Source organism: Mustelus asterias, chromosome 8, assembly GCF_964213995.1.
Source record: "Mustelus asterias chromosome 8, sMusAst1.hap1.1, whole genome shotgun sequence".
NCBI classification, from domain to species: Eukaryota; Metazoa; Chordata; class Chondrichthyes; order Carcharhiniformes; family Triakidae; genus Mustelus; species Mustelus asterias.
The window spans coordinates 38,501,111-38,551,588 of NC_135808.1; the positions used below are offsets into that span (position 1 = coordinate 38,501,111).

At 45.3% G+C, this 50,478-nt stretch overlaps 2 protein-coding genes across 3 annotated transcripts; one reads left to right on the forward strand and one right to left on the reverse strand.

Moving 5' to 3' along the window:
- Positions 1–1,639: 1,639 nt before the first annotated feature.
- Positions 1,640–26,813, reverse strand: LOC144497089 (uncharacterized). Of its 2 annotated transcripts, none has more exons than XM_078217849.1 (2): positions 26,770–26,813; positions 1,640–4,574 (listed from the first exon to the last, which is right to left on the reverse strand). In XM_078217849.1, exon 2 carries the CDS (start codon positions 4,104–4,106, stop codon positions 3,225–3,227), a length of 882 nt encoding a protein of 293 aa, XP_078073975.1. In that variant the 5' UTR covers positions 4,107–4,574; positions 26,770–26,813; the 3' UTR covers positions 1,640–3,224. The 2 variants fall into 2 exon arrangements, with proteins under 2 accessions (XP_078073975.1, XP_078073973.1); XM_078217847.1 differs by lacking the exon at positions 26,770–26,813 and adding an exon at positions 6,287–6,330.
- A 6,067-nt stretch (positions 26,814–32,880) lies between these two features.
- On the forward strand, positions 32,881–37,394 carry LOC144497095 (uncharacterized). The gene is made up of 2 exons (XM_078217869.1): positions 32,881–32,916; positions 35,458–37,394. The coding sequence occupies exon 2, from the start codon at positions 35,901–35,903 to the stop codon at positions 36,705–36,707; it is 807 nt and encodes a 268-aa protein (XP_078073995.1). The 5' UTR covers positions 32,881–32,916; positions 35,458–35,900; the 3' UTR covers positions 36,708–37,394.
- The last annotated feature ends 13,084 nt before the right edge of the window (positions 37,395–50,478 follow it).

Below are 50,478 nucleotides of genomic sequence, written 5' to 3' on the forward strand. Positions count from 1 at the left end.
ACATTGTGTACAGGACTCACGGTTCCTGAGTGAATACAAATACACCATGCTGACTAATCAGGTAGTTTGGTTTTAACTTCAAAATGAATTTGTGAGTTATAAATCTATATGGAAGATTGATAAAACAGTAGACTAACAACAACATAATATTCAACTTACACCAAACTTCAACCAAAGTAACAAAGAATTTGAAAATGACTCAAGATCTTTCTCAGAACATGAAATAAATTTGGAAGAGTGTATGGTGAACATTTCACCCATTATTGCATTGCGGTATGATGGACTGAGGGAACTCAGGTTTGTAGAGACTCACCCCTGCTCCCTCACCATACTCAGGACAGCCGTCCTCCCAGACAGCAGAGTACAAACATCATCCATGGTATTAGTCAAACACCCGTTACCTGGGGAGGATCTGTTTATAATTCACATCACTAACTAAAGCAGTGTCTGATTCTACCCCATTCCTACTTCTGTGAGCTGGCTTACTTTACTAAGAAGTCTCACAACACCAGGTTAAAGTCCAACAGGTTTATTTGGAATCATGAGCTGCTCCTTCCTCAGGTGAGTGCCTGACTTATGTGAGCAAGGAGCAGCGCTCCGAAAGCTCATGATTCCAAATAAACCTGTTGCACTTTAACCTGGTGTTATGAGACTTCTTACTGTGCCCACCCCAGTCCAACACCGGCATCGCCACATTATCACTTTACTAACATACATAAGCTCAAAACTAATTTCCAAGTCTCTGCCTCTGACCCTCCATTAACCACAATGCTTCTGTAGCCGTCAATCTGGTTTAATCACTCCCTCATATCGACCTTCTAGACCCTTGTTCCCAAAATTACCTTTATTGTTCTCCTTCCTGGATGATCACCCAGATTCTTAAGTACAAAGGGGTGAAAATTTGAGTGTAACTGGTACACAACTGGTTTAGCTGACCATCACCATATCAGCTAAAACGCTGCACTCTCAGGATAGACAACCTTTTCTTAAATTGTTGTTGGAACAGAAGATCATGTGACAAGTAATCATTTCGAAATCACATTAATACAGCTACTAAGATCAAAAGCAGTAGTGGTCTGGATATATTGTCAATGGAGCAGTAAAGTGTTATCTCACTCTCTCAAATTAAAGCCCTATCTGTACATCCCAAAAGTCCAGCGCAGAGATAGTGAGTTTCCATTGAAGGGAACTTCAGGGGAAAACTTGATTTCTGGAAAAGATGGATTACAGATTATGAAATGAAATTGTCTGCAGTAAATGCAGTTACATTGCCTCCCAGCCAGCTTCTGGAAATTTGACCAGCAAACAACTCAAACTGTGAACTCTATTTTCACCTTTCAGTTTTGAAAAAGTTCCAGAAGCAGACCTTTTAAAAAATTTTACTATCTTTACCTGGGTGGGTTATAACTCAAAAAAATTAACCCCTTTGGTTTTAAGGGGTACAATGACTGTGTGAAAGTCTCATCATACACTTCACACCTGAATGGTTTCTCACCATTGTACATCTTTTCTCCTTTAGGAGATCAAAGGATTGGGTGAAATCTTTGTCACAAACTTGCACCTAAAGGGTTTCTCCTGGGTATGAATCCTCTAGTGTCCCACACAGGTCAAAGACATTACAGAAGTTTCATCACAATCATCATACTTTAAGGTTTATTCCCCGTGTGGCTCCTCTAATTGAGCAAGAGGTACAATGACCTTGAAATGTTGCACATCTCACACCTGAATGGTTTCTCCTCTGTGTAAAACCTCTGTGTAATCTCAGACATCATAAAAGTTTTTTGCAAACCTCACATTTGAAGGGTTTTCCCCCTTGTTGTCTGATAGAACAGCCTCCTTAAAATTGTGAAAGCTTTATCTCACACCTCATACTTAACCAGTCCTATCCTGTGTGAGTGTGTGATAGTAAGCGTGAGAATGATTCGACAGTCACCTTACACAATGATTTCACCTGGTTTAAGGAGATCAGAAGAGTGGGTGAAAGCTTTCTCACAAATGTAACAGCTAAAGGCCTTCTCACCTGTGGCGCAGTGGCCGACTAATTAGCACAGCAGCATCACAGCATCAGGTACCCGGATTGAACTCTGGCCTTGGGTGACTATCTGTGTGGAGTTTGCATGTCCTCCCCGTGTCTGTGTAGGTTTCCTCCGGGTTCTCTGGCTTCCTTCCATACTCAGATGTGCAGGTCAGGTTGACTGGGTATGCTAAGTTGTCCCTTAGTGTCACAAGATGTATAGGTTAGGGGAATTAGCAGGGTAAGTGTGTGGGGTTACGTTGATAAGGCCTGGATAAGATGCTCTGCTGGCATGTTGACCGAGGGAACTAAATGTAAAATATCTACGTTTGTGGATGACACAAAGCTGGGTGAGAGGGTGTGCTCTGAGGAGGATGCAGAGATCCTTCATTGTGTTTTGGACAAGTTGGCCGAGTGGGCAAATGAATGGCAGATGGAATATAATTTGGATAAATTTGAGGTTATCTAATTTGGTAGCAAAAATGGGAAGGCAGGTGACTATCTGAATGGCCATAAATTAGGACAGGGGAATGTGCAATGAGACCTGGATATCCCCATACACCAGTCAGGGAAGGTAAGCTTGTAGATGCAGCAGGCAGTAAAAAAAGGCAAATGGTGTGTTGGCATTCATAGAGAGAGGATTTGAGTGCAGGAGCAGGGATGCCTCGAAGCAATTACATAGGGCCTTGGTGGGGCCACACATGGAATATTCTTGCTTCAGAGGGAATGCAGAGAAGGTTTACAAGACTGATTCCTAGAATGGCAGGACTGACATGTGAGGAGAGATTGAGTCAGTTAGAATTGTATTCACTGGAGTTCAGAAGAATAAGGGGGGAATCTCATAGAAACTTATAAAATTTTAACAGGACTAGACAAGGTAGATGCAAGAAGGATGTTCCCGATGGTGGGGGTGTTTAGGACCAGGGGTCACGGTCTGAGGGTACAGAGTGAGACCATTTAGGACAGCGATGAGGAGAAATTTCTTCACCCACAGGGTGTTCCACCCGTGGAATTCACTACGACAGAAAGTAGAGGCCAAAACATTGAATGTTTTCAACATGCAGTTAGATATAGCATTTGGGGCGAATGGGATCAAGGGATATGGGGTAAAGGCAGGATCAGGCTATTGAGTTGGATGATCAGCCACAATCATAATGAATGGCAGAGTGGGCTCGAATGGCCTCATCCGCACCTTTTTTCTATGTTTCTATTACTCAATGGGCCGAATGGCCTCTTTCTGCACTGTAGGGATTCTGTGAAAAACCAAGCCCAGTGTGTTTGGCATCTGCAATCTATCAGCTCTTGGAACCAGATCTGCAGCTTCAGAGCAGGTTGATGAAATCCGCTGGTGTTTCCTGAGTTTTGTTGACTGTGAGAATGATTTGCCACACACCACGCACGTATATGGCTTCTCCCCTGTGTGAATGCGTCGGTGTACGAGAAGAGTTGACGAGTCTGAGAATGATTTGTTACACACTTCGCAGGTATATGGTTTCTCTCCAGTGTGAATATGTTGGTGCTCGAGGAGGGTCGTTGGCCGTGAGAATGATTTGTTGCAAATCCCGCAGGTGAATGGTTTCTCCCCTGTGTGAGTGCGTTGGTGATCAAGGAGTGTCGATGACCGTGAGAATGATTTGCCGCACGCTTCGCACGTGAATGGCTTCTCTCCTGTGTGACTGCGTCGATGCATGTGGAGGTTTGGTAACTGTGAGAATGATTTGTAACACAGCTCACATTTGAATGGTTTCTCTCCTGTGTGAAAACGTTGGTGCACGCGGAGGGCTGAGGACCGTGAGAATGATTTGTTGCACACTTCACATGTGAATGGTTTTTCCCCTGTGTGAATACGTTGGTGTGTACAGAGGTTCCATGCTTTGGAGAAGGATTTGTCACATACGTCACATGTGAATGGTTTCTCCCCTGTGTGAATGCGTCGATGATACACAAGTGTTGAAGAGTTTGCGAAGGCTTGGTTGCATACCTCACACTTAAATGGCTTTTCCCCAGTGTGAACACGTCGGTGATTCACAAGCACTGATTTGTGTGTGAAAGCTCGGTCACACACCTTACACTTGAATGGTTTCTCTGCCATAGAGCTGTCCTTGTGATACAGGTGGTAGAACAGATGTACCTTGTTTGTTAGAAATTCATATGAGCCTGTGGAGTCCTCCTCACACTGAAACAACCTTTCACCTGCAGGAATGAGTCAGAGATTCATGAGATGAATGATTGAAGCTCTCGCCACACTTGGAGCCCACTCACACTTCTTCCCAGCCTCACCCTAACCGATCACCCACAACTGACCCTTCAGAAAGGTTGGTTCTGATGGAAGGCTCCACACTACTGACCAGGTTCAGATCTGATGATATGTCAAAGCTCCCCTCATTTAACCAAATTCCAGATGATGGTCTCACTTTCCAACCTTCTCTATGTTGAGCGATGCTGCGAAGGGGCTGGAAGTCTTCCCACAGTTTGGCACTTGTTCCTTGGGTGGTGGTCAGGATCTACCAATGGTGTCTATCTTCTCTATATTCTCTGGGTGTAGTACAGTGTAATTCTTCTGCAAAACAGGATAAAGAAACATGATTTCCTCCAACTCCCTTTGTGATTCATTTTGGTAGGACAAATTTAAATGTGGATTACAGGGTCAAAGGTAGGGTTCTGAAGAATGTGGAGGAACAGAGAGATCTTGGGGTTCATATCCATAGATCTCTGAAGGTTGCCACTCAAGTGGATAGAGCCGTGAAGAAGGCCTATAGTGTGTTGGCGTTCATTAACAGGGGGTTTGAGTTTAAGAGCTGTGGGGTTATGCTGCAACTCTACAGGACCTTGGTGAGACCACATTTGGAATATTGTGTGCAGTTCTGGTCACCTCACTATAAGAAGGATGTGGAGACACTGGAAAGAGTGCAAAGGAGATTTACCAGGATGCTGCCTGGTTTGGAGGGTAGGTCTTATGAGGAAAGGTTGAGGGAACTTGGGCTTTTCTCTTTGGAGTGGAGGAGGTTGAGAGGAGACTTGATAGAGGTTTATAAGATGATGAGGGGGATAGATAGAGTGAACGTTCAAAGACTATTTCCTCAGGTGAATGGAGCGGTAACTAGGGGGCATAACTATAGGGTTCATGGTGTGAGATATAGGAAGGATGTCCGAGGTAGGTTTTTTACTCAGTGGTTGGGGTGTGGAATGGACTGCCTGCAGGGATAGTGGAGTCAGAAACTTTAGGAACATTTAAGAAGCTATTGGATAGGCACATGGAGTACTTCGGGATGATAGGGAGGAAATAGCTTGATTTGGGTTTCAGACAAAGCTCGGCACAACATCGTGGGCTGAAGGGCCTGTTCTGTGCTGTACTGTTCTATGTTCCCTCTCCTGCTTTGTTGAAGGGGCTGACTCCTCAGTTAGAAGCTGTTCCACCGTGAGTGCCAGTCTGCTATTCCTCTGTGGGGATCAGATGCAAGTTATTTCTTTTTCAATTAGGAGAAATGTTAATTCATTGAAAATTTTGAAATTTCTCCCCTTGTTTTCCCAAATTATTTGAAGAAAACATATCTGACCTACAAATTACTATAAATCCACCCTGATAAGTCACTGCAATGTTACATGATGCAATGCCTCTTGTCATAAAGTTGAATCCTTTGAACTAACCACAAACCATGCATTAGAGATGCACAACTGCAGTCTAAATATGCATGGATTTTGTACAACACTGAACTGTCGGTCAGTTATTTTAATAACTGGGCAGGAAGTGCTGGAAGCCAAAAAATATTGCTTCAGTGTAACTAATTGAAAGGTTCTGGTTTATCCTGGGAAATTAGATACACTGCACTCACTCAGACTGCACATCCTAAATTCAGCTATCAGGCACAACACTGGGCAAAAAATATCAAGTCCAAGCCCAGGCTTTTAGGAAATGTTGAGGCCTTCAGGTAAAATCTTTAAAGACATTAAAATACATTTCAATAAATGTGTCTCTGCCCCTCCCAGATAATTACACCTCACCTTCTCAGATTCAGTAATGACCCATCAACAAAACTCAGCCTGTAAATCAGAAGGGAAATGCTTCCAACAAACACACTCAATATCCAACACACAGCTCCAATCAAACAGCTCAGCACAAAGCACCGAGTAAACAGGTCTCTCAAGCTGGATCTTCTCACACAGCATAAGGGGCATTTCCACACCTGATTCCCCACAGGATAGTCAGACTGCCTGAACATTAGTGTGGATATTATGCAATGTAATGATTATAAATTCTGCTCCTTCACTCACCATCTCCTCACTTGGTTTTCAGTCCCTACAGGAAGTGAAGCAGCTGTGAAAGAGGAAGAGGAGAGAATGGGCAGAGTGGGTGGGCTCTCTGATTGACGTCTCTCACAGCCAATCCAAATATTTCTGGAGTAACAGGAGCTTCCCGAAGCTTGGGAAACTGACCGGTGAAACGGAGGCGACTTTGAGCAGCAGGTCAGGTGGAGATTTAAACTTGTCATTGTCCCATCTGAATAAAACCTCATTTATTACAGCTGCTGTCTCAGTTCCCCCGGTAAATGTTTGACAGAGATTTCTAGTGTGGGAATAACATTCTTCATTCTCGGAGGCTTTCAAACTGACAACATCAGTGTCGCCTCGGATGTGTTTGACAGCAGATCAGAAGAAGTAATGTATCCTGTTGCTGTAAACCCTCTCGCACTGTGTTGTCTTCTTTTCCCCCTTTCCTTCCTTCATATATCTTTCTCTCTCATATCCCTCTCTTCCTTTCATAGTTGCTCTTTTGTGCTTCCCTCCCACCTACATCCCTCCTTCCTCCTCTCACATTCCTCCCTATTTCTCTTTCTCTCGCCCTCTCACATTCCCTCCCTTCCATTCTTTCCTTCTTACATTGTCTGTCTCTGCATCACCCCCTTCTACAGCTCCTTTCATTGCCTCTCTGCATCACTCACATTCTCCCCCTCTCACTTTCCCTCTCTCTCAGTCTCAACCAGAGCTTGTTTCCAGCACTATCTTGTCCTCTCTCCCAATCATTTTTTTCTTTTAAAAATGAGGGTTGTTGTAACTGGGAGCGGGTTGGGGAGGATATTGTTATAAACCACCCTCCCTCACCCCCACCCCGTGTGCATCCTCGCTGGGAACAGTCTGGAGCGAACAGCTTCCTGAAGTTATGGAATATTCCACAGGGTTAATGTCTAGTCAATGCTGTTAGGAATGTGGAGTCTCAGCTCAGACTAATGGACTCTTTTCATCAGGAGAAAGGTCTTCCCTCAGATAGTTGCGAATCCTTGGATTTCTCTGTCCCAGACAAAAGAACAAAGAACAATACAGCACAGGAACAGGCCCTTCGGCCCTCCAAGCCCGCGCCGCTCCCCGGTCCAGGATTGAATCCTGAATCCAGGATCCCCGCCCAATTTTCCAGCCTATCTACAAACCAATATCCTATCCACCGAGCTGTCCCTCACAGCTACGATGCTTTGTTCATTACAACCTATTAACTCACCCCCACCCCCCTATTCCAGACCATGTGATCCCCAGGGAGAGGCGAAAACCCAGAGTGAAAAACCCCAGGGCCAATATGGGGGAAAAAAAAAAAAAATCTGGGAAATTCCTCTCCGACCCCCTGAGGCGATCGAAACGAGTCCAGGAGATCACAATGGCCCTGATCGGAAAATGCTTCCCAACCCTAGTCATTTCCACTTCCATGAACACCATATGAATTCCCTGCCCCCGAGACAGGTTCCCAACTATCCGCAGTCTCGCTCTGTACTGGCACCAGCAAGATGATCATAGAATGAAGCCTTGAAACGAGAAACAAGGAACAATTAGCCCGCGCCGCTCCCTGGTCCAAACTAGACCACTCTTTTGTATCCCTCCATTCCCACTCCGGTCATATAGCTGTCTAGATAAGTCTTAAACGTTCCCAGTGTGTCCGCCTCCACCACCTTGCCCGGCAACACATTCCAGGCCCCCACGACCCTCTGTGTGAAATATGTCCTTCTGATATCTGTGTTAAACCTCCCCCCCTTCAAAGAACAAAGAACAAAGAACAGTACAGCACAGGAAACAGGCCTTCGGCCCTCCAAGCCTGTGCCGCTCCTTGGTCCAACTAGACCAATCGTTTGTATCCCTCCATTCCCAGGCTGCTCATGTGACTATCCAGGTAAGTCTTAAACGATGTCAGCGTGCCTGCCTCCAACACCCTACTTGGCAGCGCATTCCAGGCCCCCACCACCCTCTGTGTAAAAAACGTCCCTCTGATGTCTGAGTTATACTTCGCCCCTCTCAGCTTGAGCCCGTGACCCCTCGTGATCGTCACCTCCGACCTGGGAAAAAGCTTCCCACTGTTCACCCTATCTATACCCTTCATAATCTTGTATACCTCTATTAGATCTCCCCTCATTCTCCGTCTTTCCAAGGAGAACAACCCCAGTCTACCCAATCTCTCCTCATAGCTAAGACCCTCCATACCAGGCAACATCCTGGTAAACCTTCTCTGCACTCTCTCCAATGCCTCCACGTCCTTCTGGTAGTGCGGCGACCAGAACTGGACGCAGTACTCCAAATGCGGCCTAACCAGCGTTCTATACAGCTGCATCATCAGACTCCAGCTTTTATACTCTATACCCCGTCCTATAAAGGCAAGCATACCATATGCCTTCTTCACCACCTTCTCCACCTGTGTTGCCACCTTCAAGGATTTGTGGACTTGCACACCTAGGTCCCTCTGTGTTTCTATACTCCTGATGACTCTGCCATTTATTGCATAACTCCTCCCTACATTATTTCTTCCAAAATGCATCACTTCGCATTTATCCGGATTAAATTCCATCTGCCACCTCTCCGCCCAATTTTCCAGCCTATCTATATCCTGCTGTATTGCCCGACAATGCTCTTCGCTATCCGCAATTCCAGCCATCTTTGTGTCATCCGCAAACTTGCTGATTACACCAGTTACACCTTCTTCCAAATCATTTATATATATCACAAATAGCAGAGGACCCAGTACAGAGCCCTGCGGAACACCACTGGTCACAGACCTCCAGCCGGAAAAAGACCCTTCGACCACTACCCTCTGTCTCCTATGGCCAAGCCAGTTCTCCACCCATCGAGCCACTTCTCCTTGTATCCCATGAGCCTTAACCTTCTTAACCAACCTGCCATGTGGGACTTTGTCAAATGCCTTACTGAAATCCATATAGACGACATCCACGGCCCTTCCTTCATCAACCGTTTTTGTCACTTCCTCAAAAAACTCCACCAAATTTGTAAGGCACGACCTCCCTCTTACAAAACCATGCTGTCTGTCACTAATGAGATTGTTCCGTTCTAAATGCACATACATCCTGTCTCTAAGAATCCTCTCCAACAACTTCCCTACCACGGACGTCAAGCTCACCGGCCTATAATTTCCTGGGTTATCCCTGCTACCCTTCTTAAACAACGGGACCACATTCGCTATCCTCCAATCCTCAGGGACCTCACCCGTGTCCAAAGAAGCGACAAAGATTTCCGTCAGAGGCCCAGCAATTTCCTCTCTCGTCTCCCTGAGCAGTCGAGGATAGATGCCATCAGGCCCTGGGGCTTTGTCAGTTTTAATGTTCCCTAAAAAACCTAACACTTCCTCTCTCGTAATGGAGATTTTCTCTAACGGGTCAACACCTCCCTCCGAGACACTCCCGGTTAACACGCCCCTCTCCTTCGTGAATACCGATGCAAAGTATTCATTTAGGATCTCCCCTATTCCCTTGGGTTCTAAGCATAATTCCCCTCCTTTGTCCCTGAGAGGTCCGATTTTCTCCCTGACAACTCTTTTGTTCCTAATGTATGAATAGAATGCCTTAGGATTCTCCTTAATCCTGCCTGCCAAGAACATCTCGTGCCCTCTTTTTGCCCTTCTAACTCCCCGTTTGAGATCTTTCCTACTCTCTCTGTATTCCTCCAGAGCTCCATCTGTTTTCAGTTGCCTGGACTTAACGTACGCCTCCCTTTTCATTTTAATCAGATCCTCAATTTCCCTGGTTATCCACGGCTCTCGAATCCTACCTTTCCTATCTTTCCTTTTTACAGGCACATGCCTATCCTGCAGCCTTATCAATAGTTCCTTAAAAGACTCCCACATGCCAGACGCGGACTTACCCTCGAACATCCTCTCCCAATCAACATCCACCAATTCCTGCCTAATCCGGCTATAGTCAGCCTTCCCCCAATTTAGCACCCTGCCCGTAGGACAGCACTCATCCTTGTCCATTACTATCCTAAAGTTAACAGAGTTGTGGTCACTATTTGCCAATTTGTGGTCACTATTTGACGGAAGTGAATGTTGAGGCATTGAGTATGTTCAAGGCCAGGATGGATTGTTTTGGTCTCTAAGGGAATGAAGGGATGTGGGGAGCAAGAGGGAAAGTGGAGTTGATGCAGATGATCAGCCCTTTGATCGTACTGAATGGCAGGTCAAGTTCGATGGGCCGAATGGTCTTCTCCTGCTTCTATTTCTTACCTTCCTGATTGCAACCCTTTCAGCTGACTGCTGGAATAATACAGATCCTGTATACAGACATGGAGGGACAGAAGGGGCAGGAGGTCATGGAGGAGAAAGAAAGTGAGACATCAGCACAAATAAATGGAGTAAAATCTCAGAGTAAAAACAAGGAAAAATCTCATGGACAATTAAAGACAGGGACAATTATGGAGTTGGAAGGAGCTGTCTCAATGAGCCCAGCAATGTTGAGATTGCCTCTTCTTACCATTCTCCTGATGCTCTCCTCTCAATTACAGAATGGGCTGGGGCTGAATTCCCACTCCTTTCCTCCAAAGATGTTGGCCCAGGCCCCCAGTGTGCACTCTGGGATGACAGAGTCATCGTGCTGCTTATAACGGGGAAAAGGCTTTAATGCATTGGTGCGCCACCTCCTGCCCAGAGGCCACATGCAGCCCATCTGGGTTCTGAGTGTAGTCCACGAGACATTTTGTTGACCGTTGTCCACGCACAGGATTGTCACATTCCACTGATTTCCGTCCATGTCGATTGTTTCCTTCCTTTATAAGTAAAGTGCTACACATGTAAAGCAAGGGCGAGTGAAGTGAGGTGCATGTTGATTGCATACAAGATGGACGCAGAGGGAGCGCGCGACTCTCACAGTCAAAAGTGTAAATATTTATTTTGTTTTTATCATTTGAAGTTGATGATCAATATATAAGTGATTAAGTATTTTCTCTAACTTGCTGTAAAATATTTGATATGTATTAAATGTATTTAATATATTCATGGGGTCACGGTTAATGATCAAGTTCCATTTCAATGTTGCGGCCCACTGAGATGAAGGAGAGCCAATCATGCAGCCCATTCACCAGCCTAGGTTGCCCATCACGTCTCTAAGGACATGTTGTGTGTAACAGATTGGTGCTATATGTACACGTTTGGGTTCCACAGCCCTGGCAGTGCTCCAGAATTGTGCCCACTGGGCACTTAGTTGATTGTCAGGTGGATGAGTGCAAGCATTTTCTGGTTTCTCTTCTCCCATCTCTCTCTCCGATCTCTCTTTCTCCCACTTATCTCAATTCCTCTTTCCCCATCTTCTCTGTCCTCCCTCTTCATAGAAATCATAGAAACCCTACAGTGCAGAAGGAGGCCATTCGGCCCATCGAGTCTGCACCGACCACAATCCCACCCAGGCCCTACCCCCACATATTTACCCGCTAATCCCTCTAACCTACACATCCCAGGACTCTAAGGGACAATTTTTAACCTGGCCAATCAACCTAACCCGCACATCTTTGGACGGTGGGAGGAAACCGGAGCACCCGGAGGAAACCCACGCAGACACGAGGAGAATGTGCAAACTCCACACAGACAGTGACCCGAGCCGGGAATCGAACCCGGGACCCTGGAGCTGTGAAGCAGTAGTGCTAACCACTGTGCTACCGTGCCGCCCTCTCTTTCTCTCTCTCCTCTTCCAGCATTATAAAGATGAGAGGGATTGAGAGAAAGTTCACCAATTTCAGCACAATAATCAATTAAAATACGAAGCAGAAATTCCATATAATACTGTTAAAATAATAATGTAATTGCAACCATATTAAACTTTTTAAGACTGGGAAGAAATGTGAGTGGGCTCCAAGTGTGGTGAGAGCTTCAATCATATATTGAGACTCATAAACCACTGACTCATTCCAAGTGTAGTGAGAGGCTGTTCAGTGCGACGTGTGTGAGGAGGCATCCACAGACTCATAGGATCTCCTAACACACAAGGTGCATTCATTGTATGACGTAATGACAGTCTCAGGGAAGATAAAACATTCAAGTGTGAGATGTGTGGTCAAACGCTCACACAGTCATCGAAGCTTGTGAGACAATGCGTCCACACTGGAGAGATGTGATTTCAATGTGAGGTATGCAACAAATCATTCTCGGCCTCATCAAACTTCTGCAAACATCAATGTATTCACACAGGGTAGAAGCCATACACATGTGAAGTGTGTGACAAGGCCATCACACAGTTACCAAGCCTCCAGGTCCATCAGACAATCCATGCAGGGGAGAAACCTTTCAACTGTGAGTTTTGTGATATAGTTTTTGCAATATTTATGAGGTTCCTGGAACCTCACACAGGGGAGAAACCATTCAAATGTGAGGTCATTCTCATGTTCATCTCACTTTTGCGTACACCAACGCATTCACATGGGAGGGAAACCATTCCTGTACAAAGTGTGCAAAAAATCGCTCTCACAGTCATTGAACCTCCGTGAACACCAATGTTTCACACTGGTGAAAAGGCATTACACAATTACCAGGCTCGGTGAAGCATCAACACTGTGATAACCCCCATGAGGGCCATAGGGAACCTCTAATTGATCTCTCTATGGGGCTCATTGAATGTGAGTTCTCTTGATAACAGGCAATGGCCTGCCCAGGTGGAACTCATCACCTGAGCCCTTTATAAGGCAGACCCGGGAAGGGTTTGCAGAAATTTTGGACACCATTGAGGCCTTCTGTGCTTGTGGGGCACTGCAGGGTGTATTATCAACCCCTTTAATCACATTTTGGTTGATGTTTTAAGTTTCCTTTCCACTTCGTTTCTTATTTTGGGCAGTTCCCTTTTTAGTGGCTGCCCTTCTTGCTTTGTCCCTTAGTTCATTTAATTTAGTTCATTTGAAGAAACAATACTGCGACTCATGGTTCAAGGAGATTGGAGTCACTTGCAACCTGTTGACTGCTGCTGCTGGAGCTGACTGATTGCTGCTGGAGCTGACTGATTGCTGCTGGAGCTGACTGATTGCTGCTGGAGCTGACTGATTGCTGCTGGAGCTGACTGATTGCTGCTGGAGCTGACTGATTGCTGCTGGAGCTGACTGATTGCTGCTGGAGCTGACTGATTGCTCCTGCTGTTTACTGGAGCCCTTTCCAACATTCTGGGAGTTGGGTGGAGCTGAGCAACTTGGAGGGAGAGAGGCCTGGTCCACAGTGTCCTGGGGCCTGGAGGCTTGAAGGCCTCACTTTTCCTGTCAGAGAGGAAAGAACAGGACGGTTGGACTGATTCTGGACTTGCTGCCCATTGAGCAAAGGTTGGTGTTATTGCTGGGGGAGGGGAAAGATCAACTGTAGGCTACCAGGCTGGGAGATGAAGAATGCTGATAGTTATTTGATAGGCCGCTCCTGGGCTGAAGAGTCAAAGGCCTCCCACCGCGGAACAACTTGCCGTCTCTCTCTCTGCTCCCCCCCACCCCCCACTTCCACTCCTTCTGATCTGGGGTGCCTACCCCCTCCCTCATTATCCCTCTCGTGTCTCCAGCACTTCCCTCTCTTCCCCCCTTGCCCTACAACCACCTACCACTTGGGAGAGCACCTCTGCTCCCCCCCTCCTTTAAAACACTTTCATGGGGAAACCTAAGGTAGGTGTAGAGCCACCCAACGGCACCATCTTTGCCGGTGGTGGGACCAGGTTTCAGTGTCCCCCTACGAGAGAGTCATCTACAATGTCTTTTGGTCAGCGGATAGTATGCAGTGCCATGCATGCAAGGAGGTGGGGTACATGCAGAGGAATTGCCCATTTCCAAGGTTGCTGAAACCACTAAGGCTACCACAGTTGACAACGCCACCCAATGTTCACCCATCAAAATTCCAATGCGCTGGCAGCAGCCCCCATCTGGGCCTATTCAGGAATAAATTCAAGTTCTGCCTTTCTGGCTCTCGCCTTGTTGGCATTCACCTTCTTGGCTTTCGCCATGGCCTGTGGTCTTGTTGACCACCGCGTGCTCACGGTTATTTTTTTTACAAAAACCTGGGGCATCCTCCTTTTCAGTCCCACTTTACTTTGGGCTTGGATTTCACTTTTAAAAATCGGCGACAACTGGTTAACAACAGCACCCGGCTGTGAGTCTGATCAGAAGAAAATACTCACCGACTGAAATGCTGTCACTATGATGTTTTACTTGTTGTTGTAGTTAAACTATTGTTCCCCTCAAGTAACCAGACAAAGTCACAGAGTGGTTTAAGATGATTTATTACTGCAGCTACAGGATTCTGATCAAATAATTAAGACCATTCAGAATTCAGCCAAAGTATAAGAGTTATCTCGATCCACTCAGTTATTGGTTAAGGTTATATCATTCATAAGGTACAGATATTAAATCCAATCACAATCACCTTACGCTTGCTTAATTATAATATCCAATCAACGTGAAGTTTTAATCATGTTAGCTGACCTACTTCATCATTGTTACAAGTTATCATTGTGCCAGCTTGTGTCTATGTATATCACTCTTTCTTTCCAGTTCCAGATGTCTGATTTAATGAACTCTCTCAGACTAAAGGCCTTGGCGCTTATCAGTGAAGACTTTTATAAAGACCTTTTTCCTTCATAGCAGCTTATGTGATTTAAACTTGTGATTATTAACCCTTTCAGACCCCGTAAGAAGTCTCTCAACACCAGGTTAAAGTCCAATAGGTTTATTGGTATCATGAGCTTTCAGAGCGCTGCTCTTTCATCAGGTGAGTCACTTGTTGAAGGAGCACCGCTCCGAAAGCTCATGATACCAATAAACCTGTTGGACTTTATCCTGGTGTGGAGACTTCATATTGTGCCCACCCCAGTTCAAAGTCAGCATCTCCACATCATGGTTTGCAGACCACATTCGGGTGTGATGTCTCTGGCTCCCCAGTTGATATTGTTGTGGGAAATTCACCACTTTGGAGTCAGACTTGGAGGTTCAACAAACAGTTGAATTTTATTCAGACAAAGCTTTGGGAGAAGCGCTGGCACTCCACAGTACAAGCAGTCACCTTCTCAACTACACAATGGTAGTTGAGCATCTTTTATACTTTTTAGCTAATAGGCAGTACGGACATTAGCTGTTAGCACATCGTTACAAGTTCAGTAGACCGATACGGACATCGACAGTTAACACATTGTTATACATAGACAAGTACGGACATTGACAGTTATCACATCATTGTACATAGAGTAGATACATTTATGCATTTATGTCCCTATCAGTGGCTGATCTCGTTATCAAACTCATTATTCTGGGTCTGCTTTTATCTCAAGTTTAAGGTGCCTCAAGGTCTGACCTGTTTCCTGCAGCAATTTAGACACTACATGTTTAACTCTTTGTGTAATGTCTGTGCCCAAAGTCAGTGCCTCTTAATGTCCTTTCCCAGAGTCCATTTTGTGTGCCAGGTAACCATTTTGTGTCCTTCACTTTGATTTCACTCCAACAATATGTCTGTGATAAAGTTCATTTCTCCTTAGCTGTTGTCAATGTTGTTTGTGTAATGGCTGTTGTTTGGGACCATCAGCTCTGATAGTCTCCAGTTTCTTTAATTGGATTATCCGATGGCCACTGTTTTGAGTCTTTCAGATGATAATACCCCAGTGTCTTACACAGCATCACTGGGGTCTATTTTGGAGGAATAGAACTGAAAGCAGAGAAGTGATGTTTAAGTTGACTAGAACCCTGTTTAGACCACACTTGGAGAGCTGTACACAGTTCAGTTCAACATATTGAAAAAGAACAGAAAGGAACTAGAAAAGGTGCAAAATAACATTGATATGGATGATATTGAGAATTGAGTGATTGTCAGTATAAACTGGCTAACATTCTTTTTCATAGAAAATAGAAGGCTGGGGGGGGCGGGGGGGGCGGACATCATAGAAACCTTTAAAATAGTGAAGTCAAATGAAGAATTTGAGGGTAAATGGAGAGAAGATGTTCCCATTCCCACGGGCGGCACGGTAGCACAGTGGTTAGCACTGCTGCTTCACAGCTCCAGGGTCCTGGGTTCGATTCCCGGCCCGGGTCACTGTCTGTGTGGAGTTTGCACATTCTCCTCGTGTCTGCGTGGGTTTCCTCCGGGTGCTCCGGTTTCCTCCCACAGTCCAAAGATGTGCGGGTTAGGTTGATTGGCCAGGTTAAAAATTGCCCCTTAGAGTCCTGGGATGCGTAGGTTAGAGGGATTAGTGGGTAAATATGTGGGGATAGGGCCTGGGTGGGATTGTGGTCGGTGCAGACTCGATGGGCCGAATGGCCTCCTTCTGCACTGTAGGGTTTCTATGATTTCTATGATTTCTATGTGTGTGGAATCCAAAACTAGGGGCCAGAAATGCAAAATGGTCAATAATAAATCCAGTGAGGAATTCAGGAGAAATTTCTTTCCGAAGAGAATGATTAAAATGTGCAATTGTTCCCACAGGGAATGGTTGAAGCAGACAGTTTTGATGTATTTGATGGGAAGCCAGGTAAGTAGATGAGGGAGAAAGAAATAAAAGATTCCGCTGATAGGATGAGATAAAATGGGTCGGGAGAAAGCACATGCAGCGGTAGAAAGCAGATGTCTTTCTGTTCTGATGGGTTGAGATAAAAGGCTGCATTTTTTGCCAATACAGTTTGCGTTTTATTCCATTACCACATTGCCACTGAATTGTTTAATTCCCAATTGAAGCAGACTGTCCAAAACGCCTGTCACTGATGGAGAGGGAGTCAGTTTTCTGGGTTGGGGCCACAGCCAGACTCGGGCCTTGGGCAGTGAGTTCGGTCTGAAAGGGACTCAGGTATTTGTCCAAAGATGGCATTTTGTGGAGTCTTTCCCACACTTACCACCAGCCACTGGTGAATTGGAAGATTTTCCAGATCGATATTCAACCTGTTTGGCCATGTTGATGATGCACCTTCCTTGGCCATCAGCTCGTGGTGTGGGACTTGATCCTCGAGCTTATGGCTCCGAGGCAGGGACACTACCCACTGCACCACAAGATTACCTCAATCGGCGCTTCGTAGGATGAACCTATCATTATGGACTTTACAATGCACCAGAGATGCACATGAGCTGCCTCCCACTTTCCCATCTCATTTTAAAAGCAGTAGACGTCATACCGTTAAACCATGACGCAAAACTTGAAATTAATATATTGATTAATATGTAACATTTTAGACAGAAGCAGAAGGTACGAAATAAACATTAGAGTATTAACAAACACAGAATCAGGAAGATGGTGAATGTGTGCAGTGGGACCAAGCTAGAATCCCAGGCTAGCCACACTCCCACCAACTATGGCAAGATCTGCAAGACATAACAGGCAGGCAAAATTGCCAGCTCCAATTCCGCCCTCCCCAATGAGCTCGACGCATTCTATGCCTGTCTTGAGCAAGAGGTCAGCGAGAGCACGCCCTCCATCCCGGAAGCCTCGGACGAACCTGTATCCGAGGTCACCATTGCAACATCTCAAGCATAGCGGCCTTCTTAAAAGTCAACCCCCGGAAAGCAACTGGTCCAGATGAGGTACCCAGACGAGCACTCAGGTCCTGCACAGACAGCTGGCGGGGTTATTCGCAGACATCTTCAAACTCTCTTTACAACAATCTGAGGTCCCTACCTGCTTCAAGAAAACACCATCATCCCGGTACCAAAGAAAAGCCAGGCAGCGTGCCTTAATGACTATCATCTGGTGGCTCTGACATCCATCATTATGAAGTGCTTCAAAAGGTTAATCATGGCACAAATCAATTCCTGCTACCTGGATTCACTACAGTTTACCTATCGCCTCAACAGCTCCACAGCAGACGCCATCTCCTTAGCCCTACATTCAACTCTGGAATAATTAGATAACAAAGACACCTATGTCAGAGTCCTATTCATAGACTACAGCTCAGCCTTTAACACCATTATTCCTACGAGACTCATCTCCAAACTTTGTGGCCTGGAGCTCAGCTCCTTCCTCTGCAACTGGATCCTAGACTTCCTAACCCACAGACCGCAGCCAGTAAGGATAGACAACAACATCTCCTCCACGATTATCCTCAACACCAGTGCTCCACAAAGCTGTGTCCTCAGCCCCTCACTATATTCCTTATACACCTCTGACTGTATGGCCAAACTCCCCTCAAACTCAATTTTCAAGTTTGATGATGACACCAGCGTTGTGGGTTGAATCTCAAACAATGACGAAAAACAATACAGGAAAGAGATAGAGAATCTGGTGAACTGGTGCAATGACAATAATCTCTCCCTCAATGTCAACAAAATGAAAGAGATCGTCATCGACTGAAGGAAGCGTAGTGGAAGGCATGTCCCTGTGCACATCAATGGGGACAAAGTAGAAATGATTGAGAGCTTCAAGTTTTTAGGCATCCAGATCACCAACAACCTGTCCTGGTCCCTCCATGCAGACGCTATAGTTAAGAGAGCCTCTCCCTTCTCAGGTGACTAAGGAAATTTGGCATGTCCGCTACGACTCTCTCCAACTTCTACAAATGCACCACAGAAAGCATTTTTTCTCGTTGTAGCTTGATATGGCTCCTGCTCTGTCCAAGACCGCAATAAGCTACAAAGGTTGGTGAACGAAGTCCAGTCCATCACTCAAACCAGCCTCCCATCCATTGACTCCGTCGGCACTTCCAGCTGCCACAGCAAAGCAGCCAGCATAATCAAGGACCCTACGCACCCCGGACATACTCTCTTCCATTGGGTAAAAGATACAAATGTCTGAGGACATGCTCGAACGGACTCAAAAACAGCTTCTTCCCTGCTGTCATCAGACTTTTGAATGGACCTACTCCGGATTAAGTTGATCTTCCTCTACACCCTAGCTATGACTGTAACACTTCGTTTTGCACTCTCTCCTTTCCTTCGTTGTTTACTCGGTGCTTTGTCTGTATAGCTTGCAAGAAACAATACTTTCACTGTATACCAATACATCTGACAATAATAAATCCAATCAAATATCATGTGCAGCGGGTACCAGGAGGCACAGAAACACTCCCGAGTCACAGTATTAATCCCCGAGTCATGGTGTTAATCCCTGGTTAATGCCACATGTCCCAGAGTCACTCTCTGAGTCACAGATTCACCTCCCAATCACTAATTTATTCCCCTCTCCCAATGTCTTCCCTGCCCTTTCCTCCCGTTGCACTCTCTCCTGTGTTCCCTCTCTTGTGTCTCACTCTCCTGAGTTCCCCTCTCTCCTGTACATGTGAGACTAGGGCCTGGTTGGGATTGTGGTCAGTACAGACTTGATAATCCGAATGGCCTCCTTCTGTACTGTAGGGATTCTATGAGAATCATTCTCCAAGTCAGAGTACTCGAGCACCGTCACAATCTCCCCCCCCATTTAGTTCCAGCCCACCAAGTTGGTCTCCACTATGTTTCCCACCCTTCCCCGTGCCTCTCCCTCTCTACCTTGGAGCCCCCTCTTCCCTGTACACCATTCCAACACAACTCCCTCTGCCCCATGCACTCTGCCCAGTGCCCGAGCCTGTGCACCCCATGCCCCTCATTTGAGCGTCCCTCTCCCATGTCCCTCTCTCCTGTGAATGGACCGATCCCACCACTGCACATCATCACTGCCTTGGATGTGTGGGTCTTCCTCCCTCTGTTCTGCTGTCAAACACATCTGAGGCTACACACCCCATACTGATGTTGTCAGTTTGAAAGCCTCCGAGGATGAAGGATGTTATTCCCACACTAGAAATCTGGGTCAAATGTTTACCAGGGAACAAACATTTTTCTAAGTGATGGCATCCTGTAATATCCACACTTATTCAGGAATTAATATTCAATAAGTGATGGATCAAGGTTCCTATAAATTACTTCCCATAACATCCAAACCAATGCTCAGGTAATCTATCCTGTGGGGAATCAGGTGTGGAAATGCTCCTTATGCTGTGTGAGAAGATCCAGCTGAGAGACCTGTTTACTCGGTGCTTTGGGCTGAGCTGTTTGATTGGAGCAAACCTAACCTGGAAGAAAGAGCCTGGAAGTAGGAATATTTCTTTCAGGAATGTGGAGTACCCGAGGAGTCAGGGTGGGTGAGTGTGGAAAATGCTGGATGAAGAGATGGGCTGGGTAGAAGGCCTGTCTCGGAGAACCAGCACATATCAAACTTTTAAAAACAGAAACATAAAACAGTCATCACCCTTCACACTCTCCACATCCCATCTGTGACAATTGTTAAAGGCCAGACCAGATATTCCAAGGTATTTTATGAAATTAGCATAGACTCCAACTTTTACATTTGATTTTGGCATTTGGGTGATCATAAGGTGTTTTGCTCCAGGTATGATTCAAGTGAACCACTAGGAAGCTTTTATCAAACAAACTTTACATAATTAGAATGTAACAAAAATAATTAACATAAATTTTACCAATTGAAATGCTTTAACATGACAAAGTATGATTAACAGCTGGCTATCTCTCTTGTTCCAATTTAAAGCAATACTCCATTAACATTGACCCTTCTTCAGAATTAAGTTAGCAGAAAAATGAGTATGCTGATATGGTGCAGGACTTTCAATCTTTTAACACCTCTGGGCAGAAATCCAGACAGCAGTTTCCAGAGAAGTATATATCCTCAAAACAGCAATATTTCAGAAAGGTAAACCGAGTCTCTGTCAGCTCCCAGTCTCCAGACTTTGAGACAGAAATATATACCTCTCTCGGAGCAACTCTCAGAGAAAGATCCACTCTCAGCAGAATCTCTGAGAAAGAGACTTATCTCCTGGCAGATTCCAGTTTCGAACTTGAGAAAGAGAACTGCTCTCTCAACTCAAAAGCACCTGGGTATTGGGATACCCTCACATTTACCATCAGCGGAGTTCGTGAGTGTTTCAGTGACTACGGACTCTCAATGTTGACTAATCAGGTAGTTTGGTTTGAGCTACAAAATGGATTTGAGTTATAAATCTATACGGATGATTGATAAAACAGCAGACAAACAAAAACACAATATTCAGCTAACAGCAAAATTTGATTCAACCAAAACAAAAAAAATTTGAAAATAATGCAAGATCTTTCCCAGAACATGAAATAATCTTGGAAGAGTGTAAGATGAACATATCACATTGTTATTACGTTGAGGTATGATGGGCTGATGGAACTCTACTCTGTAGTCACCCCCACTCCCTCATTATACTCAGGATAGTATTCCTCCCAGACAGGAGAATGCAAACATTACCCTTGGTATCAGTCAAACATCCATCACTGAAAGAGGATCTGTCTATAATTCACATCACCAACCAAAGCAGGGTCCGATTTTACCTCATGCCCACTCCTGAGAGCTGGCTCACTTGACTGACATACACATACTCAAACTAATTTCCAATTCTGTCTCGGACCCACCATTCACCACAATGCTTCAGTAGTCAATCTAGTTCAATCACTCCCCCATATCTATCTTCTAAACTCTTGTCCCCAAAATTACCTTTAATCTTTTCCTTCCTGGATTATCACCCTGCTTCTTAAGTATGAAGGGGTGAAAATTTGAGACTATTTGGTACACAGCTAGTTTAGCTGACCATCACCACATCCGCTAAAGCATTGAACTCAGGATAGATTGCACAGGATAGACAACGTTTTCTTAAATTGTTGTTCGAACAGAAGGTCATGTGACAAGTAACCATTTTGAAATCACTTTAATACAACTACTAAGATCAGAAGCCGTAGTCGCTCTATCTCTACATCCTAAAAGTCCTAAACTCACAGAGATAGTGAGTTACCATCAATGGTCTTCGGGAGAAAACTTGATTTCTGGAGCAAGTGCAATGACATGGACGTCAAGCCAGCCTCTGGAATTTGACCAGCAAATAACTCAAACTATGAACTGTATTTTTACCTTTCAATATTAACCTTTTAATTTGGCCAAAAACATAACTACCTCCAGTATAACTGGTAAAACTTTGAATTGTTGTGTCTGTGCGAATGTGCATCCCAAAACTTCCAGAAGCATGGGTTTACCTTTTAAAAAATGTTGCTATCTTTACCTGCGTGGCTTTTAACGCAATAAAAATGAACTCCTTTGGTTTAAAACAAAATGATTAAATGTAAACATTGAGAAATTTTCTTCATCCTCCTAAATTCACAAAGAGTTGGACCTGGAGATGTAAATTAGGGGAATCAGTGTTGAGCCATACTCATATGATTGTCACAGATCCGACAATTGTGTGAAAGCTTTATTATAGAACTCACACTGATCGGATTCATCCCGTGTGAATGCATTGATGGATACACTGACTGTGTGAAAGCCCAGTCACACACCCCACACCTGAATGGTTTCTCACCATTGTGCATCATCTGAGATCAGAGGAGTGGGTGAAATCTTTGTCATAAACGTCGCATCTGAAAGGTTTCTCCCCTATGTGAATCCTCAGTTGACCCAGTGGGTCAAAGAAAATGTTTTATCACAATCATCATACTTTTAAGTTTATTCCCCTGTGTGGATCCTCTGATGGAGCAGGAGGTACAATGAACTTGAGATGTTGGACATCTCACACTTGAATGGTTTTCTCCCTGTGTAAATTCTCTGGTGTTTCAGGAGTCTGATAGACATCACTAAGGTTTTATCACAAATCTCACGTTTGAAGGGTTTTCCCCTCCTGTGTGGCTGTTTGATGTTGGAGGACGCTTCTTTCACACATCATACTTAAGTAGTTCTTCCTAAATGTGTTGATGCACACAGAGGTTCAATAATTGTGAGAATGATTGACGGAGACCTCACGTGATGATTTCTACCATGTGAATTTGTTGCTGTATTAGGAGATCAGAAAAGTGGGTGAAAGCTTTCTCACAAACCTAACAGCTGAAAGCCTTCTCACCTGTGGCATAATGGCTAGCACTGCTGCTTCACAGCACCAGGGACCCAGATTCAATTCCGGCCTTGTGTGCAGTTTGCAGATTCTCCCTATCTCTGCGTGGGTTTCCTCCAGTTTGCTCCCACAGTCCAATGATGTGCAGGTTAGGGGAATTCGCAGGGGAAACATGTGGGGTTACGGGGATGTGGCCTGGGTAACACGCTCTGTATAAGAGTCAGTGCAGATACAAGGAACTAACTGTAATATTGCCAAATTTGCAGATGACACAAAGTTGGGTGGGAGGGGGAACTATGAAGAGGATGCAGAGATGTTTCATTGTGATGTGGACAAGCTGAGTGAGTGGGCAAATGAATGGCAGATGTCGTATAATTTGGATAAATGTGAGGTTATCCATTTTGATAGTAAAAATGGGAAAGCAGATGACAATCTTAATGGCCATAAATTAGGAGAGGGGAATGAGAAAGACTGGAGTGTCCTCATACACCAATCACTAACAGTAGGCATGCAGGTACAGCAGACAGTAAAAAAGACAAATAGTATGTTGGCCTTCTTAGCAAGAGAATTTGAGCACAGGAGCAGGGATGTCTTGAAGCAATTAGACAGGGCCTTGCTGAGGCCTAACCTGGATTATTGTGAGCAGTTTTCATCTCCTTATCTGAGGAAGGATGTTCTTGATCTAGAGGGAGTGCAGAGAAGGTTTCGCAGAATGGTTTCTGGGATGCCAGGACTGACATAGGAAGAGAGATCGAGTCGGTCAGGATTGCATTCGCTGGGAGTTCAAAAGAATGAGGGGGAAAGGGGGTCTCATAGAAACCTATAAAATTCTAACTAGACAGGATAGATGCAAAAGGATGATCCCAGTGGTGGGGTGTCCAGAACCAGGGATCACAGTCTGAGGATACAGGGTAGACCATTTAGGGTAGATATGAGGAGAAATTTCTTCACCCAGAGAGTGGGCAGCCTGTGGAATTTGCTATCACAGAAAGTAGTTGAGGCCAAAACTTTGTCTGTTTTCAAGAAGCAGTTCGATATAGCACTTTGGGCAGAGGGGATCAAAGGATAGGAGGCGAACAGGGGATCAGGCTATTAAGTTGGATGATCAGCCACAATTATAAGGAATGGCAGAACAGGCTTGAAAGGCCGAATTGCCTCATCCTGCTCCTATTTCCTATGGACCAAATTGCCTCCTTTTGCACTGTAGAGATTCAGTGTGTTTGGCATCTGCAATCTACCAGCTGTTGAAACTAGATCTGCAGCCTCAGAGCAGAGTAAGGAAATCCACTGGTGTTTCCTGAGTTTTGCAGACTGAGAATGATTTGTCACACACCATGCATGTGAATGGCTTCTCCCCTGTGTGAATGCGTCAGTGTGCAAGGAGAGTCGCAGAATTGGAGAAGGATTTGTGGTACATTTCACAGGTATATGGTTTCTCTCCAGTGAATGTGTTGGTGTTCGAGGAGGGTTGTTGGCCATGAGAATGATTTGTTGCAAATCCCACATGTGAATGTTTCTCCCCTGTGTGAGTGTGTTAGTGATCGAAAAGTGTCGATGACCATGAGAATGATTTACTGCACACCTCACATGTGAATGGCTTCTTCCCTGTATGACTGCGTCGATGCATGTGAAGGCTTGGTAACCGTGAGAATGATTTGTCACACAGCTCACACTTGAATGATTTCTCTCCTGTGTGAAAGCGTTGGTGCACACGGAGGGTTGAGGACTGTGAGAATGATTTGTTGCACACTTCACATATGAATAGTTTCTCCCGTGTGAATACGTTGGTGCGTACAAAGGTTCCATGCTGTCGAGAAGGATTTGTCACACACACTGCATGTAGATGGTTTCTCCCCTGTGTGAATGCGTTGATGCATACAAAGGTTCACGCTTCAGAGAAGGATTTGTCACAAGTATCACATATGAATGGTTTCTCCCCAGTGTGAATGCGTCGATGATACACACATGCTGAAGAGTATGTGAAGGTTCGGTCACACACCTCACACTTGAATGGTTTCTCTGCCATGGAGCTGTCGTTGTGATGCAGGTAGTAGAACAGATGCACCTGGTGTCCGAGAAGATCAAATCAGAGCACAGAGTGAGTACTTCTCACACTTAAACAACCTCTCACCTGTAGGAATGATTCAGAGATTCATTAGATGAATGGCTGAAGCTCTTGCCACACTTGAAGCCACGCACACTTCTTGATGTGTGATCACCCACAGCCGAAACTTTGGAAGAGTTGGTTCTGATGGAAAGTTCCACACCACTGACCAGTTTCAGAACTGTTAATATGTCGAATCTCCCCTGACCTGACAGATTTCCAGATGATGGTTTTACTGCCCAACCTTCACTGTGTTAAGCAATGCTGTGAAGGGACTGGATGCCTTCTCACGGTTGTGCAGTTGTTCCTTAGGTAACGATCAGGATTTATCTGCACTGTCTACTTTCTCTGTATTTTCTGGTGTAGTACAGAGCAATCCTTCTGTAAAACAGGAAATGGAAACATGGTTTCCTCCAACTTCCTCCCCTCCTTTGCTGAAGGGGCTGACTCCTCTGTGAGAGACTGTTCCACAGTGAGTTCCAGTCTGCTATTCTCCTGTGTGGGGGGATCAGATGCAACTCCTTTCCTTTTCCTCTGTCACACATCCTCTGTTTCCAGCAGGGGCACTGTATAGTGACTGGGGGCAATCCTCCGCCCAGAACCCCATCTTCCCAGCATTGTGAGGGCAATGGAAAAGACAGTTGGACAGAATGTAAAATAGGCTATCATTTCACTATGAGCTCAAGTCGTGATGGCAAAGACCAGTTTTACCCTAAGTAAATGTGTTTAGGAAAAATATTAATTCAATTGAGATTTTGAAATGTTTCCCTTTGTTTTCTACTGGGCAAAAGTGCGAGAAGCTTAGGAAAATATTGCTTCAGTGTAGCTGATTAAAGGGTTCTGGTTTATCCTGGGATACACTGCACTAGACATCCCAAATTTAGCTATCAGACACAGCACTGGGCAAAACTATCAAATCCAAGCTCTGGCTTTTGGGAAAGGACAGTAAGAAGTCTTACAACACCAGGTTAAAGTCCAACAGGTTTATTTGGTAGCACAAGCCACTAGCTTTCAGAGCACTGCTCCTTCATCAGGTGAGTGGGAGTTCTGTTCACAAACAGGGCATATAAAAACACAAACCCAATTTACAAAATAATGGTTGGAATGCGATTCTTTACAGGTAGTCAAGTCTTAAAGGTACAGACAATGTGAGTGGAGTGAGGGTTAAGCACAGGTTAAAGAGATGTGTATTGTCTCCAGCCAGGACAGTTAGTGAGATTTTGCAAGCCCAGGCAAGTCGTGGGCGTTACAGATAGTGTGACATGAACCCAAGATCCCGGTTGAGGCCGTCCTCATGTGTGCAGAACTTGGCTATCAGTTTCTGCTCAGCGATTCTGCGTTGTCGTGTGTCGTGAAGGCCGCCTTGGAGAATGCTTACCCAAAGATCAGAGGCTGAATGCCTGTGACCACTGAAGTGTTTCCCAACAGGAAGGGAACACTCCTGCCTGGTGATTGTCGAGCAGTGTTCATTCATCCGTTGTTGTAGCGTCTGCATGGTCTCCCCAATGTACCATGCCTCAGGACATCCTTTCCTGCAGCGTATCAGGCGGACAACGTTGGCCGAATTGCAAGAGTATGTACCATGTACCTGGTGGATGGTGTTCTCACGTGAGATGATGGCATCCGTGTCGATGATCCGGCATGTCTTGCAGAGGTTGCTGTGGCAGGGTTGTGTGGTGTCGTGGTCACTGTTCTGGAGGCTTTTTGGGAAAGGCTGAGGCCTTCAGGTAAAGTCTTTAAAGGAAACATTAAAAGAAAAAACATTTCAATCAGTGTCTCTGCCTCTCCCAGATAATTACACATATTTCTCATATTCAGTCATGACCCATCAACAAAACTCATCCTATAAATCAGAAGGGAAATGCTTCCAATAAACACACTCAACATCCAACACACAGCTCCAATCAAACAGCTCAGCACAAAGCACCGAGTAAACAGGTCTCTCAGCTGGATCTTCTCACACAGCATAAGGGGCATTTCCACACCTGATTCCCCACAGGATAGTCAGACTGCCTGAACATTAGTGTGGATATTATGCAATGTAATTATTATAAATTCTGCTCCTTCACTCACCATCTCCTCACTTGGTTTTCAGTCCCTACAGAAAGTGAAACAGCTGTGAAAGGGGAAGAGGAGAGAATGGGCAGAGTGGGTGGGCTCTCTGACGTCTCTCACAGCCAATCCAAATATTTCTGGAGTAACATGGTTTTCCTGAAGCTTGGGAAACTGACCGGTGAAATGGAGGCGACTTTGAGCAGCAGATCAGGTGGGGATTTAAATTTGTCTTTGTCCCATCTGAATAAAACCTCATTTATTCCAGCCGCTGTCTGAGTTCCCCTGGTAAATTTTTGACAGAGATTTCTAGTGCGGAAATAGCATTCTTCATCATCGAAGGCTTTAAAATTGACAACATTGGTGTGGGAAAAGGGTTTGTCACACACCTCGCCTGGGAAAGGTTTCTGCTCTGTGTGAATGTGTGGTGTGCACAGAGGGATGATAAGTTCGGGAATGATTTCCCACACCCCTCACACATGATTAGCTTTTTCCCACTGTGCATTCGCCGATGTTTTAGCAGGTTCCAGGAATCTGCAAATCTCTTTTCACACTCTTCACATTTGAACGGTTTCTCCCCAATGTGAATGTGTTGGTGTGCATAGAGGGACATCGAGTGTGAGAATAATTTGTTACACACCTCACGTGAATGGCTACTCTCCAGTGTGAATGCGTCGGTGCCTACGCAGATGTAATGATTGTGAGAATAATTTGTCGCACTCGTCACACTTGAACAGTTTCTCCGCGTGTGACTCCGTCAGTGTTTTACCAATGTTGATGACTGTGTGAAGGCTTCATCACACAGCTCACACTTGAAGGGTTTCTCTCACGTGAACCCTCTGATGCCTCAAGAGATGATAGTTTTGGGAGAAAGCAATCTCACAAAATTCACACTTAAAGGGTTTCTCTTTCCCCACCCCAACTGCGTGAATCCTCTGACCTATCAGGAGGGTGGAAGATCTTGTGAAAACTTTATCACAGAACTCACAATTGAAGTGTTTCTCTCCGGTGTGGATGGTCTGATTTAGCTGGAGGCACTTTAGATTTATGAAGACTTTGTCACAAACTGCACACTTGACCTTTTCCGCCCTGTGAGAATGTGTTGGTGTTCGTGGAGGTTTGTCAACCACGAGAATGATTTGTTCACACCTCGCACTTGAATGGATTCTCACCTGTGTGAATGTGTTGTGCATGTGCATGGAAGGCAGATAATTGCCTGAAAGATGTGTGATAAACTTCACACAGTTTCCCCCCCCCCCCCCCCCCCCACCTCACCTCCACCATGTGAATGTGTTTGTGTTCACAGAAGGGGGAGAATGATTTGTCACCCACCTTCCCTGTGTGAATGCACGCGGGGCGGCACGGTAGCACAGTGGTTAGCACTGCTGCTTCACAGCCCCAGGGTCCCGGGTTCGATTCCCGGCTCGGGTCACTGTCTGTGTGGAGTTTGCACATTCTCCTCGTGTCTGCGTGGGTTTCCTCCGGGTGCTCCGGTTTCCTCCCACAGTCCAAAGATGTGCGGGTTAGGTTGATTGGCCAGGTTAAAAATTGCCCCTTAGAATCCTAAAATGTGTAGGTTAGAGGGATTAGTGGGTAAATATGTGGGGGTAGGGCCTGGGTGGGATTGTGGTCGGTGCAGACTCGATGGGCCGAATGGCCTCCTTCTGCACTGTAGGGTTTCTATGATTTCTATGAATATGGAGGGTCCAGGACTGTGGGAATGATTTCTCGCACACTTTGCATGAGAATAGATTTTCTCACATTTCTGAATATATTTGTGCATATGGACATTCAATGACTGTGTGAAGGATTTGTTAAATACCTCACGTGTGAATGGTTTCTCCCATGTGAATGTGTTGATGTTGCACAAATGTTGATAATTTTGGAAAGGCTCAGTTGAACACATCACATTTGAATTGTTTCTCTTCCATGTTGCTGCCCTTGTGTCACAAGAGGGACAACAGGTTCTAACACCTTTGTAGCCTGTGGAAGTCTCCTCAGCCACCTCACTCTTCAACAGCCTCTCACTTGTAGGAGTGAGTCAGTGGTTCATGATGCTCACTGATTGAAACTCTCACCACACTTGGAGCCCACTCACACTTCTTCCCAGCCTCACCCTGACCGATCACCCACAGCCAAACCTTGGTTGGTGCTGCTGGATGGTTCCACACAACTGACAGGTTTCAGATCTTGCTCCGCTGAGTAAGTTGACTTCTAAATGTTAGTTTCACTACCCAACCTTCTCTGTGTTGAGCAATGCTGTGAAGGGACTGGATGTCTTCCCACAGTTGTGCAGTTGTTCCTTGGGTGATGGTCAGGATCTATCTGCGGTGTCTATCCTCTCTATATTCTCTGGTGCAGTTCAGTGCAATCCTTCTGTAAAACAAGAAAAGGAAACATGATTTCCTCCAATTCCCTCTCCTCCTTTGCTGAAGGGGTTGACTGCTCAGTTGGAGACTGTTCCACAGTGAGTGCTGTTAGGGACCAGATTAGAAACACTTGGGTATATTATGAAGTTAGCCTAGACCTCAACATTTTTTGATTTTGGCATTTGTGTGAGTATAAGGTGTTTCGCTCCAGGTGTGATTCTAGGATCAACGAGGAGTTTTTTTTAAAACACAAACTTTATTTAACAATGCAGTTAAAATATAACAACAAGAATAACTTTACCAATTGAAATATATAATTTTTAACTGCTAGCTATCTCTATAGTTTCAATTTACGTCATATCACCATAGACTTAACCTCCCCTTCCGAATCCGTTTGCTAAAACACACAGGCTTACATGGGTTGCATTTCTCCCAGCCTTTTAACACCTCTGGACAGAGATACAAGGAGACATCTTCTGATTCTCAGACAGCAACCTCGAGAGGAAAATCTGTCTTTAAACAGCAGAAATCCTGAGAAAGAGACCTATATTCTGGTCCTAGACTCCAATCTCCAGAGACAGAGAGCGAGCTACTGTTCTGTGAAGATTCAAAACAGCAACCAGCTGCTGGTTTCGCTCTGTCAGGCTAGCTCTGTCCAGTCACAAGCTCTTCATCAAGCAACCAAATTCAACCCTACTCTGAAAGCCCCAGAGGAAAATATTAACAAAACTGCATTTGCACAAATAAAAATTCACACTCCAGCAATTCGGGTCAATTGTGCTTCTGCGTGCTCAGCATGTGGGCTGCTGGTTGTAGACAAAGTGGCACCTGGTAAATAGAACTAACTAACACAAAGTACATTTCTGAAAGGCGCAGTATTGTTACAGCGCCAGTCGGCTATTCCCCATGTGGGGGATCAGATGGAAGTTCTTTCTTTTTCTTCAATTGACTGTCATACACTCTCTTTCCAGCAGGGACACTGGTAGTCACCAGTGGCAGACAATGTAGCTACTTTCTTTCCTCCACCAACAATTTCCTAGGTACCGAAGTGAAATGGAATAGATAGATGGAGTTTAAAACGGGCTATCAATTTACTCTGAATTTGAATCACGCTGGTGAATAACAAAATAAATAACTCAGGAGAAATATTAATTCAGTGGCAATTCCAAAATTCCTCTGTTTTCTCAAATTATGTGAAGAAACCACACTGGGCAAGAAGTGTTGGAAGCTAAGGGAAATATTGCTTCAGTGTAGCTGATTGAAAGGTTCTGGTTTATCCTGGGAATTTAGATACACTGCACTCACTCAGACTGCACCTCCCAAATTCAGCTCTCAGACACTGCATTGGGCAAAACTATCAAATCCAAGCCCAGGCTTTTGAGAAATGCTGAACCTTCAGATTAAATCTTTAAGGAGGGCATTAAAAGACATTTCAATAAATGTGTCTCTGCCCCTCCCGGATAATTACACCTCACCTTCTCATATTCAGCAATGACCCATCAACAAAACTCAGCCTGTAAATCAGAAGGGAAATGCTTCCAATAAACACACTCAATATCCAACACACAGCTCCAATCAAACAGCTCAGCGCTCTGATTGACGGTTCCTGCAACCAATGAACAATAGAGGGAAGTGCAGAGCCGTCCTCAATTGACTTCTCAATCACACCATAAAGCCAGCCATGGGGTGCTGGGCCTCACTGACTCTTTTATATAAAAGCAAAATACTGCAGATGCTGGAATCTGAAACAAAAACAGAAAATGCTGGGAAATCTCAGCACGTCTGACAGCATCTGTGGGGAGAGAATAGAGCCAATGTTTCGATTCTGGATGACTCTTTGACAGAGCTAAGAGCAAAGAGAATAAGCAGAGATTTATACCATGAGGGTGGGGGTGGAATGGGACAAAGGGAATGTGAATGAGGATACAGAAGGCAAGGAAAGGTGCTAAGGCTGTCCATTAAATAATCAGAATGCATGAATGGCAGAATAGAGGTACAGGTTGAGGGACTACCTGGGGAATAGCGCAGTTGCCGTGAAAGGTGTGGGTGGGTGGGAGGGTGGTGGCAAGAAGAAGAACTGGAATGGAGAAGTGGAAAAATGGAAGTGAAAAAGAAGGATGATAAAATGGATGAAATCTCTGAGGTACAGCCACCCAATCCAAGATTACATCCTGAGCACAGAGTCACCCCTTGGATCAGAATCCAAAGATATGCAGGTTAGGTTGATTGGCTATGCTAAATTGACCCTAGTTTCAAGGGACTAGCAGGGTAAATGTGTGGAATTACGGGAATAGGGCCTGGGTGGGATTGTGGTCGGTACAGACTTAATGAGCCAAATGGCCTTCTTCTGTACTGTAGGGATTCTATGAGAATCACGCTCCAAGTCAGAGTACTCAAGCACTGGCACCATCTCCCCACCCACTCTGTTCCAGCCCATCATGTTGATCTCTACTGTGTTTCCCCCACCACCGCCCCCCCACACCTTCCCGCCAGTGTCCCCCTCCCTACAGTGGCGCCCCTCTTCCCTGTACCCCTCTCCAACTCCCTCTGCCCCATGCACTCTCCCCAGTGCCCTGGCCCGTGCACCCCCATGCCCCTCATTTGTGTGTCTCTCTCCTCCGCGTCCCTCTCCCTTGTGCATGGACTGATCCCACCATTGCACATCATCGCTGCCTTGGATGCTGTGCGTCTTCCTCTTATGATCTGCTGTCAAACACATCCAATGCTACACATCCCACACTTATGTTGTCAGTTTGAAAGCCTTCGAGGATGAAGAATGCTACTTCCACACTAGAAATCTCTGTCAAACATTTACCAGGGGAACTGAGACAGCAGCTGTAATAAGTGAGGTTTTATTCAGATGGGACAATGACAAGTTTAAATCCCCACCTGATCTGCTGTTTAAAGTTGCCTCCGTTTCACCGGTCAGTTTCCCAAGCTTCTGGAAACTCATGTTACGATGTGGAAATGCCGGCGTTGGACTGGGGTAAACACAGTAAGAAGTCTCACAACACTAGGTTAAAGTCCAACAGGTTTATTTAGTAGCAAAAGCCACTAGCTTTCGGAGCGCTGCTCCTTCGTCAGGTAACTTCACCTGACGAAGGAGCAGCGCTCCGAAAGCTAGTGGCTTCTGCTACCAAATAAACCTGTTGGACTTTAACCTGGTGCTGTGAGAACTCGTGTTACTCCAGGAATATTTGGATTGGCTGTGAGAGACGTCAATCAGAGAGCCCACCCACTCTGCCCATTCCCTCCTCTTCCTCTTTCACAGCTGCTTCACTTCCTGTAGGGACTGAAAACCAAGTGAGGAGTTGGTGAGTGAAGGAGCAGAATTTATAATAATTACAGTGCATAATATCCACACTAATGTTCAGGCAGTCTGACTATCCTGTGGGGAATCAGGTGTGGAAATACCCCTTATGCTGTGTGAGAAGATCCAGCTGTTTGATTGGAGCTGTGTATTGAATATTGAGTGTGTTTATTGGAAGCGGTTGTCTATGTTTCCCAGGAAGACATATTTGCATTTCTATTAAAAACTCAGCTTTTCAATGATCACCAGATGTCCCAAAACTCTTTACAGCCTATGAATTAAATTTAAAGTGTATTCTCCTCCATTTAGCTTCTAACAAGCCTGAACGCCCCACTGACAGTTATACTTTTTGTCTCTATCTGCAGAACCACTCTGATGTGTTCATTGTTTTGATCTGCTGTTTGTGGGGCTCTTTTGGTCTGTTTATTACCCATGATTCCTGGTGTTTAGCCTGCATGTATCCCTCTGTATTACCTTCACTGGTTCAAAGTATACCCAGTGCTGCTCCTGACATCTCCATCGACTGGTTTAATGATAATCATGGAATGAGGGCTGTGCCGAGCTGTGAGATTGTGGTGGAATGCAATCCTGCTGCTGTTGATGGCTCACTGCATCTCATTGATACCTAGTTTTAGGATCTTTCCTTAGTCTACTTCCCCAGTGTTTATTAACACGGTGAAGTACTCATTCATCAGTTGGGAGGATAATGATGGTTTTCCATGAACTTGTTTTACCTGAAGCCATGAGACTGTATGGAGTCAATATTAATTTATTTTTGTCACATGTATTAGTATACAGTGAAAAGCATTGTTTTTTTGTGCGCTATACAGACAAAGCATATCGTACATAGAGAAGGAAAGGAGAGGGTGCAGAATGTAGTCATAGAGGTTTACAGCATGGAAAGAGGTCCTTCAGCCCAACTTGTTCATGCTGCCCAGTTTTTACCATTAAGCTAGTCCCAATTTCCTGCATTTGGCCCATATCCCTCTATACCAGTCTTACCCGTGTAACTGTCTCAATGCTTTTTAAAATACAAAGTTGTACCCACCTCTATTACCACTGGCAGCTCATTCCAGACACACACCACCCTCTGTGTGAAAAATTGTCCTCTTGGACCTTTTGTGCCTATGCCCTCTAGTTTTAGACTCCTACCTTTGGGAAAAGCTTGGGTGTAGAGAAAGATCAACTTAATACGAGGTAAGTCCATTCAAAAGTCTGACAGCAGCAGGGAAGAAGATGCTCCAGAGTCGGTTGGTATATGACCTTGGACTTCTGTATCTTTTTCTCGACGGAAGAAGGTGGAAGAGAGAATGTCCGGGGTGCATGGGGTCCTTAATTATGCTGGCTGCTTTTCTGAGGCAGCAGGAAGAGTAGCCAGTGTCAATGGCTGGGAGGCTAGTTTGTGATGGTTTCGGCCTCATTCATGACCCTTTGTATTTTTCTGACACAATATCTTGACCTTGTTCACGACCCTTAATCTTAGTCTGACACATTGCAAGATTGTCCAGATCTATCTGATTTTCCTCTTATTATTGGACTTTGTAGTGATTGTTTATCATTGTTTGCTGGGTCACTTCAGAGGGCAGTTCAGAATCAACCAGGCTGTGTAGGACTGGAGTCACATGTCGGGCAGACCAGACAGTTGCAGCAGGTTCCCTTCCCTGAAGGGTAATATTTGTCATTTTAATTTGATTCTATTCCACAAATTCCAAACCTTATTTAATTAAGTTTCACAACATGGAGTGTTTGTGATGAATATCACTGATATCTTTAAGGGGAAACTAGGTAGCACCTGAGGGAGAAAGGAAGGGAAGAATATGCTGATAGGGTGAGAGGAGGCTCATGTAAAGCATAAACACCAGCATGGACAAATTGGGCCAAATGGCCTGTTTCTGCACTGGAATTGTGTGTGTGTGTAATTTTCTGTGGTTAGATTTGAACTCTCGATCTCTGGATTGCTAATCCAGCACCCTAACAATTTGGCTGCAATACCTGGAGACACATTGATTGAAATATCTTTTATGCCTTCTTTAAAGATTTTATCTGAAGGCCTCGGCCTTTCCAAAAATCCTGGACTTGGATTTGATAGTTTTGCCCACTGCTGAGTCTGATAGCTGAATTTGGGATGTGCAGCCTGTGTAAGTGCAGCGTATCTAATTTCCCAAGGTAAACCAGAACCCTTCAAACAGCTACACTGAACCAATATATTCCAGCACTTCCTGTCCAGTGTGTTTGCTTCGGATAATTGTACACTCCACCTGACAGTCTTTTCCATTGCCCTCACTGTGCCAAGGAAGATGGGGGTCTGGGTGGAGGAAAGAAAGTAGCCACGTTGTCTGCTCTCGGTCACCATCCAGTGTCCTTGCTGGAAACAGAGGATGTGTGACAGTCAAGTGATGAAAAAGAAAGGACATGCTCTGATCCCCCCACACAGGAGAATAGCAGACTGGCACGCACTGTGGAACAATCTCTACCTGAAGTGTCAGCCCCTTCAGCAAAGGAGAGGGAGGTGGAGGAAATCATATTTCCTTTTCCTGTTTTACAGAAGGATTGCACTGTATTACACCAGAGAATACAGAGAGGATAGACACCGCAGATAGATCCTGATCATCATCCAAGGAACAACTGTGGGAGGACATCCAGAGAACATCCAGTTCAACACAGAGAAGGTTGGGCAGTGAAACCATTATCTGGAAATCGGTCGTGTCTGGGGAGTTTGGACTTATCATAAGATCTGAAATTGGTCAGTGGTGTGGAATCTTCCATCAGAATCAACCTTTCCGAAGGTCGGCTGTGGGTGATCAGTCAGGGGAGGCTGGGAAGAAGTGTGAGTGGACTCCCAAGTGTGGTGAGAGCTTCAATCATTCAGTTGTCAATCTCTGACTAATTCCTGCAGGCTGTTCACATGTGAGGTGTGTAAGGCAGACTCCACAGGAATATTTGATCTCCTGATGCACAAGGTACAACCGTGAAGACGACGACAGCCTCATGGAAAAAAAAACGTACAAGTGTGAGTTTTGTGGCCAAGCTTTCACACATTCATCAACACTTGTGAATCATCGACGCATCCACACTGGAGAGAAGCCATTTAAATGTGAGATATGTGACCAAGCCTTCACACACTCATCAACACTTGTGAATCACCGACGTATTCACACTGGAGAGAAATCACTCAAGTGTGAGGTTTGTGGTAAAGCCTTTACTCGGATTTCAAACCTCCTGGACCATCAGACAATTCACACTGGGCAGAAACCCTTCAAGTGTGAGGTTTGCGCTAAAGCTTTCGTGACGTCTGCAAGTTTCCTGAGACATCAGAGGATTCACACAGGGGAAAAACCTTTCCAGTGTGAGTTTTGTGAGAAGTCTTTCACACAATCATCTGATCTTTTGACGCACCAGAGAATTCACACAGGGGAGAAACCATTCAGGTGTGAGTTTTGTGACAAAGCTTTCACCCATTCTTCCGATCTCCTTGCACACCAGCGGATTCACACTGGAGAGAAACCCTTCAAATGTGAGATGTGTGGCCGAGCGTTCACACAGTCATCAACACTCATGCAACACCAACGCATTCACACTGGGGAGAAACCATTCACGTGCGACGTGTGTGACAAATCTTTCATACAGTCGTCAAACCTCCGCGCACACCAACGCCTTCACACTGGGGAGAAACCCTTCAAGTGTGAGGTGTGTAATAAAGGATTTGCGCAATTATCAGGCCTGGTGAATCACCAGGGGAGAAACTGTTCAAGCCTGAGATGTGCGACTGAGCCTTCACTGCTCGTGAAACTCTGACTCTTCCACACTGATGAATAGTGTGAGGTGCGTGTCAAAATTTTCACAAGTAAAATGTCCTTCCTGATGATTTACCGGGAGAGAAATCATTCAATTATGATGTGTGTGACTGCACATTCGCAAATTCATCAAGGTGCTTGAAACACTGGCATGTTCACAGAGCTGAGAAACTGTTTCAGTGTGAGGTGTGTGATGAGAGCTTTGCAAATCATTGAGCCTGGTGAATCACAGAAATATTCACACTGGGGAGAAACTGTTTCCATGTGAGGTATGTGGCACAGCCTTCCAAACGCATCAAAACTGCTGCTCAATGAGAAGATCCACACGGGAGAAACACTTCAACTGTGATAGTTACAATCAAATTCTCCTGAAGTCTTTGATCATCTGAGACAGCAGTGGATCCACACAGGAGAGAAAACCTACAGGTGTGAAGTGTGTGACAAGGCTTTCAGGCATTGTGTCTTCTGGTCCATCACTGCACTAACACTGGGAGAAACCTTATTGGTGTGAGCTAAGTCATAAAGAGGAATATTCAAGAGGAATTTAAGGAATGAAGGAACTGGAGTCATCCCTTGAGCCGGTGACATCATTCAGTTAGGTCATGACTGATCTGTATCTGAACTCTATCTACCTGCCTTGGCTCTGTAACCCTTAATCCCCTTGTCCAATAATAAACTTTTCAATATCAGTTTTGAAATTTTCAATTGACCCCTAACATCAACAGAGTTTTGTGGAGAGCGAGTTCCAGATTTCCCATCCCCTGTTTGTGAAGAAATGTTTGCTGACATCACCCTGAATAGCCTAGCTCTAATTTTAATTCTCTGTCCCCTTGTTCTGGGCTCTCCCACCAGAGGAATAGTTTCTTTCGAACTATTCTAGCAACTTGTTTAGCCATCTTAATCACCTCAATTAAATCACCCCTTAATTTTCTACATTCAAGGAAATGCAAGCTCAGTCTGTACAACCTAGTCCAGGATTCTCTAAAGGTAAACTTGCAGGTTGAGTCCGTAATTAAGAAAGCAAATGTAATGTTGTCATTTATCTCAAGAGGCTTGGAATACAAAAGCAGGGATGTACTTCTGAGGCTTTATAAAGCACTGGTTAGGCCCCATTTGGAGTACTGTGAGCAATTTTGGGCCCCACACCTCAGGAAGGACATACTGGCACTGGAGCGGGTCCAGCGGAGATTCACACGGATGATCCCAGGAATGGTAGGCCTGACATACGATGAACGTCTGAGGATCGTGGGATTATATTCATTGGAGTTTAGGAGGTTGAGGGGAGATCTGATAGAAACTTACAAGATAATGAACGGCTTAGATAGGATGGACGTAGGGAAGTTGTTTCCATTAACAGGGGAGACTAGGACGCGGGGGCACAGCCTTAGAATAAAAGGGAGTCACTTTAGAACAGAGATGAGGAGAAATTTCTTCAGCCAGAGAGTGGTGGGTCTGTGGAATTCATTGCCAAAGAGGGCTGTGGAGGCCGAGACGTTGAGCGTCTTCAAGACAGAAATTGATAAATTCTTGATTTCTCGAGGAATTAAGGGCTATGGGGAGAGAGCGGGTAAATGGAGTTGAAATCAACCATGATTGAATGGTGGAGTGGACTCGATGGGCCGAATGGCCTTACTTCCGCTCCTATGTCTTATGGTCTTATGGTCTTATAATTTAACCCTTTTAGCCCCAGGAGCATTCTGGTGAATCTTCGCTGCATTCTCTCCAAGGTCAATATATCCTTACTGAAATACGGTGCCCAGAACCGAACACAGTTCTCCAGATAGGGTCTAAACAGAGCTCTGTACAACTGGATCATAACTTCCACAAGCACAAAGTTGGTTTTGGGGAGGAGAGGTTGTGGGTTATCTTTTCTCTTCAGGATGGTCCTGGGGTATTGAGCAATTTTGACAGAGGAAAGCAGGACCACTGGTGCTTGATGTGGTCAAGTCAGATCTGGCAATGTATGCGAAACCAGTTGTGTACCAGATACAAATCTTCACCACTTGGAGTTGAGAAGCAGGGAGATCAACCAGGAAGGAAGAGAATAAAGGAAATGATGGAAACAGGAGCGTAGAAGATGGATATGACGGAGCGGTTTATCATAGAAACCCTACAGTGCAGAAGGAGGCCATTCGGCCCATCGAGTCTGCACCGACCACAATCCCACCCCACATATTTACCCGCTAATCCCTCTAACCTACGCATCCCAGGACTCTAAGGGGCAATTTTGTTAACCTGGCCAATCAACCTAACCCGCACATCTTTGGACTGTGGGAGGAAACCGGAGCACCCGGAGGAAACCCACGCAGACACGAGGAGAATGTGCAAACTCCACACAGACAGTGACCCGAGCCGGGAATCGAACCCGGGACCCTGGATCTGTGAAGCAGCAGTGCTAACCACTGTGCTACCGTGCCGCCAGATTGACACTACGGTTAAACCAGATTGACAGCTACGGAAGCATTGTGGTGAATGGAGGGTCAAAGTGCAGAGAGTTGGGAATTAGAAAGCGATGTCCAATTCACCTGGAGGAAGAGTGGATTCCAGGAGTGGAAACTGATCCATGGACTCATGTGACCGCTAGATATCATTGGTGGGTTTGTATGATAGAAACGAGCTTCGTCCTGTGTCACTAAAGTTCGGTGTCATTTCTGACCATCAGAATTGGGAGCCAGACTAAAGCACAGGGATTTTAAAGAAACTTTTGTCTGTAGTATTCTGAGAGCGTCTCCCTGTGTGTGTGTGTGTGTGTGTGTGTGTGTGTGTGTGTTGTGAATTATAGACAGATCCTCTTCAGGTGATGGGTGTTTGGCTAATATCATGTGTAATGTTTGTGCTCTCCTGCCTGGGAGGACTACTATCCTGAGTACGGTGAGGGATTTGGGAGTGAGTCTCTTCAGATCAGAGTTCCCTCAGTCCATCTCACCTTGATGTAATAACAGTGTGAGATGTTCACCTTACACTCTTCCAAGATTAAGTACATGTTCTGGGAACATGTTCAAATCTTAGTTGATTCAAAGTTTGTTAAGATGAATATTAAGTTTGTTTGCTGTTTTCTCAATATGCTGCATAGATTTGTAACTCACAATAAGTTCATTGTTTTAAAGTTAACCCAAACTACTTGTCAGCATCGTGTGTTCCTATTCACTGAAACACTCAAGAGTCCTGTACACAATATATAATGATGTGGAGATGCCGGCGTTGGACTGGGGTGAACACAGTAAGAAGTCTCTCAACACCAGGTTAAAGTCCAACAGGTTTATTTGGTAGCACAAGCCACTAGCTTTCGGAGCGTTGCCCCTTCATCAAGTGAGTGGGAGTTCTGTTCATAAACAGGGCATATAAAGACACAAACTCAATTTAGAACAAACAAATAACAAAGAACAATACAGCACAGGAACAGGCCCTTCGGCCCTCCAAGCCTGCGCCGCTCATGTGCCCACTAGACCATTCGTTTGTATCCCTCTATTCCCAGTCTGTTCATGTGGCTATCTAGATAAGTCTAGATAGCCACATGAGGTGATTGCCTCAATCACGAGTCCGCCTCAATCACCTTGCTTGGCAGTGCATTCCAGGCCCCCACCATCCTCTGTGTAAAATACGTCCCCCTTACATCTGTGTTGAACCTTGCCCCCCTCACCTTGAACCCGTGACCCCTTGTGTTCGTCACCTCCGACCTGGGAAAAAGTTTCCCACTGTTCACCCTATCTATGCCCTTCATAATTTTATACACCTCTATTAGGTTGCCCCTCATCCTCCGTCTTTCCAGGGAGAACAACCCCAGTTTACCCAACCTCTCCTCATAGCTAAGACCCTCCATACCAGGCGTATGGAGGTGACGAACACAAGGGGTCACGGGTTCAAGGTGAGGGGGGCAAGGTTCAACACAGATGTAAGGGGGACGTATTTTACACAGAGGGTGGTGGGGGCCTGGAATGCACTGCCAAGCAAGGTGATTGAGGCAATCACCTCATGTGGCTATCGAGACTAAAGAGACAATACATCTCTTTAACCTGTGTTGAATGCTCCCTCCACCCACATTGTCTGTACCTTTAAGACCTGGCTGGTTGTAGAGATTCGCATTCTAATTAGTATTCTGTAACTTGATTTCTGTGTCTGTGCACTGTTTGAGAGCACATTTCCACTCCATCTGACGAAGGAGCAGTGCTCCGAAAGCTTATGGTATTTGCTACCAAATAAACCTGTTGGACTTTAACCTGGTGTTGTGAGACTTCTTTCTGTGGCTAAGCCAGTTCTCCACCCATCTAGCTAGCTCACCTTTTATCCCGTGAGATTTAACCTTTTGCACCAGCCTGCCATGAGAGACCTTGTCAAACGCTTTACTAAAATCCATATAGACGACATCCACGGCCCTTCCCTCGTCAATCGTTTTTGTCACCTCCTCAAAAAACTCAACCAAATTTGTGAGGCATGACCTCCCTCGTACAAAACCATGCTGTCTATCGCTAATGAAATTATTCAGTTCTAAATGCGCATATATCCTATCTCTAAGAATCTTCTCCAACAATTTCCCTACCACGGACGTCAAGCTCACTGGCCTATAATTACCCAGGTTATCCTTGCTACCCTTCTTAAATAACGGGACCACATTTGCTATCCTCCAGTCCTCTGGGACCTCACCTGTAAGAAGTTTAACAACACCAGGTTAAAGTCCAACAGGTTTATTTGGTAGCAAAAGCCACACAAGCTTTATTGTATAGCTCCCCCTTACATTAGATCTACCGAAATGCATCACTTCACATTTATCTGTATTAAATTCCATCTGCCATTTCTCCACCCAATGTTCCAGCCACACAAGCCACACAAGTGTGGCTTTTGCTACCAAATAAACCTGTTGGACTTTAACCTGGTGTTGTTAAACTTCTTACTGTGTTTACCCCAGTCCAACGCCGGCATCTCCACATCATGACCTCACCTGTGTCCAGTGAAGAGACAAATATTTCTGTTAGAGGCCCAGCAATTTCATCTCTTGCCTCCCTGAGGAGTCTAGGATAGATGCCATCTGGCCCTGGGAATTTGTCTGTCTTAATGTTTCCTAAAAAACCTAGCACTCCCGGCTTGGGTCACTGTCTGTGTGGAGTTTGCACATTCTCCCCGTGTCTGCGTGGGTTTCCCCCGGGTGCTCCGGTTTCCTCCCACAGTCCAAAGATGCGCGGGTTAGGTTGATTGGCCATGCTAAAAATTGCCCTTAGTGTCGTGCGATGCGTAGGTTAGAGGGATTAGTGGGTAAATATGTAGTGATATGGGGGGAGGACCTGGGTGGGTTTCTGGTCGGTGCAGACTCGATGGGCTGAATGGCCTCTTTCTGTACTGTAGGGTTTCTATGACATCAGTTCTATGACTTCCTCCCTTGTAATTGAGATTTTTTCTAACGGGTCAACACATCTCTCTGAGACACTACCAGTCAACATGTCCCTCTCCTTTGTGAATACTGATGCAAAGTATTCGTTTAGGATCTCTCCTACTTCCTTTGGTTCTCAGCATAATTCCCCTCCTTTGACCCTGAGAGGTCCGATTCTTTCCCTAACAACCCTCTTGTTCCTAACGTATGTATAAAATGCCTTAGGATTCTCCTTAATCCTGTCTGCCAAGGACATTTTGTGACCCCTTTTTGCCCTTCTAACTCCCTGTTTGAGTTCTTTTCTACTTTCTCTGTGTTCCTCCAGTGCTCCATCTGCTTTTAGCTGCCTGGACCTCATGTATGCCTCTTTTTTCTTTTTGATTAGACCCACAATTTCACTGGTTATCCACGGCTCCCGAATCCTACCTTTCCTATCCTTCCTCTTTGCAGGCACCTGCCTGTCCTGCAGTCCTATCAACTGCTCCTTAAAAGACTCCCACATGCCAGATGTGGATTTACCCTCGAACAGCCTCTCCCAATCAACAGCCACCAAATCCTGCCTAATCTGGCTGTAGTTAGCCTTCCCCCAATTCAGCACCTTACCCACGGGACAACACTCATCTTTTTCCATTACTATCCTAAAGTTTACAGAATTGTGGTCACTATTTGCCACATGTTCCCCTACTGAAACTTTGATGACTTGACCGGGCTCATTCCCCAATACTAGGTCCAGTATAGCCCCCTCTCTAGTTGGACTGTCAACATATTTTTCCAAAGAACCTTCCTGTACGCATTTTATAAATTCTTCCCCATCCAGGCCCCCAGCCCTAAGCGATTTCCAGTCTATACAAGGGAATTTAAAGTCTCCCACTACAACAACCCTATTTTTTCTGCACCTGTCCAGAATCGCCTTACATATCCGTTCCTCAACTTCCCGTGGGCTGTTGGGAGGCCTGTAGTATACCCCCAGCATAGTGACTGCGCCCTTCCTGTTTCTGAGCTCATAGAATCATAGAAACCCTACAGTGCAGAAGAAGGCCATTCGGCCCATCGAGTCTGCACCGACCACAATCCCACCCAGGCCCAACCCCCACATATTTACCCACTAATCCCTCTAACCTATGCATCTCAGGACTCTAAGGGGCAATTTTTTTTTAAACCTGGCCAATCAACCTAACCCGCACATCTTTGGACTGTGGGAGGAAACCAGAGCACCCGGAGGAAACCCACGCAGACACGGGGAGAATGTGCAAACTCCACACAGACAGTGACCCGAGCTGGGAATCGAACCTGGGACCCTGGAGCTGTGAAGCAGCAGTGCTAACCACTGTGCTACCGTGCCGTACCGCTCCACCCACAGTGACTCGTTACCTGACCCTTCCAAATTGTCCACCCTCTGTACCGCCGTAATATGCTCCCTAACCAGCATTGCTACTCCCCCACCTCTCCCAGCCCCTTCTCTGTCTCGCCTAAAACACTTATACCCCGGAATATTCAGCTGCCAGTCCTGTCCTTCTTTTAACCAAGTCTCCGTCACTGCAACCACATCCAAGTTCCACGCAAGCATTAAGGCTCTAAGCTCGTCTGCCTTGCCCGTGATGCTCCTTGCATTGAAGCAGATGCACTCCAGACCTACAGGCCCACTGAGGTCATCCTCCCCCAGAATGCTCTTCCTCTTAGATAGCCTTGTCTTGTCCCCAGCCTCTATGCTTATTGACCTATTGTTCTGATCCCCCACCCCCCTGCCACATTAGTTTAAACCCACCCGAACCACACTAGCGAAACTCCCAGCTAGGATATTCGTGCCCCTCCAGTTTAGGTGTAACCCGTCCTTCTTGTACAGGTGCCATCCTCCCTGGAAGACTTCCCAGTGATCCACGAATTTGAAACCCTCCCTCCTGCACCAGTCCTTTAGCCACACGTTCAGCTGTACAATCTCCCTGTTCCTAGCCTCACTAGCACATGGCACTGGGAGTAGTCCAGCGATCGTTACCCTAGAGGCCCTGCTTTTTAGCCTACTACCCAACTCCCTGAATTGCTCTTGCAGGACCTCCCTGCTCTTTCTGCCTACGTCATTTGCACCAATGTGGACAATGACGTCTGTCTGATTACCCTCCCCTTTTAGGATGCTTCCTACCCGCTCAGAGACATCCAGGACCCCGGCACCAGGGAGGCAGACTACCATCTGGAGTCTGGTTCACGCCCACAGAACCGCCTGTCTGTGCCTCTAACTATTGCATCCCCCACTACCATTGCTATCCTAGTCCCCCTCTTTCCCTTCTGAGCCACAGAGCCCGATTCCGTGCCAGTGACCTGGTCACCGTGGCTTACCCCTGGAGGGTCATCCCCGCCCCCCCCACAGTATCCAAAACGGTATACTTATTTACAAAATAATGGTTGGAATGCGAGTCTTTACAGGTAATCAAGTCTTAAAGGTACAGACAATGCGAGTGGAGAGAGGGTTAAGCACAGTTTAAAGAGATGTGTATTGTCTCCAGCCAGGACAGTTCGTGAGATTTTGCAAGCCTGTATTACAGATCGTGTGACATGAACCCAAGATCCCAGTTGAGGCTGTCCTCATGTGTGCGGAACTTGGCTATCAGTCTCTGCTCAGCAACTCTGATCTGTCGTGTGTTGTGAAGGCCCTCTGGTCCTTGACTCTCCCATGAGGGGAAACAACGTCTCAGCCGTTATCCTGTCAAGCCCTTTATGAATCCTATATGTTTCAATGAAATCACCTCTCATTCTTCTAAATTCTAATGAGCAGAGTCCCAACCTGTTGAACCTTTCCTCATCAGATAATCTTCCATACCAGGGATCATCCTAACTGCCCCTAATGAAATAATATATTTCCTTAAATGAGGCGACCAAAACTACTCTCAGTACTCCAGATATGGTCTCAGCAGTACCTTGTACATTTGCAGAAAGATTTCCCTACTCTTATACTCCACCCCTTTGAAATAAGGGCCAACATTCCATTAGCCTTCCTGATTAGCTAGCCTTCTGTGTTTCTTGCATAAGTATCCCAAATCCTTTGTGTTGCAGCTTTCTGCAGTTTTTCTCCATTTAAGTAACAAATTCTTCCTTTGTACTCCCTTCCAAAATTAACAACTTCACCTTTTCCCGCATTGTACTTCATTTGCCAAATTTTTGCCCAGTTACTTAACCTATCAATATCTCTTTGTGAACTGTTTGGCTCCGTCTTGCAAATTGCCTTACCACCAATTTTTGTGCTGTCTCCAAATTTGGCTGCAGTACATTCGCTTCCTTCTTCCAAGTCATTAATATATATTGTAAACCATTACGATCCCAGTACTGATCTCTCTGGCAGTCCACAGAGGGGAATTTTCAGGTTGTCATTCTGAAAATTCTCCTCTCATCCAACTCTAGTCTTCTATTAGTTAGCCAACCCTCTATCCATGCTAATGTATTACCCCTAACACCATGAGCTCTTATCTTATTAAGTTGCCTTTTGTGTGGTATCTTATTGAACACTTTTTGGAAATCCAAGTATATTACATCTGCTGGTTTCCCTTTATCTATCTTGCTTGTTACCACCTCAAAGAATTGTAATGAATTAGTCATGATTTCTCCTTCATGAAGTCATACTAACTCTGTTTGATAATATTATGTATTTCTAAATGCTCTGCTATTACATCCTTTGGAATGGTCTTTAAAATTTTTCCAATAACAGATGTTAAGCTAATTTGTCTATAGTTACCTGCTTTTGTCTCCTTCCCTTTTTGAATAAGGGTGTTACAGCAGCAGTTTTCCAACCTTCTGGGAGTTTCCCAGGATTACTTCCAGCACCGATCCCTGTGGAACACCACTATTTAGAGGTCGCCAACCTGTTCTAGTTTAACTTAGAGTGGTAGGTGTCAGTGTTGTCTTTGTGTGTGGAATCCTGTTGTTTTATTTTGTGAATGTAAGTTCCTGAAGTCAATTGATACGCACTGAGGAGGAGGTGTTTATTGATCCTGTGTCCAAGAGAGGAACGAGGAGAATGGGACAGACCGTGACATCCAGAAGAGGGGGACAGATAGGGATGCTCCAGAGAAGGATGGTGGACAGGACATTCCGGGAGAAGCAGTCAGACCAGGGAGTCCCGGGAGAGAGGGAGGGATCTGTACAGGAACCGGATGAAGTGAATGTTGAGCCTCTGAAATTGAAGGAAAGGGGAGCTGAGCCTCCACAGGAGATGGCCCTTGGAAAGGGCAGGGCTGTCAGCTTCTTGTCCTCTCTCGCTGTCTGATATTCCTCTCCTGTTCCCCTCCTGTGCATGTACTGATCCTATCACTGCACATCATCACTGCCTTGGATGCTGTAGATCTGCCTCTTCTGATCTGCTGTCAAACACATCCGAGGCTGCACATCCAACACTGAAGTTGTCAGTTTGAAAGCCTCCAAGGATAAAGAATGCTATTCCCACACTAGAAATCTCTGTCAAACCAGGGAAGAAGCATTTTTTTGTAGAGATAGCATCCTGTAGTGTTCACATAAGTTGAGGAATGAATATTCCATGAGTGATAGCTCAAGATTCCTATGAATTGCATTCCATAATATCCACACTAATGTTCAGGCAACCTGACTATCCTGTGGGGGATCGGATGTGGAAATGCCCCTTATGCTGTGTGAGAAGATCCAGCTGAGAGACCTGTTTACTCGGTGCTTTGTGCTGGATTGTTCAACTGGAGCAAGCCCGACCCAGGAAAAACTATCTGAAAGATGGGATATTCATTCCAGGGAGGTGGAATACCCTGAAAGTTGTGCTGGGTGAGCCTGGAATGAATGTGGAGAATGCTGGATGATTTGATTTGATTTACTATTGTCACGTGCATTAGTATATATTTCGTGCATGCTATACAGATAAAGCATACTGTTCATAGAGATGGAAAGGAGAGAGTGCAGAATGTAGTGTTACAGTCATAGCTAGGGTGTAGAGAAAGATCAACTTGGTGCGAGGTAGGTCCATTCAAAAGTCTGGTGGCAGCAGGGAAGAAGCTGTTCTTAAGTCGGTTGGTACATGACCTCAGACTTTTGTATCTTTTTCCCAACGGAAGAAGGTGGAAGAGAGTATGTCTGGGGTGCGTGGGATCCTTAATTATGCTGGCTGCTTTTCCAAGGCAGCAAGAAGTGTAGACAGAGTCAATGGATGGGAGGCTGGTTTGCATGATGGACTGGGCTTCATTTACGACCCTTTGTAGTTTCTTGTGGTCTTGGGCAGAGCAGGAGCCGTACCAAGCTGTGATACAACCAGAAAGAATGAGGTGGGCTGGGTGCAAGGCCTGTCTCAGAGAACCAGCATTGTATCAATGTTTAAAAAACAGAGAAACATAAAACAGCCATCACCCCTCACATACTCCCTACGTCCCAACCATGTCAAATGATGACCCAGCTACTCCTCCTCCCAAGGCCCTTCATCGTTTGTGTCATCCTATACTTTTTCCCTGACTGATACTGGGGTTTCTTTCAGAAACTATGTCTTGCTAAAAACTTCAGCCAAATAGAAAGACTTGCAAAATTCAGTATCCTAGTTGAAGATGTATCCTTTATTTGACCAACGATTGAAGGGAGAGTTGAGCATTGGGCAGTTCAATGCCTCGCTATAAGAGAAGGCTTTGAACTTTCCAATACCACTCTGAGGTTATAATGCAATCGTCAAATCAATTAGACATTTCTCAAGAATTACTTTTCCCACCTTTCCGGTAGTAAGGAACCAGTCATCATTAGTACAAATCAATCACTGTCAACAATTGCCATATACTTTAGCCAATTACATTTTATCCTCTGACTTGATGGGATTTCATTGGTCCATAGAATCCAGATGCTTCTTCCCCCTGTCGCTTAGCAACCCCAGATGCTTAGTTACAACGGTCAAAGTTACTATTCCCACCCAACCCGTAATTATGTCAATGGCTGAACTAGACAGCTAGAGTTCTCATGTCTGAGACGAACTGTCTTATCAGGGCAGCTTGAACAGCCCTATTCATGAAGTGGCTTTGGGAACCATACTGTTCATAACTTTTGCTGATAAGAAAATGCACATTCTGTGTATTCATTGTTCTAAAGAATGTGGTTCGTCTCAAAATGCCTTTATCCCATCATGCTCTACAGTAACCTGCTTTTGGCTAAAGTGTACAGATTGCTTTAAACATACAGCTGCATACATGTTTAAATCGGAAATACTTGTTCAGATCTCATTCTTATTAAAATCTCTTACTGTGGGTATGTGTGTCTTTAGGCAGACAGTATCTCTGTCAGTCTATGAAGTCTGATCTTAGTCAATTCACTTGGTGCTGTTGTGTCAGTAGTGTCTTAAATCCCTGATTATTTGAAATTTCTCCAACACTAACCAAGGCCCCTCATAGTTTCCATGCCAACCTCTGCCCACACTCACTCCATATGGCCATTTCTTGACTCGATGCCTTGACTCGGGGTGGCACGGTAGCACAGTGGTTAGCACTGCCGCTTCACAGCTCCAGGGACCTGGGTTCGATTCCTGGCTTGGGTCACTGTCTGTGTGGAGTTTGCACATTCTCCTCGTGTCTGCGTGGGTTTCCTCCGGGTGCTCTGGTTTCCTCCCACAGTCCAAAGATGTGCAGGTTAGGTTGATTGGCCATGCTAAAAATTGCCCCTTAGAGTTCTGAGATGCGTAGGTTAAAGGGATTAGTGGGTAAATATGTAGGGATATGGGGGTAGGGCCTAGGTGGGATTGTGGTGGGTGCAGACTCTATGGGCCAAATGGCCTCTTTCTGCACTGTAGGGTTTCTATAAATTTTCTGAGATGCCAACTTAGTGCCAACTCAGACCAACCCATGCCCTTGCACCATCCAAACCACTATGCAAAATGGGCACACCTCAGGACTATGCTCAGGGTAAATAAAATCGAGTTCCAAGTGACTGCTGTAGAATTTATTTTTATAAACAAGTTGCTCATTAAAACCCAATTACTATGTTTACATTCCTTCAATTACATTATCCCTAAAAGAATAAACACTTTGTTCAAATACATTATAATTCATATTCCCACTTCAAAGTGTCCATAACCACTTGGAGCTGTCAGTCAAAATGAATGGCAAGCACGTGACTGTGATAATGGATGGTTAGTCAGTCATGCAGAACAAATGCAGTCAATCCCTTAGGCGCATGTCAACAGGTAGAGTGAAAGACAATCATTTTAACACTCCAAAAAGTTTCTTCGAACAATTGAATGCTGGAATTTTGATAGCTTCTTTTGACAGTTCAACTTGTCACATTTGGCAATTGTTTTTGAGCGTTCTCATGAGCTCTCAGTTCCAATGAGTTTATTCACTTTCTACACACATTCATGCCTACTGGTCAGACTGGTCAGTATTTAAAAACTCTGCAACCAAAGATGCCAAAAGACAGTATTGGACTAAATTAGAGTCCCAGGCTAACCACACGGACTCCCGCTGACTGTGACAAGGTCTTCAAGACATAACAGCCTACAAGATGAATGCACGTAAAATCGTAGGCACCAATGCACACCTCCCCGATGAGCTCAACATGCTTTATGCCCATTTTGAACAAGAAGTCAGTGAGAGCACACCCTCCAAACTGGAAGCCACGAACTTGTATCTGAGAGCAGCCTTCTCGAAAGTCAACCCACGGAAAGCGACTGGCCCAAATGGGGTACTCTGGTGAGTACTCAGAACCTGCGGAGACCAGCTGGTGGGGGATTCGCAGACATCTTCAACCTCTCTTTATACCAATCTGAGGTCTCTAACTGCTTCAAGAAGATGACCATCATCCTGGTATCAAAGAAAAGCCAGGCAGCGTGTCTCAATTACTATTGTCCGATGGCTCTGCCATCATCTTTATGAAGTGTTTCAAAAGGTTAGTCATGGCACAAATCAATTCCAGCCTCCCAGATTGATTGGATCCACTACAGTTCGCTTATCGCTGCAACAGGTCAACAACAGATGCCATCTCCCTCTGGAGAGTGTACTCAGCTCTGGAACACCTAGATAACAAAGACACCTATATCACACTCCTATTTACTGACTCAGTCTTCAGCACCATTTATCCTACAAAACTCTTTTCCAAACTTCATGGCCTGGGGCATGGCTCCTCCCACTGGATCCTAGTCTTCCTAACCCACAGACTGCAATCAGTAAATATAGGCAACAACACCTCCTCCACGATTATCCCCAACACCGGTGTCCCACAAGGCTGTGTCCTAAGACTGCAAAAAGCCATGAAGGGTCGTGAACGAAGCCCAGTGAATCACCCAAACATGCCTCCCATCCAGTGACAGGCTGTCTTGATGCTCTCTCCACTCACATTGTTTTGTTTCTTAAAGACTTGATTAGTTGTAAGTATTCACATTCCAACCATTATTCATGTAAATTGAGTCTGTGTCTTTATATGCTCTGTTTGTGAACAGAAT

Excerpts from the sequence above, each read along its gene's own strand:
- LOC144497095 (XM_078217869.1), top strand. The coding sequence starts at position 35,901 with ATGGAAAAAAAAACGTACAAGTGTGAGTTTTGTGGCCAAGCTTTCACA.
- LOC144497089 (XM_078217849.1), bottom strand. The coding sequence starts at position 4,106 with ATGGCAGAGAAACCATTCAAGTGTAAGGTGTGTGACCGAGCTTTCACA.